This window comes from Muscardinus avellanarius (assembly GCF_963383645.1).
Source record: "Muscardinus avellanarius genome assembly, chromosome: 6".
Classification (NCBI taxonomy): domain Eukaryota; kingdom Metazoa; phylum Chordata; class Mammalia; order Rodentia; family Gliridae; genus Muscardinus; species Muscardinus avellanarius.
In genome coordinates this window covers 137,087,542-137,145,041 of record NC_137791.1, presented here as the reverse complement: position 1 = coordinate 137,145,041, position 57,500 = coordinate 137,087,542, and the positions used below count along the sequence as shown (strand labels likewise).

At 59.9% G+C, this 57,500-nt stretch overlaps 1 protein-coding gene across 1 annotated transcript; it reads right to left on the bottom strand.

The window, feature by feature from the left end:
- Positions 1-18,795: 18,795 nt before the first annotated feature.
- Positions 18,796-48,933, bottom strand: SH3TC1 (SH3 domain and tetratricopeptide repeats 1; the record flags this gene model as incomplete). Its single annotated transcript, XM_080697288.1, has 18 exons — positions 18,796-19,053; positions 21,998-22,194; positions 23,029-23,179; positions 23,732-23,854; positions 25,086-25,236; positions 26,232-26,412; positions 29,926-31,602; positions 33,163-33,204; positions 35,174-35,307; positions 38,106-38,301; positions 39,235-39,311; positions 40,202-40,412; positions 40,966-41,112; positions 43,103-43,208; positions 44,246-44,373; positions 45,531-45,620; positions 48,545-48,742; positions 48,855-48,933. The coding sequence occupies 18 exons, from the start codon at positions 48,931-48,933 to the stop codon at positions 18,796-18,798; spliced, it is 4,146 nt and encodes a 1,381-aa protein (XP_080553414.1).
- Between the last annotated feature and the right edge of the window lie 8,567 nt (positions 48,934-57,500).

The following is a 57,500-nucleotide window of genomic DNA, read 5'->3' as shown; positions in this document are numbered from 1 at the left end:
AAGGACCCAGAACCAAATTGGCAGGACACTAAGCTGGCGCAGGAGACGGGGCAGCCGGGCTCCCGCCCAGCCCTCTCAGAAGGATGCCGTTCTTCTCTGTACTGGATTGAACCCGGGGCGTTCTGCCTGTGAGCGGCACCCCCAGCCCTGTTATATTTTGTATTTGGAAACAAGGTCTCGCTAAGTTACCAAGTACTAGCCTCAAATCTCTCTTCCTTCTTCAACCTCCCGAGTACTGGGATTGCGGGCGCGCTCCACCACGCCTGGCCTCCTGTGTGTATCATTCTGATTTCGTGGTACTGGTGATAGAACCCAGGGATGTTCTACCATTGAGTTGCTCCCCCCAGCCTTATTTAATTTTTTACTTAATGAAACAGTGTCTCGCTAAGTTGCAGCATGCTGGCCTCAAACCTGCCACCCTCCCTCTCGGCCTCCGCAGTGCTGAGGGTATAGGCATGTGCCACCACGCCCAGCTAAAACGGCGTCCTTAAATGCACAAAACAAATTGCCCTTGTTGCCAAGAGGAGCAAGCCTATCCCATCCAACGCAGCCATCGGAATATATGGACGGCGTGGCGGAGCGATCCAGGGCTGGTTAGCGTGTGAAGTAACCAGCCAGCTGAGACCTCCAGGGACGGCCGCGCAGGGGCCCGCGGCCCGCGGGGGCAGAGCCAGCTGAGATACCACTGTGGCGTGGCCTTCATCACCGAAGGAAGGCTCAGTTTTGGTTGGAGTCGGTGTAGATGAAGATTTTTTTTTTTTTTTTTTTGGTGGTACTGGGGTTCCTGGAAGCCCTTCTACCTCCGGTATACACTCCCACGGGCTACACTCCCAGACCTATTTTTTTTAACATTTTTATGTGGAAACAGAGTTAAGCCAGCGAGGCTGGCTCCGAACCAGCGCGATCCTCCTGTCTCCGCCTCCCAAGCGCGGGGATTACAAGCGTGCGCCACCACGCCCGGCATAGATGAAGATTTTTTTGCCCAAGTTTCTGGACACGCAGATTAGGGATGGGGGACCTTTGGAGGGAGGGGGCTGGGGTGAGTCCCATCCTGGGGGCCCTCACATCCTTGGAGGCCTGGGAGCTGCCTAGGGGTCGGACAGGGCAGTGGCCTCACCAGACAGGAGTATCTGGAGGAAGAGGAGCAGGTGGACCCAGGTACGAGCAGCCAGTGACCCCAGCACAGGCTCAAGGTCAGTGAGGGGCTCAGGAGTGAAAGGGGGTCGGTCCCCTTTGGCAAAGGGTGACAGTGCATGTATTTCTGCTTCCAAAAACGTTAAGTACATTTTTCTCTGCAGCTCTGGATAATTGCAGACCATTTCTTGAAATGACTCATAAGGTCACAGGTTGGACACTTCAAAGCTGGTCTGGGCTGAGCAGCCCCGGCCCTGGCTGGGGCAAGGGAAGTTGTCTGGGTCGAGGACATCAGCCCCTATGTCTACCCTGGCCCTACGACCCAGAGCCAGGGCCAAGTCATCCTGCAGAGGCGCAGGCCAGAAGAGCGACACTGCCATGCCTCGATTCTCTAGACACGGGAAACTAGAGACCCAGGAGGGGCTAAAGAGCCCCGTTACCCTCGGCTTTTCCTCTGCAGACGGGGAAACTGAGTCTCGGGTTCCAGGGCTGGCTGCTGCTGCAGACAAGAGCTTGCACAGCCCTCTAGGGTTCCTAAGTGGCCACAGCGCAGGGCCTCGGGCCCTGGGGCTGGCCAGGAGCTGCATTCTCTGCCTGCTCAGAGAGATGGGCGCTGTGATCTTCAGAAAGAGCTTTGAGGCGAAGGTCAGAGTTCATGCGGGGGGAACCCACATCCTGGTGTGGGGCAGGTCAAGTCCTGCTCTCCCTCGCGACCACGTGGCCCATGTGGCCCCGGCGGTCAGCTGATCTGACATAGAACTGCCCCTCGAAGGGGGCGCACAGTCCTCTGGTACGCGGGGCAGTCGAGGCTCGGAATGGAATGCAGTTTTTAGTTACGCGCTCTAGTGCAGTCTGGAGATCCCTCTTCCAGGGGTGAGCAGCAGGCACCCACTTTCCTGGGGTTGTGGGCTCCCCGGGGCTTACTGGAGCCCTGTGAAGACACCGGGCTCAGTGGCGCCCCCTGCTGCTCCCGCCCCTCCCTGCCCCTTGCTTGGCTCACCAGGACACCTCTGACCCCCAGGCCCCAGTCGCTAGTGCATGAGCCTCCCAGGTCCAGGCATCTGCTGGGCAGCCCCCGGGGGGAGGGGGCTCTGATTCCCAGGACACACAGGGACACAGGCACAGTGCAGCCCCTGTCAGCACCCCACATGTGCACAGGAGGGCCAGGCCCTCTGAGGTCAGCCCCAGCCCTTCCCCTAGCCATGGCGGAAGCCCCTTGATGTATGCAGACCCGCCATTCACTCTTGTGAATTGACATCCAGCGCCTCCCCATGCCCTGACTTCCTGCACAGACAAGACAGGAGTGGGGGGCGGGGTACACCCCCAGCCAGAGAGGCCTCCCTCCAGGGCCCCCTGGCCCGCAGCTGGCTCTCCGGATCCTCCCACGTGACCCTTGCCCCAGCCCAGACTTTACATCAAATGAGGTCATAGCTTACATCGCTTTGGGGACCTCGACTGTCCCTGGCCACACCTCTGCCTGAGATAAGACCCTCAGCCCATGTTAGTGGGTGACTCAGAGGTGGCCCTGCTCAGGGCTGGGCGGGGATGGCTGTGATGGGGGACGCGCTGTCAGCAGCCCCTCCCCGGGAACTCCCCAGAGTCAGAGGTGAGCCCTCTGACAGGAACCCCCAGCCCCCTCCCTGACTGCGTCCAGGCCTTCTGCCCCAGCGGCCTCTTGACACCCTCTCTGTGCCCAGTGGGCAGGCCCTGCCCACAGTGGGGGCCGGAAAGGGCCAGCGTGGCTAGTCCTCGCCACAGCTCTTGGGGTCCCAGGAGAGGAGTGCCATGTTCTGCATTTTGCAGTGCGGCCGCGAGGCACAGGGAGGTGGAGTGGCCTGCCCATGGCCACTCAGCCCGGCTCTGCACAGGAGAAGCAGGATTTGGATCCAGGCCTGGGTCTGGAGCGCTGCCTGGGCCAGGCCACGGCCACCCTTTGACGCATGCCCAGTGGCTGCTGGGGTGGAAGGAAGTGGGGCAGGGGTGGGGTAGGAGCTTCCCATGTGGGTGGCGCTTGAGAGGGGCCCTGACAGCAGGCGGAGCCGGAGAAGCCTCCAGGAGAGAGCGCGGGGGTCCCAGGCTCGGACTGCAAGGAGCAAATGGCCCCTGCAGACAGCAGGCAGGAAACTGGGGGCTGCAGCCCAGGCGCTGCCTGTGAGGGGCCAGAGCCCGGCCACGCTGGCCATGCAGAATGGGCCCTCCCCGCCAGCCTGGCCCATCCACTGGCACCTCTGGGCACCCAGGCCAGGGAGCTCCTGGTGGCACCAGCCTCCCTGTAGGGGCTGGGCTTGGACAGAAACTAGTGGTGTTAGGGGCGCTGCTGCACACAGGCGCCGAGCCGAGGGGGAGAGGGCCGCATGCTACCAGCCCCAGGACGCAGCGGGCTCGTGCCTGTGGTGCTCAGCTTGTGACCCGTGGGTGCTCCTTCACCCCTCGGACCCTCAGCATCCTCCTCTTAGATGGGCACACAGAGCTGCCGCCGCCGGTGCACCGCCTCAGCTGCTGCCAGGGCCCGGCAACCAGGAGGTAAGGGACCAGCCCCGGGTGCCACTCAGCTCCGAGACACCCTCAGGAAGAAACGCACCCAGGGCTCCCTCCCCACGGACAACGGTCCCCAGACAGACCAGGCCCACCCGCCTGTCCTTTGTTTGAGTCTTGACCACTCTCCAGATCCCTTCCTCCCCGGCCCAGGAAGTCAGCGGCTGCATCCTCCTCGTGACTCCACACTGCTGGGCAGTGCTGGGCAGGCCGCCCTGTTCCCAGGACCCCTGCCCGCAGGGCCTCCTCCTGGTCCGGCTCCCACACTCTGCTGCACCTCCAGGGCAGGCTCCAGGTCTCAGCCTCCACCATAGCCCTGCATTAAAACACAGCAGCATTCCTGAGATAAAATCCACACACCTCTAATGCACTCCATAGACCATCTGCAGAATTTTATTTGTTTATATTTATTGTGGTATTGTGGATTGAACCCAGGGGAGCTCTTGCACTGAGCTACACCCCCAGTCCTTTTTATTTTGTATTTTGAGACAGGATCTTGCTAAGTTGCTAAGGCTGTCCTCGAACCTGCCATCCTCCTGCCTCAGCTTCCCACGCTGTTGGGATCATAGGCACGGGCGCCTGGGCCCGGGTAGTTAATTTTAGAACATTTTCACCACCTCAAAGTTAGCCCCTCATTTCCTTGTCTCCCAACTCCTGGCAGCCACGAATCTGCTTTCTGTCTCTCTGAATTTGCTGATTCTGGACATTTTGTGCGAATGGAATCATAGGCTATGCGGTTGTCTGTCTGCCATGCTCCATGTCTTCTTAGGTTCATGTTGCAGCGTGAATCAGTCCTGCATTCCTCTTCACGGCTGGATAATATTCCATGGCGTGTGTAGTACACACCTTATCACTCACCACTGGATGGGCCTTGGGGTTGTTTCCACTTCTGAGCTGTTATGAAGAATGCTGCCATAAACATCCGTGTACAAGTCTTTGTGCAGGCATATGTTCTCAATTCTCCTGAGCACGTATCTAGGAGAGGAATCGCGGGTCACGAGGAACCCCCAGAGCATTTCCCCAGGCCCCGTTCCCTCCGGCGGTGTGTGAGCCGGCTGCCCACGTCCTCACCCACCCTTGTGATTTTCCCTTAAAAAGTTACCATGATTGCCCTGGCGGCTCGTGATGTTGCACTGGTCCATCTACGGTGGGGAAACGGCTGCTTGGAGCCTTTGCCATAGTTCACTTGGGCCATCTGTCCTTTTATTACTGACTTGTGAGAGTTCTTTACATATTCTGGGTGGGGGCCTCTTACCAAAATAATAACTACAAACGCTCCTCACATTCCACGGGGCTTCTTTTCACTCCCTGGACGTATTCCTCGACACATAAAGTTTAATTTCAATGGAGTCCAGCTGACCTATTTATTCTCTGCTGCTTCTGGTGTTCTCTTGGCAATTCTAAGGCCTTGCGCAGCCTGAAGTCACACAGCATGAACCCGAGGTTTCCTTCTAAGACTTTCATGGCCGCAGCTCTTCAGGGAGCTCTAGATCCACTTTGGGTCGGTGCCGGTGCATGGCGTGGGTAGGGCTCTAATGCCACGCCCTGGCACATGGGAACCCAGCCGTCCCAGCGTTGGTCGGGACACAGCCCTGTCTTGGCACCTCCTTCCCCCCAGCTCCTGTTATCCACCCTCTGTCAGCCTCCTGTTACCTGAGCCCCCTGCCTGCGATCCAGCCCCTCCCTCGTCCCCACCCCAGACCCGCTCTCAGCTTCTGTGAGCTCAGCGGTCCTCGACTCCAAGTGTTGGTGAAATCAGGGGACGTCTGTCTATTTCACTCGCTGTAGTGTCCTCCCGGTTCATCCTCCATGTGGCAAATGACACAAAGCCAGCTAGTATTTTTCAAGGCCAAATAGTATTCCGCGTGTATGCACACCACATTTCCTTTATCTGTCCACTGTTAGACACTTGGGTTGTTTCCTGTCTTGGCTGCTGGGTAGTGCTGTGCCAACACCCCCCCCCTTCCTCCCAGGTGTTCACCCTCACCTGACCACCCTCGCAGCTCTCCTTGGCAACGCACCCGATTCCCTGTGCTCTGAGCTTTGCATTGGGAGGAAATTTTAGAGTTAGAGAAAAGCCCCAAGGATGCAGCGGCCCCCCTGAGACGCCGTGTGCCCGTGACGCTCACCTGGGCCTTCTGCTGCATCCAGACGTGTCCCTCTAAGCTCGTGGTTGGGAAATGTCACCCCAGACTCATATGTGGGTGGGATTGGACGGTGGCCTTTGGGAGGTGTTTGGGGTTAGACCCCGTGATGAGGTTGGCTTTATAAAGAGAAGAGCAGAGACCTGAGCCCACAGCTTGCCCTGCCTCCAGGGCAGCCTCTGCCAGGTTATGATGCACACAGGCCCTCAGCAGAGGTAGCGCCGAGGCCTATAGACCCGCGAGCCAGAGACCTCCACTCTCTATAAATTACCCTGTCTCCGGTATTCAGTTATAGTATCAGAAAATGTAACTAAGGCCCCCTCCCTCTGTTTGTCTCAGACTTTCCCACACCCACACCCACCCCTCCTCTTGACCTGATTCAGGGTGAGTGGGATGTCACCACACTGCCTGAGAGATGGTCAGAGTGAGACCCAGGCCCGCTTTGGGACCCGGTCTCCCTAGGACATGAGGTGAGGGGGGTGGAGCTGACACCTGGACCTACGAGACCCCATCTCTCCTCTGCGACTGTGGCCCTGGCTGGCCTTGGCTCAGCGGCCACTCTGCAGGGTGCTGGTGATGCAGCCAGGTCCTGGAGACCCCTCTCCAGAGATCACGACCTGCCCCCAACACGCTGAGGATCGGGGACCCTCTGCCCCCTTCACCCCACACCTGTACTTTGTCCTGCAGGCTACGGGACCTCTGGCTTAGGGTCAGGACAATTGTGAACCAGAGAGCCCGTGGCCTTGGGCCGTGGCGCCCGCACAGGGCGCGGGTCTGTGGGCGGGGAATTCTCTCCTCACGCCTAGCTGGGCACCCTGCCCCAGCACTGGGCAAGTCCTAGAGACCCACTCCTGGGCAGAGGGGTGACGGGGTCCTGGGGGTCAGCCCTGAGTTGTTCAGAGGTGGCCCTCTGTGGCCAGGCATGGGCTGGGCCAGATGGTGAGAGCCGGGGCTCAGACGCAGGCCTTAGGCTTGGAGCTTAGCTTGGCAGGGACCACTAGGGCCGAGGGTGAGTGACTGTGTCCTAGCAATTGTCCGACACATGGCTGGAGGGCCAGGGCAGGAATGGGAGCAGCAGGGCTGCGGCCCCCGCTGGGCTGTGTCCCGGGGGCACTTCCCTGCTGCCCTGAGCCCAAGACGCAATGCCGGCTTAACCTTAAATACCCCAGCACGGACATGGGGGAAGACGAGCCCTTCAGGCCCTGACACGGGGGCTGGGCAGTGGGGGCAAGTAGCCACTTCCCGCTGACACTGCAGCGGTGAGGCCGCGTGTGCTCCCCCACCGCAGCCAAGGCCTCTGTAATTTTCCTGCTCAGTGGGCAGGAAGCTTCAGCCATGGAGCCGCCCCTGCTGTCCCGCCTGGGGGGCCTGCCGCCCAGCAGCGCACGCCGCGGTGACTCACCCGGAGTCCCCTTCCCAGGCCCCTTCCCACAGACGCCTCAGCCGGGCCCTCCAGGCTGTGCAGGGGCCCAGGCTTTCCCTCCCTCTCCATCTCCTCTGGCTCCCCAGGGCCTAGTCCCACCCCTCCCCCAGTCTCCAGCAGGGGGTGCTGTTTCCTCCAGCCAGGGCCCTGCTATCACCATGTGTGCATGTGCGTGCATGTGTGTGCCTGTGTGTGCCTGTGTGTGCATGTGTGTGCCTGTGTGCCATCTCTGAGTGAAAAGAGGCGGTCACAGACCCAAGGGGCATGTTGCATCATTGTGTGTGTGTGTGTGTGTGTGTGTGTGTGTGTGTGTGTGTGTTACTAGGGGTTGAACTCAGGGGCATTCTACCTCTGAACTCCACCCCCAGTCCTGTTTTATTTTTATTTAAGTTACTGAGGCTGTCCTCAGACCTGCGATACTCCCGTCCCCGCCTCCCAAGTACTGGGATTGCAGGCGAGGACCACCACCTCCACATCGTTTTTATAGGCAGTTCTAGGCCTGTCCTTCCTTCCAGCAGGACCTGGCTCTGTGCCTGGGTGGCAGGGCTTGGTCTCAAGGACGGTGTCGAGGGTGTGACTGCTCATGGTTGAAGGCGCGTGTGTGTAGGTTGTGTGCCTCTGAACGTGTGTGTGGCTTAGACGTGAGTGATGTAGTGTGCATGGGTGTAAACACGTGTGCGTGGCTGTGTGGTGGGAAGCGTGTGTGCAGGTCAGGATGGGCAAGTCAGCATCCGTTTCAGTTGTCGTCTTGACCAGGCCCAGGACGACGGCTCTGCCCCCAAGGACGCACCCAGGGCCAGGAGGAGCCATCTCCCCACCTGCTGTCCTGGAGAGAACGGGCCACAGGGAGGGCTGTCTGCCTCCAGCTGGGCCTGGGGGGCTGAGAGGCTGGGGTCCACGGCTGAGCTCGGTCCTGGGAGGCCAGGCTGCGGTGAGCATAGCTGGTCACCACACTCAGAGGTACTGAGCCTTGGGAACTACTCTCTACTGCATGGTGGGGAGCCACGGCCAGGGGTGGCCTGAGCTTGACTCATCCCAGCACCACCACTTCCCCTGCCTGGCCCCTTCCACCACCCCAGGAGTCCCTTCTCTTGGGGCTGGACACAGGGGCACATTTAACATGAGCTCTGCTCTCTGGGGGATGGGCACAGAAACATTTGCTGAGCACCACTGCATACACCTAGCACAGCAGAGACACATTTTCCAGTCTGCACACAGCGATGCCAGCGTGGCACGGTGCCCTGGACCTGAGCCATGTGCCCTGTTCACGTCACAGGCCTGTCCCTCGCCGGCCATGAGCCCGCCGATGATTCAGCTGAGTGGCTGTGGCCGCAGCCGTAGAGGTGGTGAGGGGACCGCACCAAGGGGGTGGCCAGGGCCAGAGAGGGGCCTGTGTGGTGCTGCCCGGGCGGGCCCCGTAAACAGCAGGCACAGTCTTCCCTCTGCTCTGGTGTCACCCTGGCCTTGTCTCCTGGGAGCCGCCATACCCCCAGCCCTGTCCCCAACACTTAGGAAATGCTCATGAGATGACGTCGCCCTGACTCATGGGTGGGACGGTGGGGGCGGCCCGTGTCCCAGGAAGGTCTGCCCTCCCGCCCTGTCTCCCCTTCCCTTTCTCATGGGGCTGGGGGGATATGCTTTTTCACAACTTGTTTCTTAATAGCAATACTAAGGATTGCTTCTAGTAATGAAAGCTTTGCGTTCTCTTTGTGGATAATTTGGAGTGGTAAAGGGCAGCAGAAACTTTACCCATGAACCCACGTTCTGAGCAAACCCACTGAGCAAATAACATTCACTTCTTTCAACTTAGTGAGACACTCTTTTAAAAAGAAAAACAGCAGTAGGAATGCAGCTCAGAGGTAGAATGCCCCTGGTTCAATTCCCAGTAACACACGCACACACACACACACACACACACACACACACACACACGTCACCCCTTGTGCAGGCTGTCGATGCCCCAGAAGGACATGTCCCAGCCCCAGCCCCAGCCCCTGCTACTCCACTGTATTTGGGGAAAGAAGGCCTGTGCGGGTGGAGTGACATGAGACGCTCCTGGATCCCGCAGGAGGGGGTTGAGGCCAGTGGCGCGCTGGCCACTCCTCGATCTGGGCCAGTGTGTGCTTGTTATAGCAGCCACAGGAACAGACACTGACCGGCCACGCTGATCCGAGGGCCACATCCTGTGACATCGGCTACGCTCTGGGGTCTTAGTGTGTGCGTGCACTGGTGCCTGTGGTGTGGGTGTGAGTTCATGTGCTGCTACGTGAATGTGTGTGAAGACCACACTGGTGGCCTTGCTGCCTCTTCATTTTTAAAAAACACCATTCCAGCTGGGCGTGGTGGCGCACGCTTGTAATCCCTGCGCTTGAGAGGCTGAGACAGGAGGATCGCGCAGGTTCAAAGCCAGCCTCAGCTACTTAGTGAGGCTCTCAGCAACTCAGTGAGACCCTGTTTCCAAATAAAATATAAAATAGGTCTGGGAGTGTATCCTGGAGGTAGAAAGCCCCTGGGTTCCACCCCCAGTACCTAAAAAGAAAATTAAATAAAAAACACCATTCCATGAGAATCCTTTCATTTTATCAAATAAACTTTCCAGAATTAATTTTTTCTGGTTGCAAAATACGTGGTGCAGAATGTAAGTTTATTGGATAAAATGTGGAAGACACCAAGATACGCGCACGGAAGAAAACAAAAATGTGACTTAATTACGCCAACAACCAAACGCTGACCGCTTGTTTGTCTCCCATCTGGGTGTGTGCATTCGGCAGAATCCTCTCAGGGCGTGGAGAACAGAGCCGCGCTGCGGAGACGGCCGGCGGCTTCCTCAGACCTCAGCCAGCACGCTGACCTGGCCAGCGGCTCGGGAACGTGTGTCCCAGGGAAATGGAAACTTGGCTCCCCGCAGACGTGCACACGACCGTTCACAGCGGCTTGGTTGGCAATAGCCTCACACCGGCAAGAACCGACAGTGCCAGGTGGCTGTTAAACAAGCTGGGTGCAGCCATAATGCACCACAGGCTACCAGGCTCGCTCACCACGAGGCGCCGGTGCCCAGTCCTGGTTAGCATCCTCCCTGCTGCGACCTAGTGAACCCGACCACTTACAACTCAGAGCTGGGAGATTTATTTGCTCGCAGTTCTTGGCGATTTCAGAGGTTCAGCCCATGTCAAGCCAGGCTGCGGGGAGGGGAGCTAGCAGGGCGGCCGGGACAGCCTCGCTGATCTGTGCCAGAGTGACTCCTGCCTGGCCGGGCCAGCAGCTGCTCCTGCTCAAACCCTCCCATCTGGCAGCTGCTGGATCAGCCCCACCCCGCAGCCCCGCTTTAGCCACGCCCACAACTCCTGGTGTCAGAGCCCCCAGCTGGCTCTGCCTGGGACACCCTCATTCCCTCCAAGTCACTGCACAGACCCCAGTGTCCCAGTTCCTGGGTATGTATGAACAATGACCGGGGCCCAGGGTGGTGGGGGGACACTGCTGTGCCATGCATATTTGAAAGACCCATGGAGCTGCCCCCCCTATGTGGGCGTGCCCCCCATGGGTGCAGTGAGGGGCAGTGCCCGCCTTCACTTCTCAGTGCCCACCCTGTTGGCAGCCTGCCTGAATGGCAGGTGGGGTGGCAATCCTGTGCGTAAGCATCCTTTAACTCTGCAAGCGGAGCCTGCCCTGGATCCAGCCCCCGGGAGCCTCACAGGACAGAGGGACTGTGTGTGAACTGTTGCCAGCGTGACATGCTGTGGGCCCTGGGGCCCGTCCGCAGAGCCCCGCGTGCTGACACGCATTCACCCCATTCTCCAGCCAACACTGATAGAAGAGGGACCTGGGGGTCAGAGTGGAGGTGACCGGCCGCCGCCACCCGGCCACGAGTGGCCCCGTTGGCCTAGAGCGAGCGAGGGTGTCCCGGCTCAGGAGCCTGGCTCTGAGCAGCGAGGCCTCGAGACCCCTGCTCACAACCTGCTAGCGCAGAGGGCCAGGCCTCGGGACGTCCCAGACAGGAAGACAGTCACACACCGAGATGGTCTCCACCACGTCGTTTACAACCGCGAGCAGTCTGGGGGGATAACAACGCCAAAGGTGGGTTGACAAGAGCAGATCCTGACCCCTGGCAATGGTGTGGAGGCCACTGGGCAGAATCGAGGGCGCCCGAGCCTGGCCCGGGGCCTCCAGAGGGGAAGAAAGTAACGCTGGTCAGTGACCCAGCAAAGGCAGGCGGAGAGGGCGGCGGGAGTTATTAAAAGAAGAAAAGGTAAAAAAGAAAAGAGAAGAAAAGAAAAACGGCAAGGCCTAGACATGCAGACCCTACAAGGTGCCCAAATGTCTTTAAGAAGCGATGGAAGTTTCTTTTTCTTTTTATTTTTATTTTATTTTATTTTATTTTATTTTTGGTAGGGGATTGAACTCAGGTGCATTCTGAACTATACCTCCAGCCCTGTTTTATTTCTTTCTCTCTCTCTCTCTCTCTCTTTTCCAGTACTGGGGATGGAACCCAGGGGCATACTAACTCCAAGCTACACCTCCAGGCCTAGTTTTTATTTTTTATTTTAAACAGAATCTCACAGAGTTGCAGGGGACCCTCCTGTGTTGCTGAGGCTGGCCTCGAGCCTGCCATCCTCCCGTCTCAGCCTCCCAAGACTGGGATTATAACGGTGTACCACCACACTTAGCTGTGAGTGGAAGTCAAGGAGCAGGAGCGCACCCGCCCTCGGCTCCTCAGTCCCAGCCACCCCGACGTAAGAGAGACAGTTATTTAAAACAGCTCTCCAGAAACAGCCGTTTTCTTCTCCTGCAGGACGCCTGGCCAGCTTCAAAGCTCTGCCTTCCTCAGCCCCTGACAAGCTCTGACTCTCTTTCTACTTTAAGAATCCAGAGATGCTGGGTGTATTCATTTCGAGTCACCCCCCTCCATGCCATTTTGGCGTGGGGCTGTATTTCTATTTTCTGTATTTCTTTCTAATAAACTTCTTTAAATCTTCAGCAAAAAACAAACAAACAAACAAACAAACAAACAAACAAAAACAAGAATCCAAATCCTAGCTAGCTGGCAAGGCCAGGGGTCTCGCCCTTGCCCAACCCCGCCTCTGCCGGACACCCCAGCACCACGGCTCCACCTCCCTGGGGTGGGTGTGTGAGACCCCCTGGGCTCTCTCTGGGGCCCCCTGGAGGGGGACGGGAGCCAGGGAGCAGGGCGCGGCCTCGCTGCAGTCTCCTCTTCTGGGAATGTTCCCTTCCAGATAGCAGGCCCTGCGCACACACCTGTAATCCCAGCACTTGGAAGGCTGACGGGAGGGCTGCAGGTTTGAGACCAGCGTCAGCACCTTAGCAGGACCCTGTTGGAAATAAAAAGTAAAAAGGGCTGGGGGTTAGCTTGGAATTCGAATGACCCTGGGTTCAATCCCTAGTACCAAAAAAAAAAAAAAAAAAAAAACAACCCAAATTCCATTGTGTTTTGTGAGCCATCGCCTGCGCTGGTATCTTGGCTGGTCCCATAATGGAGCTGCGCAGTATTTCGCTGCTGTCAACTGTGCCGCGTGAACATGGGTACACAAGTCTGGTTATGATATTTTGATTTTGTTTCCTTGAGGAAGAACAAAATTACGGCATTTGCAGGTGACCGGCTGGAGGGAGAGAATTTTATAGTGAGTACACCCAGCCGCAAAGAATGAGTAGATGTCTGTTCTTATATGGAAGCTAGAGAGATCATTCGAGTAAGAGGCATCAGAGGTGCTCAGAGACTCCAGGGGAAGGGGGGGCGCCGTCATAAAGAATGCGGAGTACAAACAATGCCTCCAGTGCTTACAAATTGCCAATTCCAATCTCAAAGACTTGCAGAGGGAGGGGGACACCCAGTGGGGTGGGCAACAAGAGTTGTGTGCAGAGCCGGGCGTGGTGGCGCACGCTTGTAATCTCAGTGCTCGGGAGGCTGAGACTGGAGGATCGCAGGTTCGAAGCCTGCCTCGACAACTTAGCGAGGCCCTCCGCAACTAGGTGAGACGTTGCTTCCAAATAAGAAATAAAACCAGACTGGGCATTTAGCTCAGAGGAAAAATGCCTCCAGGTTCAATCCCCAGTGCTACAAAAAAAAAAAAAAAAAAAAAGAGCTGTGTGCATATATTCTTTTAACACTCTGTACCCTAATATGATGTAAATTTATGGTGTACCCAATTTTAAAAAAGCATTAAAAAATCAGGTCCACGCCGGGCGTGGTGGCGCACGCTTGTAATCCCCGCACTTGGGAGGCAGAGACAGGAGGATTGCACAGGTTCAAAGCCAGCCGCGCTGGCTTAAGAGACCCTATTTCCAAATAAAAAAAATATTAAAAAAATAGGTCTGGGAGTGTAGCCCTGAGGTAGAAGGGCTTCCAAGAACCCCAGCACCACCACTAAAAAAAAAAAAAATAAATAAATAAAAATCAGGTCCTAATAGTTGGAGCCTGGGAACGTCACATCCCGCGTTAACAGTGTTTACAGGTGCGATTAAGGTAAGGACCTTGATTACTCAGGTGGGCTCTGTATCCTGCCGCGAGATCCTGGCTAGAGGGACACGTGCACGCGCGCGCGCACACACACACACACACACACACAGCCCAACAGAGAGGAAGACACTGGAGGGTAAGGCCACGGGCCAAGGATGCTTGGAGCCCAGGGGCCGCCGGAGGAGGCCGAAAGGCTCCAGCCCAGAGCCTGCGGGAGTGCGGCCGCCCACCTGGATGTCAGATGCCAGGTTCTAGCAGTGCAGGAGAACGTGTCTCTGATGTTCGGGCCCCACTGCAGCCAGTGGCACTTGCCACATGATTCTGACCTCCAGTTGCAATGCCGTTTCTGTTCCCCGGCTGCAGGCTGAAGTCCTCATGCAGGAGGTGGATAACTAGAGGGCCAACGAGGTGGGCCAGCTATGGAGACGCAGCCAGGAGGGCTGGGACCTGCAGCCGCCCACCTCCAGCCAGGCACAGCCGCCTGCCCACCTGCGGACCCTCCAGGTTACCATGCAAACTTCAGCTGGGGCTGGGCAGGCCCTGGGAGGCCCAGAGCGAGTCTGGTTTAGCCCTTCACAGCCCTCTTCTCCTCTCCCAGAGGTTCTGGAAAGCTCCGTCCCTACAGTGCAACTGCCCCGCCCCACTGCCCACCCAGAAGGAATTTGAGAAGACTCATTTGTCAAACAGGCCGTTTACAAAGCAGACGCCTGCTCCAGCAGGAAACCCAGAGGCCAGCCCCAGGCCGCGTGCAGCAGAAAGTACACGGGACAGTAGCTCACCGCCGAAAGGCAGCGCCCAGGAGAGAGGCTCTCCAGGGACCTCTGGAAGGAAGAGAACATTCTGTCCACTGCAGAATCCTCCGGAATGTCTCTTCCTGGGACTTCTTCCACGTGGACCAAAGCCCTTGCGCTGAGTCCCAGGGAAGCTACACCCTCCCTGGCCCCGCCCCAGGAAGACTCCCTAGTCAGGAGCCCTCCCACCCGCCACTTGCCAGGGCTCTGAGCAACTCGGGAGGGTGAGTCAGCCCACCTCAGGCCCTGCGCAAGAGGGGCAAACGGGTACGCAGGTGGGCACCCAGGGTGAAAGCCTGGGATTCTCTTGGGTCTTCTATACAAGCGATCATGTCTCCTGTGACTTCTATCAATTTGCTTTTTATTTATTTTTTGTTACTAGAGATTGAAGCCAGGGGCATTCTACCTCCGAGCTACACCCCCAGCCCTATTTTTTATTCTTTATTTTGAAACAGGGTCTCACTGAGTTTCAAGGGCCTCACTAAGTAGCTGAGGCTGACCATGAACTGGCTCTCCTCCTGTTTCAGCCTCCCAAATGCTAAGATTACAAGCCTGCGCCACCACGGCTGGCATATAGATATATTTTGAAACAGGCTTGCTAGGTTTTTGAGTGTCTTGCTAAGTTGCTGAGGCTACCTCGAACTTGTGATCCTCCTGTCCTACGAGCCTCCCAAGTACTGGGATTGCAGCGTGCACTGCAGGGCCTGGCGTGCCCACTCGTTTTTTGAACGCTCCTTAGCCAGGTTCTTCTTTACCGGGTTGCACTGTGTGGGCGGCCAGCATGACACCGACAGGGCCTAGCAGGACCCCAGCCCACTCTAGCCCCTGGTGTCCACTGTCGGCCACCGCAGGCCCCCCTCAGGCTCAGGCAGCTGGCCATGGCAATGGTGGGACGCCTCCCCTGTCACCGAGCTTTTTGTTCAAGGTGTCCTTGTCCATGCAGAGCTGGCCACCACTGCACAGATGCCCACACACAGTGGCAGGACCACGTGGGTGGTGAGTGGGCCCTGCGTCTCTCTGACCAGCGCTCTTCCTGCACACGGAGGCCTGCCCCAGAGGGCCGGGGCAGAGGTGGGGAGGTGACTGTGCCTCCCTGGCCTCCTGCTTCTGTCGGGGGCCTCGGGGCCCCAGAGAGGGACGCTGCCGATGACGTCAGGTCGTGGCCTCCTGTGGCTCAGGCCTCCGGCGTGTCCACGGAGCCCACATGTACCATGAGCCACTCAGGGCTCCTACCTGCTAGCTGTCGGCCCAAGGAGGCCGGCCCGTGGGAGTCTGTTGCTGGATGGCTCCTCTCTAGCCACTGGGCAGGCAGGATGCCCATGGGGCAGGGTGCGAGGGGAGAGGCCTGCTTGGCTTCTCGGGGGCTGAGGCTCTGGGGACGGGCAGGACCACGTGATGGTGCTGCACAGACACATCAACCCTGGAGGGTCCGACAAGCCCTGGAGGTGGGCCAGGGGTCGCCTATGCTATTAACCCATTGACCTCTCTCTCTCTCTCTCCTACTCTACTGCAGATTGAACCCAGGGGCATTCTATCTCTGGGCTACATCCCCAGCCTTTTTAATTCTTTTTAGTTTGAAACAGGATTCTGCTAAATTACTGAGTATCTCCCCAAGTAGCTGAGGTTGACCTCGAACTTGTGACTCTCCAGTCTCAGCCTCCCAAGTACTGGGATAACAGGCACGCACCCCTGTGCCCGTTCATCTTAACAATATCCAGTGCGGCCCCTGGTCCCTGTTACAGGAATTGAGCTCAGCACAGGGCCAGGTGCACGTGGGTCTCCGGCTGAGTGCTCAGGTCATGCTGGCTTCGACTCAGAGCCAGAATCAAGCCTGTGTCCCCCACGCGTGCATGGCGCCACCCCGCAGCGCTGGACAGGCCCTAATAGCCGCCCAGCCTGTGACCGACACCCCGGGCAGGCACAGGATCCCCAAGCACGTGCAGACAGACACTACCATATTCCATGGAGCACGAAGTCAGGTGACAGATGGTGCAGACCAGAGTCCGAGGCACCTCCGGCCCCGCGGTCACCTGGTCCCTCGTGGCTCAAGCCCTTTGATGACCAGGAACTCGTTTCTCCCCAAGGGGCTCCTCCCGTCTGCCCTGGAGAGCCTGACATCATGGGACGCCTATCCATCGTCCGAGCGAGGCTTCGCAGCCCTGGGTGGTGACAGGATGCCCACAGGCGTGCTGTGCACCCTCAGGACGGTCACAGCCCTCTCTGAGCCTCAGACTCCTCATCCAGAGCAAGAGGCCAGCCTGGACGTTTGCCCCTTGGAGGGAGCTGGTGCCGAGGGCCACGTGGGCTCCGAGGAGGGACATAGCCATGTTGGGGTGGGGTCCATCGCCCCACAGTCAGGAGCTGGGGTCTGTTCAGAGAAGAGTCTGTGAGGATCCCTGGATGGAGCATGACCTCATTCCCAGTCCCGGAAGTCCCTCTGGAAGTCCATTTGGAGCATTCCCCTGCCCCAGGGCTTGGCCTGCCATGGTTAGTGGGGCGGCTGTGTGTGCTGAATGTAGCTCAGGAGACTTGAGCTCTGGGCAGGGGCCCATTCACTGCGGGGGACCCCGCACGGGCCCATGAGTCATCTCAGCCCATTCTGCTGAGACGGGATGGGGGGGCTGCTGCCTGGGGCCAGGCCTCGAGGGGCAGACAGGGCCCACCGATCCCATAGATGAGGTCGCCCCACGCCACCCGCTCAGCTGCGTGACGCTGCGCTCTGCCTGCCCACACTCTCCCTTCCTGGGACCCCGAGGTAAGGTTGTCTTGGTTACAGATGAAGGCTCTGAGAGGTTGGCGAGTGGACGGAGTCACCCAGCCTTCGGCGCCACGTTCTGTGGTCGTTGGAGTGGGTCCCACAGGCGTCAGCGTGGTTAATAGGAAACAGGCGGCCGAGGCCGGGGCTGCCTCACTCCAGCCCCACACATCAGCTTCATTTTAGCAGTGACCAAACAGGCTCAGAGAGGTGGCCTTCCTGGGCCCTGCGTGCTGGGGACGACAGCGGGCACACCTCGGGGTGTGTCCTCAGAGTCACTGTGCCGAACATCTCTGGCCGTGCCCAGCCTGGACCATCCTGTGCGGCCTCCTGCTCCCAAACCCTCCGCAGCACAGAGCCTGGGCCAGGAGGCGCTTCTCAGTCTCCAGCAGGGGCTTCTTCCCTTCCCGGAGGCCAGGAGGGTCTAGAAAGCTCTCTGCTGCCCCCTGGTGGGAGAGACCAGCTGCGGGCCTGCTGAGCGGGTCAGGGGCTGGGAAGAAAAGCTAGGAGGCTCTGTGCTCTGGGTGTGGGGCTCAGCCCTGCCCGCCAGGGCTCCAGTGCAGGCAGCCCCCTCCCGGCCTCCCTTTCCCTCTGTTCAGGGTCTGGGGAGGGCGCTGAGGGGTGACTGCTCCGGGGGTCCAGGAGGTTGCTCCAGGGGCGAGGGAGGTGTTTTGGAACTGGCCGGCAGGGCGGTGTGCCATACAGATACACTAGACGCAGCTCCACAAACTTCTAAGTGGATGATTATCTGCCCCGACGTGAAGTTCACTTCAATTAAACATGTCTGAACCAGAGGCTCGGAGCAGTGCAGCATGGGTAGAATCACCCAGGATCCTGCAGCCAGAGCCTCGGTCTCCCTGCCTGGCCAGGATGACCATCTGGGCCACCTTCCTAGGCCAGGATGCAGGAGCCCCCGGGCTTCTGGGGGCAGGGTTGATGGCCAGTGTTCATGGGGAGGGGCCCAGAACCACTGAGGCACCGTGGAGGGGCGGGGAGGCCCAGGAGCCACTCTCAAGGCCAAATGGGAGACACATCCCTGATGCAGCCACAGGGCAGCAGCAGGGTGGTCACCGTACCAGGTTGTGGCTACCACCTCTGCCCGCCGTGTGACGGTGGGCACACGCCTAACCCCTCTGTGCACCACTTCAATGGCAAACAGGGCTGGCAACAGACCCGACCTCGCACACGGGGTGTTTGAGGATGACGGGCACGGGGTGGGGGAGGGCAGACCCTGGGGGAATTCAGGGGGAGACGGCCATCTCAGAATCCTCTGAGGAGTTCCGCCACAGCGTCCCCTTTGATGAGCTTGAGAAGCGACTCTTCTGGGTGAATCATGAGCCAGCCAGCCAGGGCTGCCCGGCCTGATGCTCCCAGTGGTCCACGGTAGCCAAGACGGGGGCGGAGCAGGGATGCTCTGGAGACCAAAGCAAGTTGCTAAAAAACATTTATTGCTGTTTGGCCCTTCCTTCCGGCCTCCACTTCCCAGAAGCAGAGCCCCGGGGGAAGCAGGGTCCCTTGCCATGGAGTCCACCCCTCGGGGGTCAGGGCGGGTGGCTGGGGGCCAGCCAGGGGGCACGGCCGCGGAAGCGCTGGGGCACCAGGTTGGTCCTGCGGCCGCTGAGCTCCGAGGCGAAGGTCCTGGCCTTCTGGTAGAAGAAGAGAGACATCTCGCGGTCCCTGAGGAAGTGGTGATAAATGGAGGCCAGGCGCGTGTAGATCTTTAGCTGGGCCTTCTTGTGGCCCAGGTCCACGGCCGCCGCCAGCGCCAGCTGGTAGTACCCGGCCGCATCGAAAGGGTCCTGAGGGGGACACGTGGGGTGTGACCGGAGTCCACTTCTAACTCATGGGGGGTTCTCGCCACCCCAGGCTGGTGCGCCCCGCTGCTTGCAACCTGCAACCCTGTGAGAACGCCCCATCTCGCCCCGTCACACAGTCAGGGGTTTAGCTAGCAGGGTGCACTGGTCCTCATGACTGGGTGTGGTTCCTGAAGCTTCCCAAGGGGGGGACCCACACAGCTCCCAGTGCCAGCTCAGGGCGGGTCCCAGGCTGGCCCCAGTGTGACCCAGAGGTGTGGGGGGCATGAGCAGCCCCTTGGTCAGACCCTGGCCCCATCCTGCCCGCACCTGTGTTTGACAGTTGACTTGAATCACACTGTCTCCTCCCTCCCCACGGCTTCTGCTGAGGGTACGGGTGTCCCAGCTCACAGGCTGAGTTCCTGGGAGCCCCTGCAGGCAGCTAGGAGCTGGGGCTCCCCAGGACCCCTCCCTGAGTCCCCAGCCCCTGCTATGTGCTGGCGACACCTGGTGGTCAGAAGTGGATTCTACAGCCTCCACTGTGGCCAAGTCCCATGCCCCTGGCCCTACCTCTGGCCGTCCAGAGGGTGCTCGGCGTGACCCTGTGTCCTTGGGGCTGGACCTCCCTGTTGGACGCCCGTATCTCTCCATGATCACACCTCTCTCCTCCCCTCCCCAGGAAGTAAAGAGCAGAGCAGCTGCTGAGAGGCCAAGTCTAGGCCTGCGTCTGGAGAAAGGACACGGAATCAACGTGCCTCTGGGCCTTGTTGTGACCCAAGCTACCAGCCTTGGGGAGCACTGTACCCCACTCCAGGGGGTGTGGGGAGGAGAAGATGGGGCCTGGAGTGCTGCCCGGAGGCAGGGCCAGCGTCCTGGGTCAGGATTCGGCCTCCCCAGCCTCGCCCTTGACTTAGTCTCCCGAGGCCTTGCGGCCTTAGCATCTCCAAGGTCCTCTTGGATGCAGGGTTACCCAGGGATAACCTAAGACCCACCCTTGGCCGTTCCTCCCCTCCTTAGCCTCCCACAATGGTGCCCCAGGGCCAAGGACAGAGTCCAGGACTCTAAGTTGTCTCCTCTCTGCCCCACCCAAGGGCCCAAGAACTCTACAGCACAGAGTTAGTGGGCATGTCTCACCGCCCGGGCTCAAGGCCACCCCTGAGCCCAGTCCTGGGCCCCTGGCAAAGGGTGGCCAGGTCTGTGGCAAAGGGAAGCTCAGGGAAGCACCTGGCTCAGCCCAGGGTGGATGAGAGAACTTCCTGGAGGAGGTGGCAGCCTGACTCTACAGGGAGAAACACTATGTGTGTGTGTGTGTGTGTGTGTGTGTGTGTGTGTGCGCGCGCGCGCGCGCGTGCGTGCATGTGCCTGCTTGAATCCACACTCAAGTCTGTCCCACACCTCTTGCTTAGCTGACTGATGGGCCATGGGTAGACGGCAGGGTTAAACAACTGACAGACGCCCTGGGCCCTGCCTCTGGGCGGCACCCCAGTCCTGCAGCCCCTCTTGACCCCCACGCCATCCTGGAAACCAGAAGGGCCTGAAGTGGGGCAGAGTGCTCTCGGAGGGAAGTGTAGGGCAAGGCTGGTGGTGTGGGTGATGGCGAGCCCGGAGACCACCGGGAAGGAGGCAGGAGGTCTAGAGAAAGGACACAGAATCAACATGCCTCTGGGCCTTGTTGTGACCCAAGCTACCAGCCTTGGGGAGCACTGTACCCCACTCCAGAGGTTGTGGGGAGGAGAAGATAGGGCCTGGAGTGCCGTCCGGAGGCAGGGCCAGTGTCCTTGGTCAGGATTCGGCCTCCCCAGCCTCCCGAGGCAGGAGGCAGGAGGGTTCTCACCCACACACCTGGCCCTGGCCTTGGCTCTCAGCAGTGACCTTACTTTTTCCTCCCTGGGGAGTGGCAGTGTGACCATGGTGAGTTAAAGGCCTCCTTCATTGGCCTCTAGCCTGAGGGTCACAGGGTCACAGGTGAGTGTCCCTCTGGGTTCCAGGTGCAGCACCCCAGGGCGCACAGGAACTTGGCCTCAGCAGAAGGCTACAGAGACCACTATGACCACTAGGTGTCGCCAGCATTCAGGGGGCCCACACAGGGAGCCTTGGGTAGAATAGGAAACTCAGAATGGGGTCCTGGGGCGGGGGGGCCAGCTCTGGACGCCACTCAGAAGCCCCCAGAGCTCAGCCTCTGAGCTGGGGCACCCTTAACCCCCAGATGGCAGGATCGGGTGCAGTGCTGGGCTTGGGGACAAACTAACACAAGACAGGAGCCAGATGGGGAAGATCAGCCTGAGCAGCCCTGGGGACCACTTGGCCAGCCGCCCGCACCTGAGCCTTTGCTTCCCGCCCTGTGGGTCGGGATGATAATATCCCCGCCCACCCAGGAGACTTGAAGAGTGCCTAAGGATTCTGGGTGGGGCTCCCGAGAGCAGGCTGCTGGAAGAAGAGGCAGGATGGGGCTGGACCTTGCAATGTGAGTCGCAGGGGTACGGTGCCACCCCAATATCCTTCTCCCCTGGCTAACTCCTACTTGGCAACCATGGCTGGCTTTGGTGTCACCTCCCCCAGGGGTCCCCCTGACCACACTTCCCCGCTGATGTCCGTTTACCACCTCCTGTCCTGTGTCTTTTTTTTTTTTTTTTTCCAGTACTGGGGATGGATCCAGGGTCATTCTACCTCCAAGCTACACCCCCAGCCCTATTTTTTATTCTTTATTTTGAACAGGGTCTTACTGAGTTGCAAAGGGCCTCACTAAGTAGCTGAGGCTGGCCTCAAACGGTGATCCTCCTGTCTCAGCCTCCCAAATGATGGGATTATAAGTGTGTGCCACCATGCCCAGCTCAGCTCTGGGAGGCTAGACAGAGTCTGATGACCTCACGGTGTTCCTCAGAGCCAGGCCCAAGAAAGCCTCCAGGAGACCACTTGGCCCCCGGTCCCACCTGCACGGCGCCCCGCCCACCTTCAGGTCATAGAAGATGATGTCACCGAGCGCCAGATACACCTTCACGTAGTACAGGGTCTCCTCCTCAAACTCCAGCGGCGAGCTGCACAGCGACAGGGCCTTCAGGTAGAAGTGCTCGGCCAGCTCGCTGTGGCCCAGGCGCTGGTGCAGGGCCGCCAGCCGGTGGCAGGCTACTCGCTCATTCAGCCGGTCCCCTGGGGGAAAGGGGGTGCGGGTGTGAGGACAAGGCCCCCAGGGCAGGCAGGGCCAATCAGGAGCAAGCATGCAGACCCACAGCGCCGCTCCTGCCCCTGAGCTCTGGGTGTGGCCCCGGCAGCTCCAGCTGCCCACTGCCTGTCCCTGGGCCTCAGTTTTCCCTCCTGCAAAGTGGGCCGGTAACGCCTGCCTCCGCTCTACCTCGGGATTTGGCCGGGTTGTGGGTTTGGGTGGCTCAGCCCCATGCCTGCGGGCAGCCACCTAGACGGGGCGTCTTCCGTCGCTTCTTTAAACGAGGAGCAGGTGGTTTGCGCATTTCTGGGCACCACGGCTTGGTCAGACCGCAGACCTGGCAGTGGCCCTTCCTGGGTGCATGAGCCCAGCCTCCAACCTTGGCGAGTCTCTGCCCTCCCTCCCCTGCAAGTGGGCCAGCCGGCCTGGGTGGCCCACTGGCGGGCCCGCGTGGAGCCAGCGAGCAAGGCACTCAAACTCTGCCGCACACCGCTGCGGGCCAGGCCTGGGCACCAGGCTCCGGCCAGTCCACTCGGGGCTCCCTCCATTGAGAAAGACAGAGAGAAGGGATGGGTTTTCAGAAAGTTGGCAAAGATTTTTCCAGCTGGAAAAATGTAGAGGCTCAGGGTATGCGGAGGCTCAGCCTGGCACATCTGGGGAGCGGAGAAACAGGAGTGCCCGCAGCGCAGGTGCACGGGCGCGGGCAGAGGCTCAGTTGTTAAGGAAGAGCGTGGGAGGCACCTTTGCGGGACGCCGCCTGCCTGCGCCCCTGAGCCAGGGCTGCAGAGTCAGAGCTGTCCCAGGATGGAGCTGGAGCTTACCCAGGGCGATGCTGAGTGCCAAGGCCTCGTGTGCAAACTCCAGGCCCTCCTGGGGCTCCTCCAGTGCGGCCAGCAGCGCCACCAGCTTGTTGTACAGCCGCAGCTCCGCCTCTCGGTTCCCCACGGTCATGGCCAGGGGCAGCGCGCGGTCCTGTCCACACGCAGGAGGGTCAGGCCTCCGCATGCTGGCGTGGAAAGTCCCAGGCAGGGAGCGCTCCACCCCCTGGCCCCCGCCATGCATCTCTGCGCAGCTCGGTGCCCCAGGGAAAGCAGGGTCCATCCCGATGCCGCAATCTGAGATCTGGGGACCCTCCTGCAGCCTCAGTGGGGCCCTTCCTGTCCTGTGCAGCAAGGGTCGAAGCAGGAGGGTCCGGAACCCTCTGCTAAAGTGTGCACCTTTATGGGACCGGGAAGGAGCTGCATTCCATGAGCTCTGGGTGCAGAGAGGGGAAGAAGCCCAGGCCTCTCCCGAGTGCTGTGTGTTCCTGGACGCGTGTCTGAGCTTCTCTGAGCCTCACGTGTCTCCTCTGTGAGATGCAGACAGGGCTTCCGCCTGGCTCACTTAGGCCCCTGAATGCGAGAGCAGCGGCCTCTTTAGGCCTCCCCAGACTGCGTCTCAAGGTCGCGAGAGCCTCACTACCCCTGTGCTCAGCCATCGCGGGGCGCTCCCTGAGGCCCGCACGATGGCCCACAGCACCCTCACCCGGTAGAAGGACACGGCTTTTCCCCGCTCCCAGGTCCCGTTGAAGAAGATGTCTCCGGCCGCCTCAAACAGCTCCAGCCCCAGGTTGGGGTCCCCTGTGTACAGAGCTGCGTTCTGTGCCACCTGCAAGATGGGCGGGCGCTGGAGACCGAGACCACACCTGCCCAGGTGCGCCACAGCCTCCTCTCCTCTCCCGCTGGAGGCTCGGCCTCGGCTCAGTCCCTGTGCACTCGGGGTCCCGGGAACCATAGCTGTGAACACCTAAGAGCCAGGAGGAGCCTGTCCCACCACAGCCTGGCACCCAGGCAAGTGCAAGTGTTGGTAGTGTGCGAGACAGAGTTCAGATCCAGCCTCCAATTCTGCCCACCACGCTTCCCCGAGGTCCCCACAACATCCTGCCCTGTGGCTACTTCTCCTCTGGGCCCTTAGCAACCTCAGCCTGACTGTGGCTCCTCCTGCACCACCAGGTGGTAGGGGCTCAATGAATAGGCGCCAAGGGAAGGCAAGCTCAGCCCCTGCCTGAAGTCCAGCAGACCCAACTGCTGGCCGTTCCCAGGAAGCACCAGGCCCCACCAACCTCTGGGCCTTTGCACCTGCAAGTCCTGCTGCCAGGAATATCCTCCTCCACCAGGTGGGCGCTAGTCTCCTCTCCCTGCAACTCCAATCTCCCTGGCCTCCAGGCTGCCTGGAGTCCCCGCGCCCACCCAGTGCCATGCCCCGGCCGCAAGGCAGGCGGGACGGGTTGCGGATGTGCCTGCCTCCGCCCCCAGCCATGAGTTCCCCATCCTGAGTCCTCAGCCCCGAGTCAGGGGAGGTGCAAAGGGCTGCTCGCACACGTCTCCTAATTTGTTCCAAATCACATTATGTTTTGGAAAGCCTCTAAAAATAGCTTTTATGATAAATGCATTTTGAAGGAAGTGTGCCGTGTACTGCTAAAGCAAGGTCCTCCACATGCTGACAGTGGACACAGCACTGGCCAGCTGAGCACCTTCTGTGTATGGGTACCGTGAGAGCCCCGCACTCTGCGCAACGGGGGCTCAGATCCTTGTCAGGGATGGTGAGGGAGAAGGGGGAGGGGGAAGATATGGACCCCTGGGATACAGTGGGTACTCAATAGTGGCCCTAGGGTGGACAGATGAGTGACTAGAAGGATGGATGGATGGATAGATGAATGGGTGGGTTGTTAGGTTGATGGATGGATGGTTGGATAGATGGATGGATGGATGAACGGATGATGGATGTGTGGATGAATGGATAGTGGATGGATGTGTGGTAGACATATTACGTGAGCATGTGCGTGTGGGGGACGGGGTGGATGGATGGGTGCATACGCCCGGCCGCCCCACGCCCTCACCTGGATGTACAGGTCCACCAGCTCATTCTGTCGCAGGATGTAGTAGATCTTCCCCGCCTGTAGCCAGGCGTACGCCTCTTTCTCCTTCTTCTGCAGGTCAATAAATATCCCCAAGCTCCTCTTGGTGTACTCAAGAGCAGATTTGTAGGCCCTGCAAACAGGCGCAGACATCAGAACAAGCGCGGTGGGACCAGCCTGGGCCGGTCCACAGTGGGGGCGCGCCGATGGAGGGCCCGGAATGCTGAGGCCCGCGGCCCCTCTGCTGTGCACAGCAGCTGCCCTGCCACCGCCCAGCACAGAAAAGCCTTCTTCAAAGGAGACAGTGAAGACACCAGCCACGGCAGGAGAGCCATGCTTCCCGTCTCTCCCCGCCTGTCCAAACACAGCCTCGTCTTTTCTGAACACGTCAGGATCCATAGGCATGGGGCAGAAATTCAGAGACCGTCTAGGCCCGTGGTTCTCAAACTGCCTGTCCCCCAGAGGACTCCCCAGGCAGAGGGCGGGCCCTGCTCCGAGTTTCTGACTCCACAGGCCTGGAGCAGGGCCCCATACTGAGCACCTCCACAAGGCTCTCAGATGAGGCGACGCCCTCTGCTGGCCCAGGACCACACTTTGAGAAGCGCCAGTCTAGCACAGGAGCCTGCGGCCCTGCTGCAAGAAGAAGGTCCAGGCAGGACCCTGCGGACCTCGAGATGCTTTGCTGCCCTTGGTGAGCCCCGCATGAAGGGGTGTAAGTGGCACGATTCCTGGGCCTGTGGGCCGCCCAGGATCCTTGGGTGGGCCCCACCTAGAACATGAGCTGAGACCCTGCCCGGGGAGCGGGTGGGACAGCCGGCTCCGCCTCCACACTTGTCTGGGGGCCAGCGGCTGGAGACGCAGGGCCAGCAGAGGCCAGCTCGCCAAGCCACCAGGGCAGGAGAGCAGCCATGTCTCTGTGGGTCTGGGCCACCCACTGGGGAGGTGAGTGGGGAGACAGAAGGGCTGTCACCCCGCAGGGAGGCCGAGCCAGGTCAGGAAAGCCCCAGGCCTTCCAGGTCAGCTCTGCTGATGGGGTCCAAGGAACCCCATGGTCACCAAGGACCGGGGCCGCCCGGGGACGCAGTTCCAGTGCCGCCCCCCCCCCCGCCCCCAGGGCACTGGCCTCACCTCTCGGTGCCCAGCGACAGGTAGAGCTGGCTGATGGCCTCCAGGAGCTGCCCCTCCAGGGCCTTGTCAGCCGCCCTGCAGGCCAGCGCCAGCTGGAGCTCGTGGTAGACGACGCACCGCGCCTCGTTGGGCACGACACTGCTGTAGAAGTGGCAGAGGGTCTGGACGGCTTGCATCTGGCCTGGGGAGAGGACGGGAGGAAGAGCTCACCCTCACAGCTCTGCAGGCCTCCTCCACCTCCTGAGCCAGGCCCTCACAGGTGGGGAAACTGAGCCCAGAGAGTCTAGGTGGCCCGTGCAGCACACGCCACGCTGTGCCCACTGAACAGCATGGTGGAGGCTCCAGAGACAGTGCTCACCACTTCAGTGAGCCCGGGGCCAGCGTGTGGGCCGGGCTCCTCACTACTACAGGTCTCCTGTGTCCGCCTCACTAAGCCCTCCTGTCCTGGTCAGGACCGGGGCTATCTACGCTGAGCTGATGGCCGAGGTGCACCTGCTCCCCCCTTGCAGATGGACACAAAGTCCAGAGACGAGTGTTTGCCTTGGGGCATGCGGCACTTGGTCCAGTGAGATTCTGCCAGGTCCCTGCGTTCCACAGCCTGTGCCCCGTCCAGGAGGCCAGGCTCCAAACCACAGGCTTCCCAGCCTCTCCTAAAACCAGGGCTCTGGGAGCCATGCGGAGTTTCCAGCTGTCAAGAGTAATTCAGAGACATACAAGGAAATAAAGGATTTACCCACACTATAAACTTCCCAGACCTGACAGGTGCTTATCAAAGGCCGCCCAGCGGCGCGGAGGGCCGTCTTCTCGGGCATCCTCGGAGCAACCTCCGAGAGAGAGCAGCTCAGCCCCCAAACAAACCTCCACAAGTGTGAAAGGGTTGGAATCACAGGAAACACGTTCTTAGCAACGAATAAAGTTAGAAATCAGTGACAGAAGGAAGTTACGGAAATTTAAAAATACGTGAAAGTTAAACTATACATTTCTAAATAATCAGTGGGGCAGGTTATTTAGAATAATAATCATAATCAGAGGAGATGAGAAGAGAAACTAGGAGCTCCTTTGAGATGAATGAAACAAACACGCCGTGCACCAGAATTTAAACGATGCGGCTAAAGCTCTGCTCCGAGGGAGACTCATACTTTGCCTGAAAGGAGAGAAACTGGAAACTCAACACCTAAATTTCAATCTTAAGAAACTAGAAAGAGTTAACAAATCCCAAAGTGAGCAAAAAAGAAGAAAGTCACGAGCCTCACAGTGAAAACAATAAAATAATAATCTGGGAGGACAGGAGGAAGTTAGAGAAATTTAAAAATATGTGAACATTAAACTACACATTTCTTTTTTTTGGTGGTACTGGGGTTCCTGGAAGCCCTTCTACCTCCGGGCTACACTCCCAGACCTATTTTTACATTTTTTGGAAACAGGGTCTCCTAAGCCAGTGCGGCTGGCTTCGAACCTGCTCGATCCTCCTGTCTCTGCCTCCCAAGCGCGGGGATTACAAGCGTGTGCCACCACGCCAGGCTAAACTAAACATTTCTAAATAATCAGCGGGGCAGGTTATTTAGAATAATAATAATCAGGGGACAGAATAACAGGGGGACAGAAAATAGTAAAACCAAAGGTTGGTTCACTGAAAGGATTGACAAATGGATAAATCTTTTCCCCAGATTGACCAAGGAAAAATCGAAAATACAGACTACTGACATCGGAATTGAAGAGGGAGCTGCTGTCGGCCTCCCGGCAACAAAAGACCATGGGAAAGTGCTCGGAACAGTCATATGCCAACAAATCGGAAACCGACTCAGTGCGACCAAGTTCCTAGAGAGAGCCACACTGCGCACACGGCGGCTCAAGAAGGGCCCGGGGACCCGGCTGGCGGCCTGGCGCGTCAGCCCACCCTCCATGTGCTGCGAGTTCAACATGAAGGGCGAGGGGGCCATGGCTCCCGGGGTCCCTGTCTGGTGTACCCAGATCTGAATCCCCAGCACCCTGAGAAGGGCCACATAGAAGATGCCACTAGCTGGGAGAGTCAGGTCCTGCAGAAACCACGGGGGCCCGCTTCCTCCTGCAGGTCCCGAGGGTGTCCTCCAGCCAGAGATGCCCTCTGTGGGTATCCACCCGCCCTCCCCTCCTCGGGCCCCTTCACATGGTCACTTCCAAACTTCTGTTCTTTCAGGGCCACGGATGCGTGCTGGACCTGGGGTTGGGTGTGCTCAGATCCGGGCTGCCTCCCCTGGGGCCCTGGTGGGGGACGAGACCCTTCCCTGAGTGGTCTGGGGGCCACCAGAGGATGAGCAAAGGGCCTCAGCTCTCCAACTCTCGGCTTGATCCTGGGACTCTCAGCTCCCTCCCTCAACCAGCCTCTACCGCAGGCTCCCTGGCACCTCTGCCACCATCGCATCCCACCTACTCCCACCCATTGCCATGGCTGCGTGTTTTACAGCACACATGGTTACATGTTCTGTGGTATTCAAAGTGGCCTACAGCACTCACGGTTATGTGTTCTACAGCACTCAGGGTTACATGTTCTAGAGCGCTCGTGGTTACGCATTCTAGAGCGCTCAGTTACACGTTCTAGAGCATTCAGGGCTACGCATTCTAGAGCACCCAGGGTCACACGTTCTAGAGCGCCCAGGGCTGCACGTTCTAGAGCGCTCGTGGCTATTGCGTATTCTAGAGTGCTCGCGGCTGTTATGTGTTCTAGAGCGCTCAGGGTTACATGTTCTAGAGCGCTCACAGTTACGTGATCTAGAGCATCCAGGGTTACACGTTCTAGAGCGCTCAGGGTTCAGGGTTACGCATTCTAGAGCATTCACGGTTACGTGTTCTAGAGTGCTCCGGGTTACGTGTTCTAGAGCGCTCACAGTGTTCTATAGCCATGAAGCGCTTTCCCCCAGCACACTCATGGAAAGGCCAAGCTGCAGCCTGCAGCACCTGGATCCTGTCTAGCTCCTCAGCCCAGGTCTTTGCCATCCACCACTCAGTGGCCCGCTCCAACTCTGCCATCACCCCTGCCCTTTGTGTGGCTACAGGGCAGGTCCAGACCACCACCCTTGCTTGGCCATCCCGCCCCAAACCCGCCAGTCATCCAGTTCCAGACTGTAGACTTCCCCAGCCCATAGGCTGGGGCCAGGAGCTGCCCGTCGTCAGCAGATCACCCCCTTGTGGGCTTTTCAGATCTGGCCTCTGTCTCCTGGGCTCAGCCCCTCCCCCAGCCCTCAACAAGGACCACTGCGGTCTCGGTGTAGGCAAGCCTGGCATCTGTCCCAGCATGAGGAGGAATTCTGCCAGGATCACGCAGCCTCCGCCTCCCCTGGGGAGAGAATGTGTGAAGCGCACAGGCCGTGGGGGCGCCAGCCTTCAAGGCCAGGCTCCTCTCGGTTCACACAGGCCCCGAGTCCCCAGGGTTTAATCTAGAGCGACCCGCTGCCCCATTTGCCCAGGATGGGTGTCGGGGTGTGGAGCCTTCCTTGCAAACCAGCACAAGCCTTTCTCCACCACCTGCCTCCAAGACACGAGCAAACACCTGCTGGTTCCACCACTCGGCCTTCTTCTTGGTGGTAGAAAAACAGCCGCTGGCCTGAGTCATATCCCCAGGTGTTGCCCGCACAGGGATAGAAAGAAACACGTTCTCTTAACAGGCGGCCAGTGGGCCCAACAGAGGGGAGCAGAGGAGGGACGCGGGGACACTTACTCTCCAAATGGTCCGTCTCCATGGCAACCAGAAAGGCCCACTGGTAGTAGCACCTGCCCTGCTGGGTGAGGGTCTGGCGGGTGCACAGGTGACCGGTCCACAGGAGCACCTGGGTAAAGTCCCGGCTGCATTCCCTGCTGGGCAGGCGCGAGAAGAGCCCAATGGCCTCCAGCAGGTAGTGCTGGGCCAGATTGCTGGCTCCAGCCTGCAGACACAGGGCGCCAAAATTGGCCAGGACCACAGCCTGGTTCCGGAGCTGGCCAAGGCCCCGAGCCAGGCGCAGGGCACGGTAATAGCCCTCGGCTGCCTCCTGGGTCCTGCCCATCCTTCTTAGGGCGATGGCCGCCATGTTGGCGATCACACCCTCCTGGTCCTCACTGGCCACAGCGGCATCTAGGACAGACTGCAGGATGTCCAAGGCCACCGGGTTCTGCCCGTGTAGCATGTACAACCAGGCAAGGGCCACCAGATGGTCCACGACTGGGCGGCCACCGGCCGAGGCGTCGGCTTCCACCGCGCGCGTCATGAAGGCGATGGCCTGCTCGTGCCGGGCGTATTGGCTGTGTAGCCAGGCCAGGCTGGCGTAGAGGAGGCCGTGCAGTGCCCGCTCTGTGCCCAAGGCCGGGGAGCCCAGCGCCCGCCTGAGGTGGTGGGCGATCTGGGGTGGGAGGCGGTGGGCCGCTGTCCTCTGGCCGTGCAGCTGGGTGGTGTTCTGCAGCACCAGGTCCACACTCCTCAGGGAGCTGGCCAGGGAGCCTGGGCTCTGCCAGGAGGCCACCTGGACACAGCTCAGCGCCAGGTGGGGCAGGCACTTCCGGCTATAGATGTCCGCCAGGCGCAGGTAGCAGTTGCTGAGCCACGGGCCCAGCGTGGCCCTTGAGTCCCTGTTCAGAAGCAGCAATCTCTCCAGGTAGGGCAGGGCCTCGTCTGGCTGCCTGAGGTGGGTGTGGTGCTTGGCCAGCAGGAAGCAGGCCCGGGCCTCGGCCTGCGGGCTCTGGCCCACGATGGCCCTCCGCAGCCCAAACCTCAGGAGCTCGGCCTCGGCCTCGGTGCTGCAGACGCAGCCGGGTGTCCCCAGGAGCAGGGCCGCGGCCTTGGGCACCACCTGCACGCACTTCTCCCTGTTCTTCTGTCTCAGGTACACCGTGGCCAGGTTGGCATACACAGCCACCGCCAGGAAGAGGTCCCCAAGGTGGCCCCCCAGGGCCCTCAGGGCCTCCTCGAGGTACACACGGGCCTGGGACAGCTTGAGCTTCCGGGCACACAGCCGTCCCAGTAGGAAGCAGATCCTGGCCAGGGCCATGTGGAGGCCAGCCCTCTTGGCCGTTCCCCGGGCCTGGGCCAGGCGCCCGGCCAGCGCGTCCTCATCGGTGAAGCTGCGGAACACGCTGCTCAGCCATGGTAACGAGATGTCGTACAGGCCCAGGAAGCGGGCCTCGAACCCGGGGGCGTTCAGCCACTGCAGCAGCGGCTCCAGGGCCTGTGGGTCGGCCCAGTCGTCCTCGGCGTCAGGGCAGCATGGGGGCTCCTCCGTGTCTGGTAAGCTCACACTGCTGGACACCTCCTGGAGCCCATAGGGCGCTGGCTCCTCGGGGAGCGTCTTACATTGTCCCAGAGCGTCCCTCACTGTCTGCAGGGGCTCACGCAGCACCGGGATCAGGCAAGGTGGAAGTGCTCCTACAAGGCATAGAAAGGCACGGTCAGGTTGGTGTCTGTGTGGGACTTCCCCTGACCTGTCCCCAGCTGCCGCGCCCCCAACCCCCCCACTAGCCTGCACCTGAGAGGCAGGCGTGGGGCACATCTATGTCTTCTGGGAGGATGCTCCTCTCACAGGGCAGCGCTGCGCCCCAGCAGCCCCTGAGCCGCTCCCTCTGCTCCTCTGAGAGCAGAGGGGGTATCTGCATCACAGCCCAGTGAGCGCTCGCAGACCCTCCGCCCTTAGAAAGAGCCACAGCCCGTTTCCTCTCAGCGTCACACTGGGACCAGGATGGTGGGTTTTGTCAGCACGTCGGGCTCTCCTGGGTGCTGACATCCTTAAAATCATCTGCAGCCCATCTGCACTACTGATCTACACTGGCTCAAAAGCCGCCACACAAAATGGGGAAAAGGGCGGGGGTGTGGCCCAGCATGCCTGAGACCTGGGGTTTGTCCCCAACCTCGAAAGAAAGGGCAAATCCCGCCAGGGTGTTGAGAGAAGCTGGGACCATCTTCTGCCCTCTCCACTGCAGGCAGGGACATCTCTTCCAGACATGTCTCCACCTTTAGCCTTTGGTGGCTGGGGAGTCTGAGGACTTCAGGAACCAAAGGATTAAGGACAAGCTGGGTCACCACCCCTGGCAGGACTGTGCCCTTGCACAGGGGCCGTAGCCAGAGCCAGCTCTGCGCGGAAGCAGACATTCCCTGCTGCAAAACACAGGCTTAAGGGGAAGTCATTTGGAAGGAAGGAATCAGGATGAAATGGCCTCTTGTGCCTAACATTCACATGTAAGTAGCATGTGCAAGGCAGTCTCTTTATTAGTCTGCAAAGCCTTGGAATAAGACAAAAATTAAACATGGTTTAGAGGTCAGCGTCTGACCTGATCACCCACCCCAGGCTGGCTCCCAGCTGCTCCCTGGGGAGGACCAGCAGGAGGGCGCTCCACCTCCGGATGGGAGAGCCCACAGGCCTCTGCTCAAGGACCTGGAGTGGGTACCGGAGGGAGGCCAGCCCTGCCAGCCCAAACCTCCCCTGCGTTCCAGGGAGAGCTTAGGTACACCTATCCCAGGGAATTTCTAAGCCCCCACCAAGAAGACCCCCTCGGGGGAGAGGCTGAGCCACAGAGGGGGATGGAGAGGGTCTCCCCAAGCTAGCCCTTGGGACTTGAATTGAGGGAGGGGCTTCTGCTCCAACAGTAAGCTCCAGACCCCACACCCTTGCTGACAGAGCAGCCTTATCCCTCTGAGGCCCCGCAGTGCTGGCTTCAGCTGTTCTGTGGGTCCTGCCAAGGGAGGCCAGAGCCAAGCCTGGGTTGGAGCTGAGAGAAGGATGCCCCTTCTTGGCTGGGGGCAGAGGACTAGCACAGTCCTCAGAAGAAGGGTGGGACCCCTGGGCTTTGCAGCTGCAGCGGGGTGGGTGGGTGCAGGGGGATTTTAGGTCTTCCTCGTCCAACTCCCTGCTGGCACCACAGAGGAGCTGCCTCCACGCCCCAACTCTGCCCGAGCCCTGCCTCTGACCACAGGACCCTCCTCAGCACCCACCTCCTTCCTCACGCCGCCCACTCTCGGCTTCTTCTAGTCGGTCTGGGAAGGAAGGGAAGAAGACAGTCACCAGCTCTAGCAGTGCGCCATGGTTCCGGGCCATGGCCCCCAGGCTCGACACAGGTTAGGAGCATCTGGTCACCAGCACTTGAGAGGGAGAAGCATGGCCTGGTCCGGCAACCAGGTCTCCCGGGGTCTGCACACTGGGGTGGGGCACAGCGGTCTGCCCTGGCCTGCCCATGCCCAGGCGGGACCCTATTCTCCTGCCCTTGGGGGCACATTGCTACTGAGGGTGCCCTTGACCTCTCCTGGGGAACAGGGCAGACAGTCACAGCAGCTCTGAGTCCCACAGACCCAGGAAGAATCCCACACCACTGCGCTCTCCAGCCCTCTGCACACCAGCCCCATATGCGCACCAGCCCATGTGCACACCAGCCTCTCACATACCAGCCTTCCATGCATACCAGCCCTGTGTGCACACCAGCCTTCCGTGTACCAGCCCTCTGCACACCAGCCCTCCTCATACACCAGCCTTCCACGTACCAGCCCTCTGCACACACCAGCCCTCTGCGCACCAGCCCTCCTAATACACCAGCCTTCCACGTACCAGCCCTCTGCACACACCAGCCCTCTGCGCACCAGCCCTCCTAATACACCAGCCTTCCACGTACCAGCCCTCTGTACACACCAGCCCTCTGCGCACCAGCCCCATGTGTGCACCAGCCTTCCTCACACACCAGCCTTCCGTGTACCAGCCCTCTGCACACACCAGCCCTCTGCGCACCAGCCCCAAGTGTGCACCAGCCTTCCTCACACACCAGCCTTCCGTGTACCAGCCCTCTGCACACACCAGCCCTCTGCGCACCAGCCCCAAGTGTGCACCAGCCTTCCTCACACACCAGCCTTCCGTGTACCAGCCCTCTGCACACACCAGCCCTCTGTGCACTGAGCCAGGGACTTCTTCAGCCTCTGTTTCTTCCTCCCCAAAATGGGCTCACACTCGCGGCTTGCTGAGTTGCCACAGAAACCAAATGAGCAAAAGAGCCATAACATGCTGTCTAGAGTGGAAAGTGCCGTGACCTATGACGTGCCAGAAAGGGCTGCGTGCAATGCCCAGCATACATGTATGTATTTAGAGGTACGTGTGCATGTATGTACGCCTGTGGTGTGTATGTACACAGAGGGGTGTGTTTAGGTGTGTGTACATGGGCATGTTCATTATGTCTGCATGGGGGCAGGTGCGTATGCAGGTATACACACACGTCTCTGTGTGGGTGTGTGCATGTGAGTGCGTGTGAACTGGGATGTGTGCTGGTGTGCTTTCTTATGTAGTGAGCGGCAGGTAGGACGGGGAAGAAGGTGCCTTTGCAGGTGGCAGCCAGCCCTGAGTTCTGCCTGACACTCCAGTGGCAGGTGGACCAGGCAGCCACATCTCGGGAAGGGAGAAAAGTGTCCCACAAGGTGAAACAGTGGCCAGGCCCCGAGCGGGACCCCACTTGGGCTGGCCAAGCCAGGGCCAGGCCCGAGCTCCCCTGTGCTTGTGGGGGCCTGAGGGCGCCCATGCATCTCAGGCTGGGGCCTGGGACGGGTGGACGAAAGGCTTTCCACTGATCAGCCCTCAGCAGCAGGGGCCTCAGGACCACCTTCTCGCACCCTGATCCTCTCCCTTCTCTGTGCCTGACTTGCCTCCCATGCACCTGGAGGCCAGAGAGGCATCTGTCTGCTGGCCTTGCGGAGCCCAGAGGCCAGCACTCAGAAGGGGAGAGGAAGGCTGGGATAGGTGGAGGGAGCTGGGAGCATCTGACCCTCTATAGACTGGGTGATAAGACAGAAATGCAGCCTGGTGGGCAGAGCCAGGCCATCTCACAGCGCCAGCCTGTCATGGCCCAGGCACCCCGGTTGCAAAGCCCTTTAGCCCAGTCTCTGTCCTCCCAGGTAACCCGCTGGGGGACACAGCCTTGAGCCGAGATCCCCAAAACCAGCGGGGCACCCAGCACGGCTCTCCACCTACCCAAGCTGTGCACGGTGCAGACGTCTGTGCCTGTGGTCCTGCTCAGTAAGCACCTGGCTTCCTCCTCGGAGAAGTGCCCCTCGCTGCCAAGGAATGCCCTTTCTTCCTCACCGAGGAACATCGCGCTCTCCAAGCTGGGAAGATCAAGGGATTTGCCTACAATTATTTGCTCTCAAAGTGTTCAATAAAACACAGGAAGCCAGTGCCCTGGCCCCAAACCCCGGCCCAGATGGGCCCCGCAGGCTGCCAGGCTGAAACCAAGTTGTTTATCTGAACTGGGGGAGCTCAGGAAGGAGAGAAAGGCCAAGTCTCCACGCAGGCCATCTTTAGAGGCAGGATACGGAGGTTGCTTTGACCGCCACAGAGCGGGATGACAGGCATGGGCCACCGTGCCCGGCTGATTTTGTCTTTCGACAAAATATTTCACAATAAGATCTATTCCTGCTGCCTTGTTTAACAGACAGTTCCCACACATCTCCTGTCTGTGTGAGAGCGCTCATGCCTTGATTCGTGCGATTGAGCTGTTTATGGGCGCCGACATACTGGCTTTGGGAGCCGCATACTGCAGTTTACGGGTGAAGGAGGGTCATGTTTGCGACTTATTCTCAAAGGATCTAGGAAAAAATGGGAGTAAAAGAGAGAATGGATAAGGCACATGTTGCAACAGCTAACACTTGGGCAATCTCGGTGTGAGGCAAGCAGGAATTTTAATGCCCTTCCTGCAACTTTTCTGTGAGTTGGAAATTATGTAAAAACAAAGTAAGGGGGAAAAAAAGGCTGAGCTGTTCCTTAAACAACAGGAAGAAAACACTGGGTCGGGGATAGGCAAGATACCAGGGACTGCGTGTGGAGCGAGCGAGGAGCGTGTTCAGGGCTCTGCAGCTGTAAACAGGATGGCAGCCCGCTCCGTTATCTCTCTGCGTCAGGAAAGGGAAGTGAGCGGGCGTCCTGGTGCGCCTGCGATTCCTGAACGTGGAGTCTGAGTTGGAGGGTCACAGGTTTGAGACCAGCCTCAATGACTCACACCCTGAGACAGGAGAATAAAAAATCCCAGCATTTTGGAGGCTGAGACAGGAGGATCAAGGTTTGTGGGCAGCCACAGCTACTTAGTGAGGCCTTTTGCAACTAAGGGAGACCTTGTTTCAAAATTAAGAATAAAAAATAGGGCTGGGGGTGTGGCTTGGAGGTAGAATATCCCTGGGTTCTATCCCCACTGCTGCAAAAGAAGTAAGTAAGTAAATAATTAAAAAAAAAAAAAAAGGCCAGGAGGGGGAAGCTTAGAGGCAGAAAGCCCCAGGGTTCAATCCTCAGTACTGCACACACACACACACACACACACACACACACACACACACGGGAAAGCACCCCCTGCAGCAATTCCAGCTCTGACCCTTGTAAGTTAGAAACGTGTTTAAGTCACGTGGGCTCTGACATCTGTGGGAAGTTGTGGTCTCCCCTGGAGATTGCAGGTATTATTGAGACCAAGGCTCCCCAAAGAGTGTTCGAGGGAACCCCGCCGAGCTAAGAAAAGGATTCTGGAGGCCAAGTAGTGTGGGAAACACAGGAAAAATAAAAGCTTTGGCTTCCCTGTGTCCTGCTAGAGCTGGGGGTCCCTGGGGGCCACCCACAAAGGGGGATGGCAGACTATGCCCGTCTCCTCTGAGTGTGATGGGGTCTGTGCCGGAGTGGGGGGGACACACTTGTGGAAACGCCGGCCTAGCTGCTGTCAGCCCCACCCCGGCCGCCTGCCGCCTGGGTGCGGAGCTCCAGCCAGGAACCAATGCAGGGCGACGGTGTTCAAGCCGCATCTGAGGTGTGGACGGTGAGGTGCTGTCTGTCCAGCGCTCACCCCAGGATGGGGCCACCAAGCACATGTGTCTCGGTGTGGCAGGTGAGACCCTCAGAGGAGGGGCGGACGCACACCACCATGTCCTCCGCCGTGACTGAGGTCTGCCAGAGGAAGGCCAAGTCCAGGGACGGAGCTTGGTGCAAGCGTGGGCTCGTGGTGTGCACGGACCACACCTCAAATACCCCGCCATTGCCCGGGCTGGCAGCAGTAACATGTAAGGGGGCCCTTCCCTGGGAGTCTCCAGCTGAGGAAGGGGGCCAGGCAGGTCATGGGCAGGGGCCAGGGCGACACAGGCAAAGAACAGGGCCAGCAAGAGTGTCCCCATGGAGGAGGGAGCTGTTACAGACAGGTCTCAGGACCAGTGAGGACCAAGGGCCTCCTGGGGCCCGGGAGCGAGCCGGCCCGCACCGCCGGGCTCTGCGCAAGCCAATGGCAAGCAATGGCCTTGGAGAGCCGGGTCACGGGCCTGGGTAGCGAGGACCTTGAAGGTTGGCTCAGAAGCCTCCACGGAGGGGGTCACGCGGGGCCCAAGAGGAACGGCGTCCCTCCAGAGGCACACCCAGCCCGGACCTTGGAAGGTGGCGTGCTGGGGAATAAGGTCTTTGCAGGCGTTATTAGTAGAGGGGAGACCAGGCTGGAGTGGTGTGAGCCCCCTGCGCTAGGACGAGTGTCCTCATAAGAGGATACAGGCTCAGATGCACCGGGGGTGCAGAGGCGGGGTGAGGGATGCAGCCACGAGCCTGGGACACTGCCAGGCTGGAGAGGTGGAAGCCCGTCCCCAGGCCTGCAAGGGAGCGCCGGCAGGCTACACCTTGCTCGGCCTCTGGCCAGGCTGAGCGGTATGGTCTGGAGAGGCCCCCGCCCCACCCACGTCAATAGCATCACATCTCAGAGAACACCTCCTGGCAGCATCCAGAGGAAGCAGGGGAGGGCTCTCATGGAAGGCTGAGGGGGAAAGCGTGGGAGCCGTCTAGGGCAGCAGCCGTGTCCCTGGGAAGCTGGGTGGTCAGTGGCAGGGTCCCCCGCGGAGTGGTGCGATCGGGTTCAGAAAACGGGGTGGGGGTGGGGGTCTCAGCCACTCACTCAGATACTGAGCCCGGTATGCTGACGAGACTGGTCTGCACGAAGCCCACCTGGCCTGAGGCCATGTGGCGGCCCACGCACCAGGGCAGGCCGGGCACCTGGGCACCGAGGATCTCGATGAGGTCGCCGGCGTGGAAGGACATCTCTTCAGGCCCAGAGCCCTCGAAATCTGCCACTGCTGAGGCTGTGCCAAGTCCTACGGGAAGGAGACCGTGCCATCTGTGTGAGGCCCAGGGCAGACGGGCCGGCCCTCAGCTCAGCGGGCGCCTGGCCGGCCAGTCCACGTCCTACCTGCCGGGGGGTTGAAGGGAAGCTTGGTCCCTGTGATGTGACCGCTGGACACCCAGGTGGTCCTTAGAGGGTGTGTGTGTGTGTAGGGGGTCCTGGGGATGGAGCCCAAGAGAGGCCTATCACTGAGTTATACCCCCAGACCTTTTTATTTCTGATTTTTGAGACAGGGTCTCTTTAAGTTGCTTAAGCTGACCTTGAATTGTGATTCTCCTGCTTCCGCCTTCCAAGTCACTGAGATGGCAGGTGTGTACCCGTGTACCTGGCAGAGGGGGCTATTTTATCCCTACTCTAACCATGGGCAGCTATGGCTCAGAGATGCCAACTAGTTCCGTGGTAGCCATGAGCTCCCAAGGCCCGGGCTGCGCCCCTCTGCAGCTGTGGACCTGCATCCCTCCTGCCCCAGAGGGACTATGCCCACCAGCACCGCAGGAAGCCATCCAGACACTAGCTGGCTCCCAGCCAGGCCAGGGGCTGGGCGGCGGCTTTTCACAGAGAAGAACCAGTCAAGGCGAGACTTAGGCCCCTGTCCACACACCTGACAGGTGCGGCTGAGCCTGGCCGCCTCGCCCAGGGCTCCAGAGTGTACGGTTCCAGGAAGAGGGTGAGGAACTGCGGGGTCTGTGAAGCTATGTCCCGGCCTCCTGGGGACAGAGACAGGGCCCCACTGGGCTTCCTGAGTGCTGTGAAGCTTGGGTCAGCCTTCTCTGGGCCTCTGGAGACGCGGGGGATTCTAGCTTCCTCCGCTAGCTCAGGGAGGGTTCGGGGCAAGCTTACTAAGTTCTAGGATGCTGGTACCCACCAACTCTCCCTGGGGAGAAAGACCAATGGAAACGCTTACCCATCACAGGGCTGTCAGGCACCATGGGTCCACCCATGGAGTCGTCGACGGGGTCCCTGGGCGCCCTCAGGGCCCACCTAGAGCGGGGAGGGGTCTGTGTCATGGGCGGCAGGCAGACAGTACACCGATCCCGCCAGCCCTGCAGACCCCGGCCTTCCTGAGGGGCGGCGCTCCCCCACGAGGGGCTTTGTCCCTAACGGGGTCTCATGCCGCCTGAACACCTGGGCACAGTGCCGTACGAGGGTCTCCAGCCCGGCTGCAGGGACCCGGATTCCAGCCCTGGCTCTACCGGCCCCTCACCAGGCGGCCTGGGCAAACTTGCTCTCTCTGGGCCTTGCTCCGTTGGCTGGACGGCTGGCGGTCTCTCCTCGCTCTGACATCCCAGGCCCTGACACAACACGGTCTAGGAGCAGGCTGCCTCCCTGACCACGTCTCCTGAGGACATAGCCGGCCGCAGCACACAGGAGGGGTTCTCAGAGGAACTCCTCTGGTCTCCGTAAGGAGGGACATTGAGTTACTGCCTGCTATTCTCCCAACACTGTCAATGAGGAGATCAAGTGTTACTTGTTGCTCTGGCTGCTAGGAAGCTCAAATTTATGTTCCACGTCCGGCGAGTGAGCAGCTTAAGTGTTACCTGTCCTCATGCCCCCGGCTTTACCTGCCCTCACTTTCATTTGTGCAGATTTTTCTTTGTCTCCTTCCCGTGTGCACACACATCCGGAATCCCCCTCGCAAGCTTTCAGAGTGAGTAACGAGACGGCCTGCTGCACACTCCGGTGCCTCCAGGCTCAGAACGGCCCTGCCCATCCTGCAGGAGTAGCTGAGGCCCAGAGAGGGGAGCTGACTCACCAGGGCCATGCAGCAGGGAGCAGAAGGGCCAGGCCCCATCTGCCTGGGCTCACCCCGCCCCGCCCACCCACGGGCCTGCAGGCGGGCCAGGCCCAGGACAAGCAGAGTCGGTACCTACTGATGGAACGGAGCCAAGGGCTCTGGGGAGGCCATCTCTGCACCCTCCTCGGAGGATGCGCTGGGTCTGGGGGCCGAGAAGTCCGCGTCCAGGGCCACGTCCCCCTGGGGGGCCCCAGAAGCCCGCTTGAGGGGCTGGAGGCTTTTCTCTGCACCCTGGGGGCCATTCATCAGGCTCACTTGGCGGTCAGGACACAGGACAAAGAAGGGCCCTTCCAAGAGACAGCGGTGGTCACGGGGGGAGGACCACCACCATGCCCACAGCCCCAGCAGCACGGTGGGAGCCCACTCCAGGGCCTCCGCCCTGGCCACCAGCTGCCCCAGGCTCTGAGGAGCCAGGCTGGGGGCCAGGCCCGGCGTGGGGTGCCACCTTGTGAGGCTGGCTGGGCCTCAGACTCTGGCGGGGCCTCAGTTTCCCCACCCATGCTATTAGAGGCCAGACATGGGATCCGCAGGGCCCTTTCTGCTTGAGCTGCACCGAGGCTGGGGGCAGAGGCAGAGGCCACTCCCTGCCCCATGGGAGGCCACGGTGGCCCGAGCACGGAGGCCATGGGCGGTGCCAGGCAAACTCTTCATACCTCCCAGACGCCGCACCTCAGGGTTGGCAGGGTCTGCATGACCCGTGAGGGCACCTGGGGAGTTAGCGCCAGGTCGTCAACAGCCCAGTCTGGACAGTCCCTCCGACCCCCAGTGCCACCCACCCCTGTGCACTGGCATCCCGGGCCTGCAGATCCAGCCGAGGCCCATCCGCCACGCCGTACCCACCTTCCTGCAGCAGCAGGCTGTGGTGCGTCAGCCGCAGGGTGTCCTCGTCCACCTGCACGCAGATGGCCGCCTCCTCCTCCTCACCGGGCCACAGCAGCCAAAAGGCTTGGTCCACCAGCAGGTTTTCCAAGCAGTGATGTGTAAAACCTAGAAGCCAGGCCTGTCACCCACCAGGACTCGGGATCGGCAGGGAGCCACCGGGCCCTGGAATAAGCCACACCCTGTACGGGCCAAGCCCAGGGAGGTCTCCGAGGACAGCTGCCTGCACCCAGCTCACCTGTGGCCCTTGGATCTGACCGCCCGGCTGCCAGTGGTCAGCCCAGCCCCTCCCTCCCCATACTGCTAGGACACGGTCAAGTTATACAGCCTCCATATTCCCACATGTAATTATCCTGGAGATTATCCTGGTCATAGGGTACCGGCCGCTGATAAGATGGATATGAGGCTCATCTGAATCCCAGGACTTGGGAGGCTGAGACAGGAGGATCGCGGGTTCAAGGCCAGCCTTCAGTAACTTAGGGAGACCCTGAAAGCTCTAGACCCGGCTCTACCAACTAGGACATCTGTTTCTGCTTACAGCAAGCCAGTGCCTCATCCTTGGGGTACTAGGTGAAGCACCCCAATTTGGGGGAGCGAGCCCTTGCTAACCACAGCAACACCAGCACGTGGTCCTGTCTCGCTCCATTCTCAAGGCCAGGAGAAGGGGAGCGAATCCTTCTGTCACACTGAGCATGTGTGGCCCTTAGAGAACAGGGCCAGAGAGGCCGCAGGCTCTGGACACCACAGTTGCCTGGCTGGTGCCCGGAGAGATGGCCACAGTCAAGCTGGCCGGACAGGGAAGGGGTCTCCTCCTAGGAGGCGGGTCAGCCTGGCCAACTGACCCCACCCACCACAGGGTGGACTCCGCCTTGTCCACGGGCTGAGAGATGGTCACCAAGATTCTTTTTTTTTTTTTTTGCGGTAGTGGGGATGGAACCCAGGGACATTCTACCACTGAGCTACACCCCCAGCTCTATTTTTATTCTTTATTTTGAAACAGGGCCTCACTGAGTTGCAAAGGGCCTGAGTAGCTGAGGCTGTCTGCGAACAGCGATCCTCCAGTCTCAGCCTCCCAAATGGTGGGATTACAAGTGTGCACCACCACACCCAACTACCAGGATTCATTTCTCTCTCTTTCTTTCTTTCTTTCTTTCTTTCTTTCTTTCTTTCTTTCTTTCTTTCTTTCCTGCCTTCCTTCCTTCCTTTCTTCCTTCTTCTTTTCTTTCTCTTTCCTCTCTCTTTCTTTTTTTTTGTGGTACTGGGGATGAAACCCAGGGGCATTCTACCTCCAAGTTATACCCTGAGCCCTAATTTTTATTCTTTATTTTGAAACAAGGTATCACTGAGTTGCAAAGGGCCTCACTAAATAACTGAGGCTGTCCACCAACCGTGATTCTCCTGTCTCAGCCTCCCAAATTCTGTAATTAAAAGCATGCGCCACCACGCCAGGATTCTTATCCTCTGGTGTCCTCAGCCCTCAACTCAGGAGCGGCAGAAGATCCCACCAAGATGGGCGTGGTGGCGCACACTTGTAATCCCAGCATCTGGGAGGCTGAGACAGGAGGATTGCAGTTCAGTTACTGACAGCCTCAGTTACTTAATGAGGCCCTTTGCAACTCAGTGAGACCCTGTTTCAAAATAAAGAATAAAAAATAGGGCTGGGGGTGTAGTTCAGAGGTAGAATGCCCCTGGGGGCCATCCCCAGTACCAGAAGAAAAAATAAAATCCCACAAGAGGCAGCCAGGCTCCAAGTCCTCAGCTCCAGGGAGAGCCAGGAAGCTAAGGGGGCGCCACTGGATCAAGGTTGACTCTACAGGCGTCCTGGCCGTTCCTCCCAGGTGTGGCAACGAGAAATCATGGAATAGCATAGGAAGGTCACTGCGGGCTCAGCCCGGCTGTTCTTGTGACAACGGCCCTGCCCACCCAGGCCCGCGTGGGCCAGGCCCCCGGGATAAGGCGGCCTCTGTTCTTCCTGCGTTTCAGGAGACGCGCTGTTGAAGCGGCCCATTCTACAGCACCGGTCGTTAACACGAGGTACCGGGTGCTCAGCCTCCCCCAAGAGGAGCGCCGTGGCTGTCCCTGGCAGGCGGCTGCTCACCAAGGGCGTGGTAGGTGGAAAACTTCCAGATTTCCTCCAAAGTCTTAAATGTCACCAGGATCCGATCCTGGTCGCTGTGGATGGACAACAGCCTGGCTGACAGCTCCTGAAGAGAAAGACACTGAGATCAGTAATGCTCCTGGCGGCCTTGGGTGTCTGGGCGCCAGAAGAAGAGAACTGTACTGCAGAGGCACCTGCAGCGTGGCCCTGGCGGGGACCGGAAGGGAGGAGGAGGCTCCTCTTCAGCTGCAGCCGGCGCCTCTTCCCACTCAGGAGCCGGCTAGGGCTCCTGGTCCCCAGGGGACGAGGCCCAAGCTCCTCCCTGGGCTTCCTGTGGCCTCCCCCGGCCACCACATCTGCCCCCGCACACCAGCAGGTCCATTAGCACCCATCACCCAAGGGACCACCCTCCTCTCCCTTCTGGGTCGGCAGCGCCCACTCAGGCGCCGCAATCCTGCACCTCCTGCTCTCATCGCCAGGAAGTGGGGCCTGTTTCTTACCCTGGGCTGACTCTGCAGGTGGTGCCGAGACGCAAGGCCACAGCAGCGGGGAGCCCTCCTCCCTCGCCCCCGCCAAGCAGAGCCTGCTAGCAGAGTGGTTACTGCACGTGGGGGCTCTGCTGGCTACTTGGAGTGTGCATTTTTTTATTTTTTTGTGGTACTGGGGGGTGGAACCCAGGGGCATTCTACCTCCACACCCCCAGCCCTATTTTTTATTCTTTATTTTGAAACAGGGTTTCACTGAGTTGCAAAGGGCCTCACTAAGTAGCTGAGGCTGTCCTCGAACCACGGTCCTCCTGTCTCAGCCTCCCCAATGCTGGGATTACAAGCGTGCCTACCACGCCCGGCTTTGGAGTGTGTATTTGCTGAACCCTCACGTCCTCAGCTGTGAGGATGTTATTCCAAGCATCTTTGATGTAAGGCTGAGGAGTATGCCTACATCTAGGCGAGGGGCATCGGCCGAAGTCAGGCCGGCGCGACCCCGAGTCTGCGGTAACAGCCTGGATCTCTGCCTTGGACCAGGCGCTGGGCCCAGCTAACCCTCCTCTGACTTTCCTAGGGCCTCCCTCCTCGGTCCCTGATTTCCAGCATGGTGCCCCCACCTCGCTCCCCACGCTCCCTTGGCCCCCGGGAGCCGACTCACCCCCAGCACGCGGGCCACCTCCCGGCTGTCATTCTCCAGCAGGCGCAGCCGGCCGCGCAGGGCCTGTTGCAGGCCGGGGTCTGGCAGCCCGCTTCTCCTCCGCACGGCCAGCAGCTGCAGGGTGAGGTCTGGGGGGACAGGCACGCTCAGCAGCTGCTGGCCCCGGCAGGGTCCGTGCGTGCTCCCTCCCACCAATCTCCAACCCACGAGGCGATGCCGAGGATGGGCCGGCCTTCTGGGGATCCTCAGAGTGGGAGGTTAAACCCTGAGGATGACGTGAGCCACTGTAAAGACCCGGCAGGCCTTTATCTCCCCAGCCTGTCCTCCGTGTCCGCCCGGCAGAGGACGGGGGCTCTGGGCAGTTGGCTGTCTCTCTGTGCTAGTCCTACGAGGACGGGGCAGTGGCTTCTGTTCCACCAAGCCAGCCCAGGCGACCATTCACAGGTGGCCAGGTCCCCATGTCCTCAGCCTGGGCCCTCCCCTCGGCCCCACCTGCAGCCCGCAGGCACCCCCTAGGGATCCTAGACAGCCCCCCCATCCTGGCTCCGCCCAATGCTCCCTCCTCTCCAGAAGGGACCTGTCCGCCCTCCCTCTGTCACACACCCCAGCCCCCCATATAGTCCCACTGTCCCCATGCTCAGCCTGTCCCCAGGGCCAGACAGGGGCCCAGGAATCCTGTTGTCTGGGTCACTCAGCAGCCAGTGCCCTCTGTCCCTGGTCTTCAGCCCCAGGGGAAGCAGAGTCCAGGGCCTCCCTAAGCCCCCAGAAACAGAAGCTCTGTGCTAGGGATGGGCGTCTGCCTTCAGCGGGCCCCTCCCCAGCCCCACTGTGATGTGGAGGCGGGAAGTCTGAGGTCAGCAGAGGAGCCTGGGTCAGGTGGCCACAGGGGTCAGGATGCTTGTGATATACTTTGGACGAGTGTCCCCCAAAGGCCCATGTGTTGAAGGCTTCGTCCCCGGCCTGCGGTGCTACTGGGAGCCATGGAACCTTCAGGAGGCGGGGCTTAGTGGGAGCTTTTAGGTCATTGGCCGTGTGTCTTTAAGGGGACTGTAAGACCCCTGCCTCTTCTTCTTTCTCTTTCGATTCTTGACCACAAGGCGAGCAGTTTTCTGCCTCCATAGGCTCAAAAGCAATGGGCTCAAAACCAGGGCTGAAACCTCCGAAACGGTGAGTCAAAAAAAAACTCTCCCTTTATACGCCTGTTGTCTCAGGTGACTTGTTGCAGTGATGGAACACTGACACACTGCAGGTTGACGCGGGCACAGGGCAGGCCTAGGGTGCTCACCTGTGGGATAGGCCGCCGTCTGGCCCGGGGGCGTCCCAGCAGCCGGCCCAGCGACGTCAGGGGAAGCCGCCTCTGCAGCGCCGCAGGTTCCTACAGTTGGGGGAGGGGACAAGACTCTAAACACTCCAGATCCCTGGAAGCAAGGAGGCAGTCGGGACCTACCCATTTCCATCTCGTGCTGCCCTCCTCCAGCCTCTCAGAAGCCCAGGGAGGACGCCCCGGGCGTTTCCCTTTGCGCCATGACAAGCTGCCTGTGCTCAGCAACATGAACAGCACAAACGTGTTGTCTTGTCACTCTGGAACTCAGCATGGAGCTGGGTGTGGTGCCATGTGCTTACTTGGGAGGCTGAGATAGGAGGATCGAAGGTTTGAGGACAGCCTCTGCCTCAGCTACTTAGTGAGGCCGTCTGCAATTTTGTGAGACACTGTTTCAAAATAAAGAAAAAAACAGGGCTGGGGATGTAGCTCCCAGCCCCACCCTCCATCCCCGCTCAGACTTTTGTCTTTTGTCTCTCATAGAGGCCCTTGAGGCTACCCAAGGGTCCGCTGGCAATCCAGAAGCTTCTCCCATCTCAAACCCTTAGCTTAGTCCCAGAATCAAAGAATCCGGATGAAGCTGGGCACGTAGGCCCGCACCTGTCATCCCAGTACTTGGGAGGCTGAGACAGGAGGGTTACATGTTCAAAGCCAGCCTCCAAGTCGGGAGACAGCCAGGCACCTCCAGCTGGGCTCACAGGTTCATTCTGACACCAAGCCCCGAGGAGGAAGCACCGGGCAGTGTGGTCAAGAGCCGCCGCCCGCAGCGCTGGAGGGCAGGGCGCATCCTGACCTCCTGCTCTCAGACTCCAGGCCCTCCCCGCCGGGCAGCTCTGCTATGCTGCTCTGGCCGAGCCTGTCAAGATTTCCCAGCCTCTGCCCCTGGGCCAGGGCAGTACCAGCCCCTTTCCTCCCCCGCCCCCAGGCACCCTCTGGGGGTGGGGGCTCCAAAGGCCCAGGCCCACCCCAGCCCTCCAGCGTGCCCTTCCTGGCAGAACCGCTTCCCTGTGAGTCTGCGCTGTGGAGGCCACCTGTCCCTCCCCATCCCGAGCCCACAGGAAGGACGGTAGGAAGAGCTCCGGTGCTCAGCGCCCGCTGTGTTGGGCCTGGACCAGGAGACACAGAGGAGGCGCTGTCTCCATTGTCCCGCCCATTCCTTCATCGACCACGCAGCTAACCCCGCAGCACTGCCGGTGCAGCCCCGGAGCCCAGGGCAGCTGAGCAGGCAGGGCAGTTAGGTAGAGAGCCAGGTGGGAGGCCGGGAGGAGGGGCGGGCACGCCTTGGAATGCGCCCCTTCCCTCTCCTCCCTGCCAGGGCCCGCGCGTGATGCAGGAGGGCGTCCTGGGCATCCGCAAGGCTGCCAGGCAGATGTCCAGCTGGGGAGAACAAGGCCCCAGGCAAACACGAAAAAATATGAGCGGAAGCCGGGCGGGGTGGAGCACGCTTGCAATCCCAGTGATTGGGAGGCTGGGACAGGAGGATCGCAGGCTTGTGGTCAGCCTCAGCTACTTAGTGAGGCCCCTCTGCAACTTGGTGAGGCCCTTTGTCAAAATAAAGGATAAAAAAAATAGGTCTGAAGAGAAACCAGAGTATATGCAAAATAACGAGGACCTCAAGAAAAGAACTGAAAATAAAAAGAAAAGGAAAGAATGTAAGATTGCTGGAAGAATCAGAATTAGCATAGAAACCCAGAGCAAGGAATTGTCTGAAAGTTAGTTTTCCTTGTCATCATGGGCTGGATGTAGAATGTCCTCTGAGGAGCTCATGTATTAATGTTCAGAGTTGATATAATTAAGTCATAAAGGTTGTAATCTCATCAGTGGATGGATCCACTATAAGAGACTTACTGAGTGGTAATCCAGCAGATGGGCCGTGGATAGAGGAAGCAGATTCCCAGGAGTGTGGCATGGGAACCATGCTTGTGTCTTTGAATCTCCTGGCTTATTCTCTTGCTTCCAGTCCCCATGATGTGAAAGAAGACCCCTTGTTTTCTTCCTTTCTCTGCCTCCCCCCATGCCGTGAGCTCCACAAACATGGCTTGACATGGATTCAACTTCTGAAATCTCCAGAACTCTGAGCAAATAAATATTTCTTCTTTAAAAAAAAAAAAAATTAGGTCTGGGAGCCAGGCATGGTGGCACACACTTATAATCCCCGCGCTTGGGAGGCGGAGAAAGGAGGATCGCGCAGGTTCGAAGCCAGCCTCGCTGGCTTAAGAGACTCTGTTTCCAAATAAAAAGATATATTTAAAAAATAGTTCTGGGAGTGTAGCCCGGAGGCAGAAGGGTTTCCAGGAACCCCAGTACCACCAAAAAAAAAAAAAAAAAAAAAAAAATTAGGGCTGGGGATATAGCTCAGAAGCAGAATGTCCCTGGGTTCCATCCCCAGTCTCACACACACACACACACACACACACACACACACACACACGCACACACGCACACACGCACACACGCACACATGCACACACGCACACACACACCATTTGAATCGCTCTCCCAGATGCAGCCCGTCCTGGCTGCCCGCCACAGCCCCCTTGCTCTCTACCTGGTAGTCAGGTAGAGGAGCCCCTGCCCAGCCCACAGAAACTGACGACAGTCCTGGCTCAGCCACTGGCCCCCACGCGGCCTGGCCAGGCCGTCTCCAGTCTGGCCTTTATTTGGCCCGAGTGGCCAGGGGCACGGCCCCAAATGGCCCCAAGCTCGGTGTATGAGAACAAGACTACAGCGCCGGCCGGGAGTCCACGGTGTTTCCAGGACAGTCTAGGGAGGTGTCGGCGGCCTTCAGGCCCCTCCCGCCTCCCGGCCTGCTCCTTCTCACAGGCACATCCCGGAAAAAGGATCGTGGTCGCGAGAACGACTCGCGGGGCCTGACTCTTCTCTCAGACCCACGCGGGAAGGAGAAGCAGCGGGTGTAGACATCACTGCTGCATGACAGTGGACTGGATGGGCGGGACTGACCTCAGAGCCGCACTCACCTCGGCCGATGATCGCCCCAGCATCCTCCTGGCCGCCGGGCGAGCTCAGGGCCACGCTGCGGACCTTGTCACCGCTGGCACAGCTCCCCGAGGGAGCCGCGGGCCCCCACCCCATCGCCGCGGGCTGCTCAGCGGTCACCTCACTGGGGCGCTTCATGACCGCAACCGTCAGCTCCAAGGGCTCGACATGTCCGGCTTCTGCGGAGAGAAGGGCGGTGGTGTCAGGAGAGAGGCCTCTCCAGGGAGGCTCGGCCGGAACCAGCGGGGCTGCTGGGGCAGGGTTGGGAGTCAAGAGGAGAGAAGGCTGAACTTGCGGAGGGGCCTGGCACCTCTGACGGCTTGCCCACAGCAGGTGGCCCTGGCATGATGGCGTGCAGTGGTTGATCCATGGCATGGGGTGAGTGATGCAGCCCCTCCGCCTCTGCCCACCTCTCTCACCTCCAGCACCACACCAGCCTCGTGGGCCCCTCACATGTGCTGTGCTCCCCACTACCACAGGGCCTTTGCACAAGCTTGCTTCTGCCCACATGCCCCCCCTTGCCCAGGGGATCCCTGCATATCCTCTTGGAGATTCACACTGTCTACTCCCCAACTCAGCTAAAGCCCCCAAAAAGGACCCCGTCACAGCTACAAGCCAACATGGACAGGAGTGCCACCCTTCCCCACGGGGTGGAAGTCCTTAGGGCAGGTGAGGCCCCCTCTTGCATGCCCCAGGATGTCAGGAGGGGAAGGAGCAGGAGGGGAGCATGAGCTGGCTGTGTCCCGCTCTTTCCCAGGGTCACAGGGCTGTTCACAATAGGCAGCGCCCTGGGGTCAGCTGCTTGGTCACCCCTCAGAGGACAAAAGATGTCAAGCGCCCTTTTCACCATCGAAGGTAAGCTGCGCGGCCCAGGCAAAGCTGTGGAGCAGGGCGCAGACCCCAGCTGCAGCGGCGGGGATGGGGCGGGCGACTCATGCCCTGCTCACTCGAGGAAGGCGGGGAGGGTGTGGTTCCCAGCGCCCCAGCCCAGGAACCTGGCCAGGCCTGGCCACTCGCAGGAAGTCCTCGCACAGAGGCGGGTGGGGGGGGGGTGCGGCGCAGCACACCGCTGGCCCCTTGGTGCAGGCAGAAGTAGGAGACGCCTCCGCCAGCCCGTCCTCTCTCTTAGCAGGTGGAGGGGAACTGAACACCCCATGGCAGCCTCAAAGAATGCTGGGGCCAGCAGCATGGGGCTTGAGCACTGAGGTGGTGCCCGTGGGGGCCCAGACAGCTGCACTCCTGGGACGGTCCCAAGAGCTATGGTCACAAGAACCCCCAACCCTATCCTCTGCCTCCACCCTGTCCCAAGCACAGAACTCAGCGGAGGTGGCTGAGGCTGGGGTCCAGGACCTAGGACATGGCTGTGGCAGATGAGACAAGATGCCAGGGCAGAAGCCCTCAGGGGCAGAGAGGTGGCACCAAAGTCTTTATCTAGGACCCCCAGGGAGGGTGTTCTAGACGCCTGAGAGTTTGTTCCAGGATCTGCAGAAGGTATTGGAGAAGCCAAGCACAACCGTGCTCACCTGGAATCCCAGACAGGTGGGGGGCTGAGACAGGAAGATGGCAGGTTCCAGATAAGGTGTGACCTTAACTGGAGATGAAATACAAAGGCCTGGGGGTGTAGCTCAGTGCCAGAGCTTCTCAGAGTCAGTCTGGAGAAGCACAAAGATGATTAGCTGGGTGTGGCGGCGCATACTTGTAATCCCAGCATTCGGAAGGTGGAGACTGGAGGATTGCGATTCTCGGACATCCTCAGATACTTAGGCCCTTTGCAACTTAGTGAGACCCTGTTTCAAAAATAAAAAGACTAAAAAAAAAAAAAAATAGGGCTGGGGGTGTAGCTTGGAGGTACAATGCCCCTGGTTCCATCTCTGGTACCACACACACACACACACACACACACACACACACACACACAGATGTTTAAAAATGTCCTACTAGGGGTGTGGGGCTTATCTTCCCCAGCTCATATCTTCATCACCCAGGAGCAGCTGAGGCCCCTGGGTGCTCACAGGCCCGCCCCTCCCCCGCCGTCCTCAGCCCCTGGCTCAAGAAACACACAGGCTGTGGTGCTGGGCGAGGTGGACAGTGCTGGCCACGGGGCGGTCTCAGGACGAGACACAAGCTCCAGAGAACCCTAAACACATGTGCTGTCAACCTCTCCACCTGCGGGGGCCTCGGCCTGGTCACTTCAATTACGCCCTGCAGATACCTGCAAGGAAGGCCACTCCCCATTTTACAGATAGGGAAACTGAGGCTGTGGGGTGAGGCAAACACACTCCCGTAACAGAAGACACAAGGTGGTGGCTGGCTCTCCACCCACAGTCAGGCACCAAGAACCGGTCCCCTAGCTGTGGAGACAGCAGAGGGGGATGAGACAGGGAAGTCTCCCCGGAGGGGCCTCAGCCTGGGATAGCCAGGGGCCCCCAAGGCTTGCAGAAGCCCCGAAGTTGTGCAGGGGCCTCAGCGAGCACCCGCCGGCCCACCTGACTGAGTGGCTACATCCCCCATCCCTGAGAGGTGGGAAGGGGCCTGGGGTGGGCGGATCCCTGGCACCCTGCAGACAGCCCCTTCCACCCCAGGCTCACTCCAAAGAACCACACAGAGCTGCCGACCACCAGGCCCTGTGATGGAATCCATGGAATTCTCACAGCGTGTGTCACCTGACTACCCGCCAGGACAAGTCCTGGCCTCTGCGCCCCTGACCTTCCACGCTTGGTCACGCCTGAGGGGCTCCTCTGCGTCCTCCAGGCTGAGCTCAGAGTCCAGTCCCGGCCTTGGACTTTGCCTCCTTTCTCCCGCCCCCACTCTGCCAAGTGGCCATGCTGGTCCCAGGGTCAAGGACGCCCACTGCCTGGCCGGGGTCTGCGAGGACCAGGAAGCGCTGGCCCGCGAGGCCGGCTGTCTGATCATCTTCCTGTCTGAAGCCCGCGGAGGTGACTCTGCAGAGCTTTAGACCTCAGCCTCTTCAAGCACAGACGTCCTGGTTTAGGGTCTGTGGTGCCGAGCGCCTGTCCCTGCCGGGGCCCTGGCCTTCTCTGCCGCTTTCTCCTCCGAGAGCCAATGTCCCACCTGAGGCCGGGCAGGTGGCCAGGATACCTGCCGCCCTTCCCACACCCTCCTCGCTCGAGGAGGGGTCCCCGGCCCCCCAGGCTTGGCACAGGGACAGTTTCCTGAGAAAAGGGAAGACTCCCCAGTGCAGGGAGTTTCCCTCCTGCTGGCTGAGGAACCAGAGGCTGGGCTCCTGCTCAGAGCCCTCTCTCCAGGAGGAAGTGAGCTCGTCTCTGTGGGACAGTCCCCTCCCCTGCCGCCCCAAGAGCAGCCTCCCTGGGCCAGCCAGGCCCCGGGCCTCCAGCTCCCACCCACCACAGCCGAAGCCGCAGCCCAGGCCAAGCCCCAAGTGGGTGTTTGCCGAGCTTGGGCGACCACCTAACAGTCTGCAGAGACCAGCTTTCCAGAGAACACTCCACAGCTCAGTTAATCCACCCAGAAGTCGAGAATGAAAACACCCATCTCACAGGGAGGCTGGGCGGTTCAAACAGATGGTTCTCTGGTTTACAGCTGGTGGTTAATAAATGCGGGCCGAAGCCAGGTGTGGTGGCTCATGCCTGTAATCCCAGTACTCGGGAAGCTGACACAGGAGAATCGCAGTTTCAAGGCCAGCCTCTGCAACCGGTTTCCAAATAAAAAATAAAATAGGCTGAGGTGTAGCTCAGAGGTAAAATGTCCCTGGTTCAATCCGTGGTACCACAAAAATAAGTTAGTGAATAAGTAAGTTAGTAAATCAGTCAATCAGATAATCAATCAATCAATCAACATGAGCTGGCAGGAGAGAGGAGGTGGCCCCAATGGACCCTGATTGGGCATGGGGAGGTCCGGCTGGAGCTCTCGCGGGCTTATATGGAACACAGGCTTTGAGGGACCAGCCAGGCCTCGTGTGCTTCACCAAGAAGCACCCGGAGGGGTGCCTTGGTATCCTGTGTACTGGGGTGATGAGACGAAATTCACAGCCCAAAACCCATGACCACCCGGGCCCCTCAGAACGGGACCTTACTTGGAGCTAGGGTTTTGTGGATGAAGCTAACTTCAGGCAAGATGAGGGGGGGTCCTACTGACTAGGGTGGGCCCTCGACCCGGTGCCCAGTGTTCCTATGAGAAGATGAACACACAGAGGAGGAGGGGGCGGCCACGTGAGCCCAGGCTGGGCAGCGTGGCCTCGAGCCCGGGGCGGCCAGGGGTGGGTAACCCAGAACTGGGGGTCACTTGGGGCCCACCGCCCCCAAAAGCCTGCACTAAGGGCTTAGTCCCCACATCTTGTCCAGACCCTGGGGCCAGCCTGCCCACACTATCGCAGAGTGGCACTGTCAAATCTGAGACCTTTATCTGGGCCATCCTGCCTGAGGGCCTAGTGGCACCCTGGGGTTCTGAGCTACAGCCTCAGGTGGCTCCCAGGACCCTAAACAAGCCAGGAAAGTCCTCCAAAGCAGAAAAGCTGTTTCCAGAACCAACGGTGGCTCATGCCACAGCTCACTTGGCTGGGAGCACCCCTCCTGCCCCAGCCCCCCCCCCCAGCCCCAGCCCCCAGCCCCGCCCGTACCTGCACTCCTCAGCAGAGACACTCCCAGGGCCCCCAGGCCACAGGCCGCAGCACGAGGTGGCCTCTGCAAACTCTGCTCAGAGCTGACGCCCAGGGGTGGGGCCGTCTCCAGCTGGCCAGGGCAGGCAGGGGCCGCCCACAGCCCAGCTGACTGCCACACAGGGCCACCGCCCCCTGCTTCCTGCCGGCTTCCTCCCCCAGGCCTGGGCCGGCAGGAGGGCAGGCCCCGTGAAGCCGCTCAGAGCCACAGGGTTGATCATTAGCCCCTTGCTGGATCTGCTCCGGCCTGCCCGCCTGCCCACCGCCAGCCCCCAGACTCTGCCCTGGAGGCCGGGAACCAGCTCCGCTTGCCCAGGATTGGGAAGTCCACCAGCTGCCGGCCGGCGGGCCCTGCCAACCTCTGCTGGGCTCTCGGTTCCCCTTCCACTTCCGCACACACAGCGTGCACAGACGTGTAGGTGGGTATGAAGTACACACAGGAACACACAAGCACGTGCAGCTGTACCCTTGCTCTCGGCGTGCTCCTTGAGGGCCTGGCCCCCGGTGGCTCACTTGCCACCTCCCCTGGGCTGCAAGGTTTGGGAGCAGACCCAGGACTCAGCCAGCCTCCAGCCCCAATGCCCTGACGGCGGCAGTCTTCAGGATGGCTGGCCTGTCCCCTACCCACTTCCTGGGCACCCCTGGGCACCCCTTCTCCACCCGCCTGTTCCCATGGTGGGGGAGGGAGCGTCCCCTGTGACCACCCCATCCACACCTCTGCCCCCTCTCCAGGGGTGCAGTCCCCGGCCCCCGGGGCCTTTCCTGGGACTGGCTTTCTGGAAGCTGTGTGGAAGGAGGTATCAGATGGGCTCCACGTCCAGACTAGGGTCTGGAGGTGTTTCCTCTGCAGACCATTGTCTCTGGCTGTGGGTGAGACCCCACATCCTGTTTGTCTCTACAGCCGCACCCGGCCCACAGCCAGGGGGATTTTCCAAGGCCTCCCCATCACGTGCAGTGAGGTCTCACATAGGAGGGGGCAGGTGCCTCTGGTCCAGGCCTCGGGCCGGGGTCCTCCTGGAGGATGGGGTGGGTGGCAGAGCCATGCGGCCTGCCTGCCAGCTCAGTCTGGGCTCCATTTGGGACTGTGTATCAATTCCCGAGCCTCAGTTTCCCCCTTGCCAATGGTGGTGTTGGGTGTGGTGCTCAAGTGCCCACTCAGCTCTGGGTTCTGACCCCTGATAGAGCGGTAGTGAACTCAAAATTGTCACCTGCCAAGATGAGGCCCCGTCCCTGGAGCGCATCCCCCGGTGGGCACGACAGCCTGACCAGTGCGAGCCCTCAGGGCAGCAGCCAGCAGACGAGAGGGCGCCAGCTGCCCAAGGTCACAAGGCCCCTGCGGCCCCTGCCTGGAGTCACCGTTCCCTGCCCCTCACTGCCCTCGGACCCTCTGGGTGCAAGATGTGCAGCCAAGACCGAGGCAGAAGGGCCAGCCGGGCGCGGTGGCGCACAGGTAACCCCAGTACTGGGAGGCTGGGCCGGGAGGACCGCGGGTCTGAGGATAGCCTCGGCAACTTAGCATGACTGTTTCAAACTAAGAAATAAAATAGGGCTGAGGTTGTAGCTCAGAGATAGAATACCTCTGGGTTCAATTCCCAGGAAACACACACACACACACACACACACACACACACACACACAGGGGGTTCCCCTTTCCTAAGGACCCCAGGAGGCAAGCCCTGACCAGGGAGGCCAAGACTGTCCCATACCAGACATGTGTGGCTTCAAGCACCAACCCCCAAACAAGTGACTCCTCATCCTGTCCTTGTTCCCTCGCCACAGGGCCAGGTGGGTGCTCCTGAAGTGTATTCTGAAGACAGGCGACCAGTCAGCAGGACAGGGGAAGCACCCTCACTTGCCCTGCCCTCCGTGCTAGCCACGCCCCTGCCCCACCCCTCTCCTGCCCGCTCTATGTGGGAAAGTCATAGGACCTGGTGGCTCTGGATGAAGAGCAAGCTAAGCCTTCTTGGGGGAAGTGAAGAGGTTCTGTCCTGCTGAGCAGCCCAGCGTCTGCCTGGCATTTGCAGGCAACCACACTCAACTACCCAAGCTCCTTATAGACAGACTGCGAAATGGACCAGGAGGCTCAAGCATGATTTGGACAGCAACAGAGGAAGCCGGAGGGAAGAGAGGGGTTGAAACCCAGGAAAGCATCCTGGGAGTGGAGGCTCTCACGGGGAGAAGAAGCAGGGCTAGACATGCTCAGAAGAGCACCAAACCCTGTCGAAGCTCAGACAGCTGTGCCCAGACTCCCAGAGGGCCCGGGTTCCCGGGGCTGCACCGGCAACTGGACTCTGGCCTGCAAGGAGAGGCCCCATGCACCAGCCACGGGCGGGCGTTAATCAGTGGTGACAGGCGCCACGGCAACCCTCAGGAGTGCAGAGGCCCGGGGGGCAGCTGCTGCATGCCGTTAGGTCTCTCCTGGGCCCTGTGCAGTGCAGACACAGCGTGCTGGAGAGTCTGCGGCTGTTCTAGAACACAGCACAACACCCGGGGAAGGTTCAGAGAGAGCACAAGCCTCGTTTCCTCGGCCTTCAGCTGGGTGTCAATTCTGCTGGTAGAGCTGGAATCAGAGGCACATAGTTAAAGGAGGGCGCGGCTGGGGCTGGCTCACATTCACAAAGCAGGGGCTGGATCGCCTGTGGGCGTGGGCCCTGCCCGCCAGCAGGGACCGGGTGGAAGACACCTGGCAACCTGTGGCCAGCTGCAGTAGGGACAGTGTGAGGAGACACTGAGCTTGGCTACGTAAAGGTTACCAGGATGGGCTAGGGTAGCACCGTCCCTGGAGGATCGGGGACAGGCGTTAGTGGCCAGGGCGCTGAGACCAGCCTGTGCTGTGAGCAGGCTCTAGCAGTGACATGTGGACCAGTGTCCCGCATCCCTGCTCCACATTGGTTACCACGCAATGGCACAGACTCATACACAGCCACTGGACTGTCAGTTTCCCCTTTTGGAACGGGGAGGAGGGCTCCCGATGAAGGCAGTCGGATGATGAGGTGGTGACTGTAAACGGGGAAACTGAGGCATTCAAGCCCGACTCCAGCGCCACGTGGAGCTGGACTCCAACACTCCTCCAGGGACTGTGCCACCCTCGCCCATCCCTGGTGACCTTTTTGCGTGGCCAAGGTCAAGGCCTCCATGAGCTGTCCCGATGGCAGCCTGCACGTCTAACTAATATCTTCCCCATCTCTGAGTCCTCATCTGTAGGATATAGATGTGTCTTGGCCACAGGCAGCGCTTCTCAGAACGGCCAAGATGCCACCATGGACCGTCCAAAGCACATGTGTTCCGAGTCCCGCCAGACCTAAGGGCGGGAGGGAACCGCCTGCCGTTCCTGGCCGACTTGATCCCTCTGCGCACCCAGAAGCGAGAAGAAACCCACCTAGGAACGGCGCTATAAGCCGTGGCCTGGAGCAGGCATCGCTGGCCCTGGAAGGGCAGCTACATGTGGGTAGGCACCAGGAAGCACCAGACATGCCCGCTCGGCAAGCACCTGGTCTGTCACTGCTTTGGGCCTTAGCTGCTAAAACCAGCCCTAATCAAAAAATGCCCGGAGCTCCAGGCTCAGGATTTCAGGAACTGTTGTTTGAAAAGCAAGGATGCAGAAAGCATGACGGGTGGCCCCCGGGCCCGGAGGGGCCTGCAGGAAGCAGTCAGCGGTTCTCTGCCGAACCCAGGCGCCAGCCCCAGCCGCTGGAAAGGGTGCTCTCCCCAGTCTGGCCAAAACTTGGGCCAGCACAGTACCGCCAGGATGTCAGGCTCTATGGGGACAGGAGTGGCCCTCTCGCCTAGGAAGCCGCTGACTCTGCCACCCAGAAGGTCTCCTATCGGGCCCTCCCTGGGGCCAGCCTGGCCAGTGGAGCAGCCATGTAATGAGGACTCCTGGAACAGTGCTCCCCATCCGGGGCGGTCAGGGAGGCTATTCCCATAGACAAAGCCCTAAGAAGAGGGACCTTGCCTCCTCAGATGTGACTGGACCCCTCAGGAGGAAGTCCAACGGGAAGTCGGCTCCGCTGGCTGTGGAGAGCTCAGCCCAGGCCGCACGCCCCTGGAGGACCCGCAGCACCTCTTTCCAAGAGTGAGGAAGGAGGTCCTGAGAGGGGGCAGCCACGGCGCTGGGAGACTCCAGACACCCACGGCCCACCTGGCCTGTGGATCATGGGGTGCAGAGGAGACAGAGGGGAAGGTCCTAGACTGGGGATACAGGGGCTCTCATGGCCGCCATTCTCCCCGGGAACCTGGGGCAGTTGGGTCTTGTCTGAGCTGGGACCCAACTGCCCCAGGAGGTGCTGGCGCCCCCTCTC